This window comes from Podarcis cretensis (assembly GCF_951804945.1).
Source record: "Podarcis cretensis genome assembly, chromosome: 13".
In the NCBI taxonomy this organism is placed as follows: Eukaryota; Metazoa; Chordata; class Lepidosauria; order Squamata; family Lacertidae; genus Podarcis; species Podarcis cretensis.
This window is the reverse complement of record NC_137182.1, coordinates 29797275-29858994: the sequence shown is the minus strand read 5'-3', so window position 1 is coordinate 29858994 and position 61720 is coordinate 29797275. Positions and strand designations below refer to the sequence as shown.

The following is a 61720-nucleotide window of genomic DNA, read 5'->3' as shown; positions in this document are numbered from 1 at the left end:
ACTGGCTGTTGTGGCAGCATAGTTGTTCTCTCTCTCTCTCTCTCTCTCTCTCTCTCTCTCTGTGTGTGTGTGTGTGTTTTCAAATGATTTCCAGAGATTCTCTGTGCTGTATCTATAATACCAACTAACAAAACAGACATTAAATTTTTATTTTTAATAATAAATAAATAAATAAGAAGAAGAGTATGAATTTGATATCCTGCCTTTCACTCCCTTTAAGGAGTCTCAAAGCGGCTAACATTCTCCTTTCCCTTCCTCCCCCACAACAAACACTCTGTGAGGTGAGTGGGGCTGAGAGACTTCAAAGAAGTGTGACTAGCCCAAGGTCACCCAGCAGCTGCATGTGGAGGAGCGGAGACGCGAACCCGGTTTCCCAGATTATGAGACTACTGCTCTTAACAACTACACCACACAATAAATAAAAATAAATATAAGCCAATCATTAAAAACATTTATATTTATAATTTAATATCTCTCCTTCGTTAGTCAATGTAATAAATACAGGGGTTTAGTGATTTCCCATCTTATTACCCAACCTTGATATATGCTTATGAAACATGGACCACTTATAAACGCCATATCCAACTCCTCAAAAGATTCCATCAATGGTGTTTCCGAAAGTTTTTACACATCACTTGGGAAGACAGGCACTTGGGAAGACAGGCAAACTAATATCAGTCTACTGGAAGAAACAAAGTGTTGAAGCAATGATTCTCCAACATCAACTTCGTTGGATTGGTCATGTTGTGTTGATGCCTGATGATCGTCTTCCAAAGCAACTACTCTATACCAAACTTAAAAATAGGAACGGTGCTACATTTAAATTGGTACAATGGAGTATTAAGAGCTTCACAATCGTGGAGCATCCATGCTGAGGTGCAACATTACATGCTGATGATCGCAAATGTATGCCTAGGTTAATCTAGATATTACAAACATGTTACATGCAAAATTCCAAAGGGAGGTAAGAAAGTTTGAATTCTGTTTCTTCTTATTTGAATTTATCACACTTTTCCTTACAAGTGAAACTGTGGAAATATATTTTGTTAGACATTCATCTCTCCCCCCCCCCCCACATCATAATAATTACAGCAGCAATCACTGGGTGAGCAGGACTTTTGATTGTGGCATGACTTCCCGATGTTGCAAGAAGTTCAGAAACCACCTCATATGTTGCTGGCACATGGGAACCCAACAGTCTTTCTGATCACATCTCTGATTTCTTTGTTTCTCAGAGAATAGATGATGGGGTTGAAGAGAGGGGTAAGAAAGGCGTAGATGACTGCAACAATCTTGTCATAACGTCCCGATCCCATCCATGTCAAACGCATGTACATGAAGCTAACAGTTCCAAAAAAAGTAAGGACCACAATGAGGTGGGAGGCACAGGTGGAAAAAGCCTTCTGGCGCCCCTCTGAGCTATTGATCTTAACAATGACTTTCAATATCTTAATGTATGAAAGAAGGATGAGGGAGACGAGGGTCAGGACGATGATGGTGTGGAGGGCGAAATCCAACATGATGCTGGTCGATATGTCTGTGCAAGCAAGACTGATCACCTGGGGGAAGTCACAGAATATATGATCTATATGACTAGGCCCACAGAAGGGCAACCTGGAAGTCAGAACAATCTCCGGCAAAGGACACACAAAACCACACACACAGCATGCCAAAACTAGCTGGACGCAAAGTTTGGGCGTCATCTTGGTCATATAGTTTAAAGGGGTGCAGATGGCTAAGTACCGGTCGTAAGCCATCACCGCGAGCAAGCAGCCCTCCGAGGTCCCAAAGCTGTGGAAGAAATAGATTTGCAGAAGACAGCTGCTCAAGGAAATGGACTTCTTGCTTCTCAGAAAGTCCACCAGCACCCTGGGCATGGTAACGGTGGTGTAGAACACCTCCAAGGTGGCCAGCACAGCAATGAAGAAATACATGGGGACGTGAAGGCGAGGAGTGGCAGAGATGAGGCTGAAGATGAGAGCATTGGCACTGAGGATGAGCAGGTAGGTCACCAAGAAGATGGCAAAGAGGAGTATGCCATAGTCGCCCAAGTTGAGGAACCCATCAAGCTCAAACTCAGACACTGAAGTGCCATTGATAGCTTCGACCTGCATCATAGGTAGGCTAATCTAGAATAGGAAATAAAATCTATGTATGCATTAGACTTTCACTGCATTTCCCTGTAACTTGAAAGATACCACTACCCGAAGTTTGTAAGGGTCATTATGGCCACACAAATAGTATAGTACAGATGAATCTTTTTAACAAAAACTCCAGAATTTTGGGGGGAATCTGTGTGTCAATTACATAAAACCACATACTTCCATTCTCAGATATGATTCGGAAAAAACAGTGGGTTGGGGTGGGAAAGGAAGAGGAACATTTATTTTACTTGGCGCAGATTATGATATAAATATTTTGAATTTAAACCTACGTCGTTTAAGCCACTTCTATATCAACCCAACTTGACCATGCAACACTGATAAGAGGCATTTTCAAAGGGAAAAAACCCCACCCCTTCACTGACACCAAAGATAAAAGAGAAACCAGGTCTGAATGAAATGTGCTAATGATGCAAATCCTGATATTATCACTATGCTTTAATATAAATACCATATATCTCACCAGGCAGTGTATGCACATTGCACCTTTATAGCACATTCAAAGCACATTTCCTCCCTCAAAGGACCCTTTGCTCAGGGTGCCGGGAGGTGTAGCTCTGTGAAGAGTAAACTGCTGTGGTATCGCTGTGTGGTTTATCCATAAAAAAGCCACTGTATTGGGTGCAGTGTACAGTAAAGGGGACATTAGAAACCACAAGGGAAGCACTAGTATTAGAAGGTAAAAGGTAAAGGTAAAGGACCCCGGGATGGTTAAGTCCAGTCAAAGGCGACTATGGGGTTGTGGCACTCATCTTGCTTTCTTTTTTTTTTTATAATAATATAAGTTTCAAAGAAGTTACAGAAATGTAAAAAAAGAGAAGGGGGAAAAAAGAAAAAGAGAGAAAAAAGGAACAAAAAATACAAAGTACAGAAAAATAAAAATAATTAAAGAAACTGAATCAGTCATTCCATATCCTTTCTTTCATTTGCTTATTTCCCTGACCTCCTCACACCTCCCTTTTTTGTATTCTAATTCAATAATTGTATCAGCAAATCCTTTCCATTTTTGCTTTTACTTTTTGTATTCTAGCTTAATTAGTTATTTCAGCAATTTCTTTCCATCTTTTTCATTTTTTTAAAAAAACTAATTTATCTTAATAGTCTAACCAATTAATTAACTCAGCAAATCCTTTCCATCTTTCACCATATTCTATTATTCAATTTGCCTTACTTTATTTAACCTTATCTTACCGTAAAATACCTTAAAACTTAAAGCTTAATACTTATTTATACATAACTCCTTATATCATTTCTACTAAAGCCAGACAGTTTCATCCCAACATTTTCCCTGATATTCATTAATCTTACACTAGTTCCCAAAATAAAAGTTTTTCTTTTTAGAGTCTTCCTTTTTAGAGTTTTTCTTTATAGAGTCTTCCAATTTTCATCCAATGTCCCTTCTTCCTGGTCTCGGGTTATGTCAGTCCTTACTGTCCATTCCATCTAGTCCATCAACCTGGTAATCTTATGTCCGAGGCTCTTAAGTCTCTTCCATGCCCCTTCTGCAGATCTTCTTCTTGTTGTTTATACTTGCACTTTTCCTTGTCTTTTGTTGGTCTCTTTCTTGATTTATTTCCTTTCTCATTGAGGAGTAGGTCTCTGGGGGATTTCAGCCCATAATTATCTCCATCTCCCCTCATCAGACCAGCCCATTCCCCACAGTCCCACTCCCCACAGTCATCAATATAATCCAAAAAAATATTTAACAGCATATTTCAAAGTCCCTCCAAAGTTAAGAGCCTCCTCAGCTCCAGACTCCCTCTGGCCCACTCCAAATTCAATCTTCCAAAACAGCAGCTTATGCTCCTGCAGGGCCTCGGATCTGTCCATTTGTATTGCTTGAGGTACAACCGCAACCTCCTCCATTATCATCTGCCCTTGCATTTGCCCAGTCAAACCAGTTTCCTGAGTTGGTCCCTGTATGATTTCTGTGTCAACATTCCGTTTGTCCACATTCACTGACTACAGCAGTCATCAAATCCAACTTCTCATTCATCAAATCCATCTTCTCATGCAACTGCTCCAGCAAAGCACTTGTCTTGCAAAAAGCAAGCACCAAGACTTCTTCCAAACACATTTTTATTCAAGGTCACAGTCTGGTCCCACGATTTTAATCTCACAGCTGTGAAGTCTCCAAGTGAACTGCAGCAACAATTTGACAAGCTCCCTCTAGAGGAGACAATTTCTATTTGTGTCCATCTTTTTAAAGCATGTCCAACAAAAGAAAGTTACTTTCAATTTTCAAATATTTTGTTTCTTTAGAATGCAAAAGGCAACATTGGAATCAGTTTGTTTCTCTTTTTTAGCTATCTGACAAAAAGTTCCATTCACAGTCAATGGACGTCTCCAGCAATTTCTGTCTCTGACACCCCGTTCCCAGGTTTGAGACGGTGGAAACTTATTTTTCTTTGGTCCCTCTCCTGCAGGCTTGAACAGTCAAATTTTCCCCCCTTTTCTCCTGCTTCCAAGGGGGTTTTAGTGGTTATAAATGAAGGAAATTTCGACCTTTACAAAGCAGCTTTCCAGGCTATTAGCTTACAGAGTTTTTGCTTCAGTCTATTTACAAAAAGCGGAAGGCGGACTTCCTGTTTTGAACCTTCCCGCTTCGGGGCCAAATTAAGGTGTTTCTTGATCCAATTTTCTGTTTCTACTCACGGGTACTTGTTTAGAGTCCAATTGTCGACAGGAAAAAGTCAGCGCTCTCCAGCAATGACTATGTGGCTTCCCTCCGTGAAAGTAGCAATCAGTTTGCAGCACCGCACCGCTCACCCTACTTCGCTCCGGAGCCCCAAAATGGGGTTCCCCGCGAGTAGGGGAGGCGCTCCTGGTGCTCTGCCGAACCCCACGTTCCCAGCCTTCTTCCACCTGGGATTTCTAGCGGGTCCCCACCTTCGCCGCGGCGGGAAGACCCAGTTTCCACGGAGCAAGTTCCTCCGGTCGGAGGAACTCCACCATTCGTTGATGGCACTCATCTTGCTTTCAGGCCAAGGGAGCCGACGTTTGTCAACAGACAGCTTTCTGGGTCATGTGGCCAGCATGACTAAACCGCTTATGGTGCAATGGAACTCAGTGGTTTAGACCACAGCGCAACCCATGTTCTAGTATTAGAACTGATTGTTAATAAAGGCTGTGCACTGCTGTGCTTCCTCCCATCTGAAAGTGATGGGCACAGTCACTGAAGGCAAACGTAGTGCACAAGAATAGGATGGGGTGCAGCTGGCCAGCTCCCACCAATCACAAGAGACAGGAAAGTAGAAATTGCACATTGTACCTGGGACTGAAATGGGTTCATCTCTGTTCTTCAAAGGGAGCTGTGTGTTTACTCTGCTTTCAATGCCAGGACTCTATAGCATCTGGGGAGTGATGACAGTGCCTCTGAGGGTATACAGCTTGCCTCTGAGGGTATACAGCTTGTCTTTCTTTCCACCTCTAACAAACCACAGCCAGTTTTCAAATATTCAAGATTAAGAAGGAGAGACTAGAGGCCTGATTAATTATTTCCTCAACGCTTTTAGAAGATATAATAATAATAATAGTAATAATAATAATAACATCTCACCCATGAATTGCATCCCACGAGGCACCCCAAAGTGATTTACAATGTAATAAAAACATACATAAAATAATGTAAATATAAAATATTATATGTCTGGATATATAGATAGATAATTAGGTGAGTTGAAAATTTAAAACAGTAACAGGACTTACGTAACATACCAATTACATGCAATACAGATACCAACATTGACAAACACCTTAATTTAGAAGTTGAAAGAACATCTTTGGCTGGTGCCGAGAAAACAACAGTGATGGTGCCTCTCTGAGGTTTAATGTTCCAAGGAGTAGATGCTCCAATGGCAAAGGCTCAATTCTGATATTGTGCAGAAAGATCAGACAGTGCTGCAGGATAACCTCTCCTGCAGAATGCAGTGATTTTGGTTCGGCGTGTAGAGAAGTGAGACAATCCTTTAGGTGCACCAATCCCCTCGTCTACAATGGGAAAATATTATACCTTTCCAAGACCCCTATGGGAATCCCTTGTTTACTGTTACTCAGACTATAGTTCTTCAGAACAAAACTGTTTCCCCAGGAAATCAACATACCCTATTGAGTATAAATATAAATATCTCCTAAAGTCCAACTATACCTGGAGGATTTTTGACTGCGAGAAATTGGATCCAAAAACTCTGGAGGCACCAAACATTAGGCTGACTCTTTTTCACACACCCCAGGAGCCTCTGGGCTCTAATTCACACAACACACTCATCAGGGAGCAGTAATTCCCACAGAGTTTATTTGTGAGTAAATGCGATGAAGATTTCAGAGAAAAGAAATTCCATAGTGCCGTAAACTTCATACCTGTGGTGCATAACTGTTCCCAGTCAGCCATCATAATATCATGTCCAACATCTTGTGCCCATTTAATCATAGCAGATTTCACCGTTTCATCCTGAGTGTTCCATTTCAACAGCAAGTTATACATTCTTGATAATATCTTAGTTTTGGGTTCTAACAATTCTGTTTCCAATTTTGATTTTTCCACCTGGAAGCCAAGTTTTTTGTCCAAATTATATGCCTCCATTATTTCGTAATAATGGAGCCAGTCTCGCACTCTATTTTTTAATTTTTCAAAACTCTGCAGTTTTAATCTGTCTCCCTCTTGTTCCAAAATTTCCCAATATTTCGGCCATTTGGCCTCCATATTGAGTTTTTTCTGAGCCTTCGCTTCCATTGGTGACAACCATCTTGGGGTTTTATTTTCTGGCAAGTCCTTATATCTTATCCAGACATTAAACAGTGCTTTTCTGACAATATGGTTTTTAAACGCTTTATGTGCTTTGACCTTATCATACCACAGATATGCATGCCAACCAAATACATTATTGAAACCTTCTAAGTCCAACACATCAGTATTTTCAAGAAGCAGCCATTCTCTCAGCCAGCAAAAAGCGGTTTATTCATAATAAAGTTTAAGGTCTGGCAGGGCAAATCCACCTCTTTAGCATCAGTTAATATCTTAAATTTTATTCGAGGCTTCTTGCCCTGCCAGACAAATCTGGAAATATCCCTCTGCCACTTCTTGAAACAGTCCATTTTGTCCAAAATTTACAATGTTTGAAACAAAAATAACATCCTTGGCAATACGTTCATTTTTATCACAGCAATTCGGCCTAACAGTGATAATTTCAGATTTGACCATATTTCTAAGTCCTTTTTCACTTCACTCCAACATTTTTCGTAGTTATCCTTAAATAGATTCACATTCTTAGCATGTTAACCCCTAAATATTTCACTTTCTTAACCAGTGTTAATCCTGTCTCCTTCTGAAACTTATCTCTCTCAGTCACAGTTAGATTTTTCTCTAGAACCTTGGTTTTCATCTTATTCAACTTAAAACCTGCTACCTGACCAAATTCTTGGATCAGTTCCAATACTCTTTTAGTACTAGATTCTGGCTCCTGTAAAGTCAATACCAAATCATCAGCAAATGCTTTCAGTTTGTGCTGTTTAGCTCCCACTTGTATACCTTTAACCAATTGGTCCCTTCTAATCATATTTAGCAAAACCTCCAGGACCGATATAAAAAGGAATGGAGAGATTGGGCAACCTTGTCGTGTTTCTTTCTCAATCTTAAATTCTTCCGTCACTACATTATTCACAATTAATTTAGCCTTTTGTTCTGAGTAACTTGCACCTATACCATTTCCAAAGCCTTGACCAACCCCCATCCCCTGCAAGTTCTTCTTCATAAAACTCCAAGAAATATTGTCAAAGGCTTTCTCCACGTCCACAAATATCAAAACTGCTTTAGTATTAATATTCACTTGTAGTTTTTCTAAGATATTAATTATATTCCTCGTATTGTCAGACAAATGTCTGCCCGGGAGAAAGCCCGCTTGGTCTTTATGAATTTCTTCTGCTAACACCTTTTTTAATCTTTTAGCCAAAATATCTGCAAAGATTTTATAATCCACATTAAGCAACGATATGGGGCGGTAGTTTTTAAGCTGTGTCTTTTCAGTCTCTGTTTTTGGTATAAGTGTAATATAGGCTTCCTTCCATGACTCTGGTGCCCTTTTCCCCTCCAGTATTTCATTACAGACTTCCTTTAAAGGTTGTATTAACCATTCTTTCAGAGATCTGTAATATCTTGAGGTCAAACCATCCGGTCCTGGAGATTTACCTAATTGCATGTTCTGAATGGCCCCTTCTATTTCCTGCTCTGTTATTTTGTAATTCACCATAAGCTTATTTTCCTGAGAGATTTTTTGTAGTCCATTTATTTTCAAAAATCGATCAATGTCCATTTCTTTCTGCGTCTCCTGTGTATATAATTGTTTAAAGTACCTCTGGAAGCACTTTTTGATCTTCACTGGATTCTGTATATTCTTTCCTTCCACTTCCAAATTTGTAACAGTGTTAAGTTTTTGTCTTTTTTTCATTTGCCAAGCCAACAATTTCCCGCACTTATTTGCCAATTCAAATGTATTTTGTCTCATCTGTTTGATCTTCCATTCTATTTCCTGATTCATCATTTTCATATATTGTACTTGATATAACTTTATCTCTTTCAGGATCTCCTGCGACTTTGGTTTCGCTCTTAGTTTCTTCTCTCCTTCCTTTATTTTCTCCAGGATTTTATCTTTTTTTTCATTTTGAGCTCTTTTCTTGATTGCATTCTGTTGTATCAGAAATCCTCTCATAACCACTTTACTTGCATCCCAGATTACTCTTTTTTCCACAGTAGTATTCATATTTATCTCAAAATAGTCTCTCAAAGTTTTTTGGGCCTTCTTAGTCACTTCTTAGTTCCTAAACAAAGTATCATTCATCCTCCATCTAAAGGAACCAATTGGTGTCAATTTCATTTCCATCTTCACAGCGTTGTGGTCGGAGCAAGATTTCGGGCAGATTTCCACTTTACTGATCTTCGGAACCAGTCCTCTAGTTACCCAAATTTGGTCAATTCTTGTCCATGTCATTTTGGCCTCAGAGAAGAAAGTTCCCTCTCTTCCCAGAGGATTCTTCGTTCTCCAGATGTCAGCTAAATCCATATTTTCCGTCATGTCAAAGAAGGTTTTTGGTAGTCTATCATCCTTGGTGACTACCCGTCTCTGTGCCTTGTCCATATTTGTAGACACTACTCCATTCATATCTCCCATCAAAATCATATTGTAATCCATGTAGTCCATCAGAGTCTCATGTAACTTCTTTAAAAATTCCGATTTTCCTTCATTTGGTGCGTAGATGCCTACTATCAAGAATTTCTCTCCTTGTGATTGGATTTCAATTGCAACAAATCTTCCTTGGTCATCTTTAAATATAAATTTCGGTGATAGGCACTCTTTTGCATAAAGGACTGCTCCTCTTTTTTTGACTTTATCTGATGAAATAAATTCTTGGCCCAATCTTTTATTACTCAATATCTTCCTGTGTAGCCTTATCACATGTGTTTCTTGTAGACAGATCAAATCCAATTGTTCTTTTTTCAATAAATGAAAGACTCTTCGCCTTTTTTCCGGGGAGTTCAGCCCATTAACATTCCAGCTTAATAATTGCAGTGCCATGATGTAATTACTCTGATTTTCCTCCAACTGCACCCAATGCTTGCTCTTCTTCTGTTAGTGGTGTTGGTGTCACATTCACTGGGCGGTCCAATCCAAAGGATAGTGTTGCTATATCCAGTATTCCTCTCTTTGCTGATCCTCTGTCTGATGCTCTTTGCTCTAGTCCTCTGACTGGTGATCTTCTGTCTGATGCTCCTGGCTCTTTTCCCAGTTCCTTCTGCAGATCTTGTTCGTAGTTATTCAAGAACTTTACCTTATCCTCTACTGATCTTATTTTTATTTTCCTTCCTTTGAAACTGAAGGATAGACCTTGGGGAAATTCCCACCTGAAGATGATTTTATTCTTTCTCAGCAAGGCAACCAAATCTCCATAATTGGACCTGAGGTCCAAAAGATGTTTCGGTATATCTTTAAATATTTCCACTCTTGACTGTTGTATTACCAAAGTCTTCTGGTAATGCTGACCCAAAATTCTATCTCTCTCTTCTTTAGATCGGAGGGTAATCAAACAGTCTCTTATTCTGTTCTTCTCTTTCTTCCCTCCTCTTTCAAGTCTAAAGGCCCTTACAATTCTAAATTCCTCGTGTTCCAAATCCAACTCCCAAAAATCTGCAAATTCCTGCGTGAGAAAGTCTATCAAATTGTCCTTCTCCAGTTCAGGTATGGCTCTGATCCTCAAATTCGTCTGTTTTTCCTTGAGCTCAATCATAAAAAGCGTCAATTTGTGGTCCTCGAGTTGCCTCTGTAAGTCTGGGACTCTCTCTGTTTCCAGTTGTGTTACCTTACCCTCCACAGCAGCAACTTTTTCCTTAGCTTCCTCTGCGGTCTGTCATATCAAAGTAGATTCCTGTATCAGTTTCTCGATGGCTTCTGTGTTGGTATTCACCTTTTGTCCCAAATTGTTTAAACTTTCTGTGTTTAGATCAATTTTAGTAGTTGCAGTATCCACTTTTTTATTAAGCTGTTCCAATGAGTCATTTATCTTACTTAATGCAAGCGCTAAAGCCTCTTCTGATAACATTCCTCTTGGTTTAGAGTGTGTTAGTACAGCCGCAGAAGAAGCAGGAGGGCCGGATCCTGAGGCTCTTCGCTGCCAAGATTTCCCAGACCTTGCTGTTTTATCTGGGATTGACGAATCTATTTTTTCTTTTCCATCTGCCATAACACTTGAAAAATTCAAGGTCAGTCCCACAGTCCCACAGTTTTATCTCACAGATGGAAGATTCCCCCAATCCAGCTCTTGTAACAGTTTCAGAAGCCTCCTCTAGGGGGAAACAGTTGCTATTTGTACTTGTATTAATCCATAATATCCCCTCTTAAGACACAGTTCAAACAATAGATTTAGTTTCAATTTTCAGCTACTTTTACTCCTTCTTAAAGTCACACGGGGACAGTTAAAACAATGTATCTCTTATTCAGCTAGCTGTCAACGAACGTTCTATTCACAGTCAATGCACATCTGACTTATTAGCAGCCCGTTTCCAGGTTCCGAGCGGTGGAACTTTAAATCTCCTTCCCTCTTTCTTGCAGGTATATACGACCCAAAACTTCCCCCCTCTTCTCCTGTTTCCAAGGGGGGGCTTCACTATTTTTTAGTGCTGGTAATTTAATCCGTTACGATAGGCTTTCCAAGACTTTATGTGATGGCCTGGGAATCTGATTCAGAGGCTGAACCGGAGGAATCTCAGCCTGCACAGGAGTCCCCGCCTCCAGGACCGGCTGACTGGGGCAGGGCCTTGATTCTGAAGCACCTGCACCTGTGCCGGATCCTCAGGAGCAGGCACCAGGTGAATCCACTCTGGCTCCGGAGGTGGTTGAGGACTCAGTGCCTACAGGTGAGTCTCCCCCTGGGTCCAGTAACCCTTCAGCCTCTCCTGAACTGCAGAGGCTCAGGGCAGAGAGGTGAAGGGAACTGGTTTCTCCCAGGAGGAGTGCTCGCCTTAAGGCCAGGAGAGGCGGGTCTCCTGGGGGCTGGGACCGCCCCTGGCCTCAGAGAAGATAAAGGCCAGTCAGCCCGGTCCCAGGTTGCGGGAGCAACGTCATTGAAGAGCTGTTTCGGCCAGCATTCAGTCCTGTTTCCCCAGAGTTCCTGTCCTTGCCCAGCTTCTCGCTGTGGACCCCGCTTCACCCGAGGAGGACTGTCTGCCGACCCTCAACTCAGGTCCTGGAACTCGCCCCATGGTAACCTCCCCCCTAGACCAGCACAGTTTGCTCCCGCTACACCCACACTCCCCCTTCGTTGGGGTGCATTCGGGAAAAGCCAGAAGCCATGGCTGACCAGGCAGCTGCGCTGGTGGCATTGGCCCAGGAGAACCAGGCCTTGACTCACACCGTGCAGCAGCTCAGCGATGTGGTTACGGCACTTCAGCAGTGGTTGGACGCCCTACCGGCTCCTGTGGCCAACGCCCCAGCTCCAGGCAAGTACCCAGTGGCCTTGCCAGAGAAATTTGATGGGGCCCCGGCCAGCTTTCCCATGTTCCTCGCCCAGGCCAAGTTGTATATTCAGGGGCAAGTCTGGAACTTCCCTGACGACCGCACCAAGGTGCACTTTTTGATCAGTTTGTTAAAGGACCAGGCAGCCAAGTGGGCATTGCCGCTGCTCAGGCAAGACTCCCCCTTGCTGACAGACTATATGGGGTTTTGCAACCATTTGGAGGCTGCATTCGGCAACCCCCAGAAGGAGAGTCAAGCCAACCGGGCAATTAGGCGTTTGAAACAGGGCAAGTCCACTGCGGCCGCGTACACCATGGAATTTCGGCTGTTGGCGCAAGACTTGTCTTGGAATGACTCTGCACTTCGGGACCAGTATCTTGAGGGACTGTCGGACCAGTTGGCCATGATGGATTGTCCCACCACGCTGGACGCCCTTATTCAGCGGAACCTGCAGATTCAGCCTCTGAATCGGATTCCCAGGCCATCACATAAAGTCTTGGAAAGCCTATCGTAACGGATTAAATTTCCAGCACTAAAAAATAGTGCGCCTGCAGATAGACGATCGGTTGGAGGACCGTCGTGAGGCCCGGGACCGCCAGCACCCCCGGCTCCTGTCCTTCCCAGCAGGTCCACACCCACAGCCAAGTTGCCGGACGAGCCAACGCAGCTCGGGGCTGCACGACCTCGCCTCTCCGCCTCGGAGAAGACACAGTGTCGGGAGGGGAACCTGTGTCTTTACTGCGGTGGGAGTGGACATTATGCCTGATCCTGTCCCGAGAAGATTCCAGTCGCAGGAAAACCACCAACCTCGGTAGCCGAAGGCCCTAGCAACCTGGGGTCCCAAACCATGCAAGAGGGGCCCTCACCAGTGGAATTGCGACATCTCATGGTTCCGGTGCATCTCTACCCTTCAGGTGGGCCCTGGATTCTTACCCACGCTCTGGTAGATTTTGGGGCAACCCACTCCTATATGGACGCTGCCTTTGCCGCTCATCATCAGGTGCCACTTCAGAACAAGCCAGAACCGGTACAGGTGGAGGCAATTGATGGACGGCTCCTGCGTTCGGGTGCCGTCACTCAGGAGACCCAGCCCTTGGTCCTGTGTCTCCAGCAGCACCGGGAGGTGCGAACTTTGGACATTGCCTCCATGCCCCGGTTCCCCCTGGTGCTCGGTATGGACTGGCTGGAGGCTCACAATGTTCAGATTGACTGGGTCAATCGGACTGTGCACTTCCCAGACCCATGTCCCCATGCTCGGTCTGAGATGCTAGCAGCCGCACCCACTGAGGAGGCTGCATCCCCGCTCCCCGCCAAGTACCGGGACTACCAAGACATGTTCAAGGAACGGGGGGCAGAACAGCTGCCGCCGCATCGGTCTTTTGACTGCGGCATAGACCTCCAGCCCGGAGCGCCCCTGCCGGTGAGTCGCTTATACTCTCTAACAGAGCCAGAGCGCGAAGCTTTGCAGGACTTCCTGTGCAAGAACCTGGAGCATGGTTTCATTAGGCCTTCTACCTCGCCCACCTCTGCACCAGTGCTCTTCGTTAAGAAGAAATGTGGGGAGCTTCACCTTTGCCATGATTACCAGGCCCTGAACAAAATTACCATCCCAGACCAGTACCCCTTGCCCCTTATTTCGGAGTTGCTGGAGCGGGTGCAAGGGGCGCAGGTGTTCACCAAGCTAGACCTCCGGGGGACCTACAATTTAATTCGGATCCGAGCCAGGGATGAGTGGAAGACTGCATTCGGGACCCGGTATGGGCATTTCGAATACCTGGTTATGCCCTTCGGATTGTGCAATGCGCCCGCTGTGTTCCAACGGTACATCAACCACGTGTTCCAGGACTTGCTAGACAAGTACGTGGTGGTGTACTTGGATGACATTCTGGTTTTCTCCCGTGACCCGGCTTGCCATGAGGGTCATGTCCGGACCGTGCTGCAGCGCTTGTGGGAGCACCGCCTGTATGCAAAGCTCAGCAAGTGCGAGTTCCATCAGCGGTCAGTGGACTTCCTTGGTCCACTGACTCTCCAGATGGGGTGCAGATGGATCCTGGGAAGGTGGGAGCGGTTCGGGAATGGGCAGCACCTCGGAACCGCAAGGACCTACAGCGATTCCTGGGGTTCGCCAACTATTACCGGACCTTCATTGCAGATTATGCTCATTGCACCACCCCGTTGACCCGGCTACTGCGCCCCAAGACGCCGTTTTCCTGGGACAAGGAGGCAGAGGAGGCGTTTCAGGGGTTGAAGGCCTGTTTCCAGAGAGCGCAGATCTTGCAACATCCTGATCCCTCTCGACCCTTTGTGGTAGAGACCGACGCCTCCAGTTCGGCTCTCGGTGCCGTCTTGTCTCAGCAGTACGGACCTGATGCGCCACTCTTACCCTGCACCTTCTATTCCCGCCAGCTCCTTCCAGCGGAGCGTAACTATACTGTGTGGGAGCAGGAACTACTGGCCATCAAGGTGGCCTTTGAGGTCTGGCGCCACCATCTTGAGGGGGCACGACACCCGTTGGGGTTGAGAACCGACCACCGGAACCTGGAGTACCTCCAGACCACCCGCAAGCTGAACCAAAGGCAGATCCGGTGGGCGTTGTTCTTTTCCCGGTTCCAGTTCCGGATCCGCTACATCCCTAGCTCCCAAAACCAGAAGGCGGATGCCCTGTCCCGGAAACCTGAAGACAACACAGACACGGTACAGCAAGCAGTACCCACCATGATCCTACCACCAGCTGCATTCCTGGCCACCCAGGAGGCTGAGCCACTGCAGACTCGGGTGCGGGAACAGCAGCGGGTCGACGTTTGGGCCCAGGAACGACTCCGGGAACTGGCCGAAGGGTCATGCCCTCAGTATCCAGGGCTGGTCTTGCATCAGGGCCTTCTGCTGCACCACGGTCACCTGTACATCCCACCAGGGCCACTGCGGGCTGAGGTTCTCCGGATGACCCCTGATGCCCCAGCAGTGGGACACTTTGGGCGGTATCGGACCACCCATCTGGTAAGCCATGAGTTTTGGTGGCCCCGCCTGAAGGCTGACGTGGCTCGCTACGTCGCTGGTTGTGATGTCTGCCGGCGGGCCAAGGGCCCTACCGGGCGACCCCCTGGCCTACTTCAGCCGTTGCCAGTCCCACCACGTCCTTGGCACACGGTTTCTCTGGACTTTGTAGTGGACTTACCCCCGTCTCGTGGCTGTACCTGCCTTCTAGTTTTCTCCGACCATTTCACTAAGATGGTTCACTGTGCCCCCTGCCCATCCGTACCCTCAGCTAAGGAAACCGCTCAGCTGTACCTTCAGCATGTCTTCTGCCTGCATGGCCTACCTGAGCGTGTGGTATCCGACCAGGGTGTTCAGTTCACATCCCGGTTCTGGCGAGCATTGCACCAGACCCTCGGGACAGAGGTCTGTCTCTCATCAGCCTACCACCCACAGACCGATGGCCAGACGGAACAGGCGAACGCGGTGCTGGTGCAGTATCTCCGGTGTTACTGCAGCTACCAGCAGGATGACTGGGTCGACCACCTAGCATTGGCGGAGTTCGCCTACAACAACGTGGTGAATGCGTCCACCCAGCAGACCCCGTTCCAGGCCAGTTACGGTTATCATCCATGGCTGTTTCCCTGCGGTGACAGAGTGGCTTCAGGAGCTCCAGTCCCAGCAACAGCTATTGATGGAGCAACTGCACCAGGCCAAGGAGGCGTACAAGGCCCAGGCCGACCGCCACCACCAGGTGGGGCCGGAACTCCACGTCAGTGACCTGGTATGGCTCTCCACTCGCCACCTCCACACCTCTCAACCTTCGCGGAAGCTGGACGCCCGTTTCCATGCGGCGTACCCCAGCAAGCCGGGTCCAGACCCTCGATTGAGGGGGGGCCTGGGAGGGGGGATGGTGTGATGGCCTGGGAATCCGATTCAGAGGCTGAACCGGAGGAATCTCAGCCTGCACAGGAGTCCCCGCCTCCAGGGCCGGCTGAACTGGGGCAGGGCCTTGATTCTGAAGCGCCTGCACCTGTGCCGGATCCTCAGGAGCAGGCACCAGGTGAATCCACTCTGGCTCCGGAGGTGGTTGAGGACTCAGTGCCTACAGGTGAGTCTCCCCCTGGGTCCAGTAACCCTTCAGCCTCTCCTGAACTGCAGTGGCTCAGGGCAGAGAGGCGAAGGGAACTGGTTTCTCCCAGGAGTGCTCGCCTTAAGGCCAGGAGAGGTGGGTCTCCTGGGGGCCAGGACCGCCCCTGGCCTCAGAGAAGATAAAGGCCAGTCAGCCCGGTCCCAGGTTGCGGGAGCAACATTGTTGAAGAGCTGTTTCGGCCAGCATCCAGTCCTGTCCCCTCAGAGTTCCTGTCCTTGCCCGGCTTCTCGCTGTGGACCCCGCTTCACCCGAGGAGGACTGTCTGCCGACCCTCAACTCAGGTCCTGGACCTCGCCCCACGGTAACCTCCCCCCTAGACCAGCACACTTTAGCTTGCAGCCTCTTTGCTTTGATCTAATTACAAAAGCAAAAGGCGGACTTCCTGTTTTGAGGCTCCCCGTTTCGGTGCCAAATTAAGTCTTTTTCTTTAATAATTTCCAATTCGCTCTACTCACGGGTAGTTGCTTTAGGATCAAATTGTCAACAGGAAAAAGTCAGCGCTCTCCGGCAACGGCTATGCGGCTTTGCTCCGTGGAAGAAGCAGTCGATTCAAAGCACCGTGCCGCTCACCCCACTTTGCTCCGGATCCCCGAAACCGGGTTTCCCTGTGAGTAGGGGAGGCGCAAAAGGTGCCCGCCGAATCCCACGTTCAGAGGCTTCACCCGTCTGTGATTTTTGGAGGGTCCCTGCCTTCGCCGTGGCAGCCAGACCCGATTTCTACAGAGCAAATTCCTCCCGATCAGAGGAATTCCGCCATTACCAAAGGCGCTAACCCGGAGGTCCCCTGTTTCTGCTTGTATACACACTATGTGTAGTGTACTAACAGCACACTGTCTTCTAATAGCATATTGATGCTTCCCTTGAGAAATGATACATTTTGAGGCATCCCACACACCCACACCCCACAGCAAGCTTGTATCCAGACTGCATTTTAAGCTGGTAATGCATACAATGTCACAGAATGCCATGTTTCTTTGTAGGAACGGTACTACATTTAAATTGATATAATGGAGTATTAAGAGCTTCACAATTGTGGATCACGCATTCTGAGGTGCAACATTACATACTGACGTTCGCAAATGTATGCATATGTAAATCTAGATACTACATACATGTTACATGCAAAATTTCAAAGGGAGATAAGAAAGTTTGAATTCTGTTTCTTCTTATTTGAATTTATCTCCCTTTTCCTTACAACTGAAACTGTGGAAATATATTTTGTTAGACATTCATCTTTTTTCTTTTCTTTTCAAAAATAGTAATTACAGCAACAATTGCTGGGTGAGCAGGACTTTTGATCGTGGAATGACTTCGTGATGTCCCACAAAGTTCATAAACCAACTCACATGTTGCTGGTGCATGCCAAAGCAGGGAAACTAACAATCTTTCTGATCACATCCCTGATTTCTTTGTTTCTCAGAGAATAAATGATGGGGTTGAAGAGAGGGATAATAAAGGCATAGATGACTGCAACAATCTTGTCATAATGTCCCGATCCCATCCATGTCAAGTGCATGTACATGAAGCCAGTAGTTCCAAAAAAAGTAAGGACCACAATGAGGTGGGAGGCACAGGTGGAAAAAGCCTTCTGGCGCCCCTCCGAACTATTGATCTTAACAATGACTTTCAGTATCTTCATGTATGAGAGGAGGATGAGGAAGATGGGGCCCAGGATGACAAGGGCATGGAGGGCGAAATCCAACACAATGCTGGTCGATATGTCTGTGCAAGCAAGACTGATCACCTGAGGGAAGTCACAGAATATATGATCTATATGACTAGGCCCACAGAAGGGCAACCTGGAAGTCAGAACAATCTCTGGCAAAGGACACACAAAACCACACACACAGCATCCCAGGACGAGCTGAACACAAAGTTTGGGCGTCATCTTGGTCATATAAGCTAATGGGGCGCAGATGGCTAAGAACCGGTCGTAAGCCATCACTGCGAGCAAGCAGGCCTCTGAGATACCCAAGCTGTGGAAGAAATAGATTTGCAGAAGACAGCTGCTCAAGGAAATGGACTTCTTGCTTCTCAGAAAGTCCACCAGCACCCTGGGCATGGTAACGGTGGTGTAGAACACCTCCAAGGTGGCCAGCACAGCAATGAAGAAATACATGGGGACGTGAAGGCGAGGAGTGGCAGAGATGAGGCTGAAGATGAGAGCATTGGCACTGAGGATGAGCAGGTAGGTCACCAAGAAGATGGCAAAGAGGAGTATGCCGTAGTCGCCCAAGTTGAGGAACCCATCAAGCTCAAACTCAGACACTGAAGTGCCATTGATAGCTTCGACCTGCATCATAGGTAGGCTAATCTAGAATAGGAAATAAAATCTATGTATGCATTAGACTTTCACTGCATTTCCCTGTAACTTGAAAGATACCACTACCCGAAGTTTGTAAGGGTCAATATGGCCACACAAATAGTATAGTACAGGTGAATCTTTTTAACAAAAACTCCAGAATTTTTGGGGGGAATCTGTGTGTCAATTACATAAAACCACATACTTCCATTCTCAGATATGATTCGGAAAAAACAGTGGGTTGGGGGTGGGAAAGGAAGAGGAACATTTATTTTACTTCGCGCAGATTATGATATAAATATTTTGAATTTAAACCTACGTCGTTTAAGCCACTTCTGTATCAACCCAACTTGACCATGCAACACTGATAAGAGGCATTTTCAAAGGGAAAAAACCCCACCCCTTCACTGACACCAAAGATAAAAGAGAAACCAGGTCTGGATGAAATGTGCTAATCTAGAGGTATTGATGCAAATCCTGATATTATCACTATGCTTTAATATAAATACCATATATCTCACCAGGCAGTGTATGCACATTGCACCTTTATAGCACATTCAAAGCACATTTCCTCCCTCAAAGGACCCTTTGCTCAGGGTGCCGGGAGGTGTAGCTCTGTGAAGAGTAAACTGCTGTGGTATCGCTGTGTGGTTTATCCATAAAAAAGCCACTGTATTGGGTGCAGTGTACAGTAAAGGGGACATTAGAAACCACAAGGGAAGCACTAGTATTAGAAGGTAAAAGGTAAAGGTAAAGGACCCCGGGACGGTTAAGTCCAGTCAAAGGCGACTATGGGGTTGTGGCACTCATCTCGCTTTCAGGCTGAGGGATCCAGCATTTGTCAACAGACAGCTTTTCGGTTCATGTGGCCAGCATGACTAAACCACTTCTGGCGCAACGGAACTCAGCGGTTTAGACCACAGTGCAACCCATGTCCTAGTATTAGAACTGATGGTTAATAAAGGCTGTGCACTGCTGTGCTCCCTCCCTGCTGAAAGTAATGGGTACAGTCACTGAAGGCAAACGTAGTGCACAAGAATAGGATGGCGCAGGTGGCCAGCTCCCACCAATCACAAGAGACAGGAAAGTAGAAATTGCACATGGTACCTGGGACTGAAATGGGTTCATCTCTTTTCTTCAAAGTGAGCTGTGTGTTTACTCTGCTTTCAGTGCCAGGACTCTATAGCATCTGGGGAGTGATGACAGTGCCTCAGAGTGTATACAGCTTGTCTTTCTTTCCACCTCTAACAAACCACTGCCAGTTCTCAAACATTCAAGATTAAGAAGCAGAGACTGGAGGCCTGTTGAATTATTTCATCAATGCTTTTGGAAGATATAATAATAATAATAATAGTAATAATAATAATAATGTCTCACCCATAAATTGCATCCCATGAGGCATGTAAATATAAAAGATTGTTTGTGTGGATAGATAATTAGGTAAGTTGAAAATTTAAAACAGCAATAGGACATACGTAACATACCAATTACATCCAATACAGATACCAACATTGACAAACACCTTAATTTAGAAGACTTGTTGAAAGAAGAACATCTTTGGCTGGTGCCGAGAAAACAACAGTGATGGTGCCTCTCTGAGGTTTAATGGGAGTTCCAAGGAGTAGATGCTCCAATGGCAAAGGCTCAATTATGATATTGTGCAGAAAGATCAGACAGTGCTGCAGGATAACCTCTCCTGCAGAATGCAGTGATTTTGGTTCGGCGTGTAGAGAAGTGAGACAATCCTTTAGGTGCACCAATCCCCTCGTCCACAATGGGAAAATATAATTCATTTCCAAGACCTCTGTGGCCATCCCTTGTTTATTATTACTAAGACTATAGTTCTTCAGAACATAACTGTGTCCCCAGGAAATCAACCTACCCTACTGAGTATAAATATCTCCTAAAATCCAGGATTTTTGATTGCAAGAAATTGGATCCAAAAACTCTGGAGGCACCAAACGTTAGGCTGACTCTTTTTTACACACCCCAGAAGCCTCTGGGCTGCAATTCACACAACACACTCATCAGGGAGAAGTAATTCCCACAGAGTTTATTTGTGAGTAAATGCGATGAAGAGTTCAGAGAAAAGAAATGCAATGGTGCACCTGTATGGTGCACACTACGTAATTTTCATAATTTTCAGATCTTAGGATTTCTCCTTACTAAGCACTGTGGATGAATATTCCATAACTAGACTGGTTCTCTTGAATACCCATAGAAAAGACTCCACACTTCCCTGGCCTTTTCACCTAGCATTGCTGTAATCCAAAAATATATCCTGATGTTGATAATCAGGGACCATTGTTTGGAGCTTCTGAGAGGGAAGAGGAAACTGCCCCCCCCCATAGGGCCAACTAGTCCTTATCATACATCTAATCCAGCTGCCTTGAACTCATCCCTCATTGCCATGCCTTCAACCAGTCCTGTTTCCTGCTAGGACTTGATGCTCAATTGAGTACCATAAGGGAGAAGAGAAACGCCTAGCTTCAAAAACCCCACTGGCACCATTCAAAGCTTTGGTTATGATCTACAAAGCCCTATACAGCTTGTGTTCAGGCTCTCTGAATGACCATCTCTCTCTATATGATTCTGCTCGGCTTTGAGATATTCCAAGGAAGCCTTTCTCTCAGTCCCATCTCACTCACAGCTACTTTTGGTGAAGATAGGAGAGGGCCTTCTTGGTGGCTGTTCCTAGATTGTGGAACTACCTTCCAAGGGAGACTAGACTGGCCCTAGTCAGCTTTCCTGTCACTAGTAGGCACACTTTTTTTTTCTTCCAACAGGCCTTTTTCCTCGCCAGGCTTCCTCAAACCCGGCCCTCCAGATGTTTTTGGCATACAAAGCGTGTTCTCCTTCATGGAGAGCACGTGTTGTGGTGGGGGCCGCCAGGACACTCCAAAGTTGGGGGGCGGGCTAATTGATCGTTGGCCACTGATGCGATTGGGGCTTCCCTTGTTGTTGGGAAGAAGTTAATGTTGCCATTTATTGATTGACAGCCAGAAATAGTAAAACTCCTTGCACGAGGCTAGGGCTTCCTCTTTTCGCCCGTGCATTGGATTGATCACAGCAAAGGGAGACGGTTGTATTTTTCTACTAATTACCCATTATTCTTGTGTCTTTGGCCTGCTTTAAGTGCGTTAGCTCTATTTAAATTTTAATTTTGTCCTTTGATTAGGTTTCCTCTCTGTGTAATAATTATTAATTTTAATTTCCCCTCTCTCCTAAAAATTTTACCCTTCGTTCCTACCCCCCCTAGTCTTTTAATTTTTTTAATTCTTCCAACAGGCCTTTTTCCTCGCCAGGCTTCCTCAAACCTGGCCCTCCAGATGTTTTTGGCATACAACTCCCATGATCCCTAGCTAGCAGGACCAGTGGTCAGGGATGATGGGAATTGTAGTCTCAAAACATCTGGAGGGCTGAGTTTGAGGAAGCTTGTTCTTTGGCCACTAACTGGCTGTCATGGCAGGGTAGGTGTTATTCTTTGTGTCTGCGTGTGTGTGCTTTTAAAATGATTTTCAGAGATTCTCAGTGCTGTATTTATCATAGCAACTAACAAAACAAATACATTATTTGTAATAATAAATAAAATATAAGCCAATCATTAAAAACATTTTATATTTATAATTTAATATCGCTTCTTTGTTAGTCACTGTAATAAAAACAGGGTTTTAGTGATTTGGTATCTTATTACATTCCACAAAAAACTTGTCTGAAATGCTGTTTGATGCTCCAGAACCTGTCTATTTGTACATACTTGTGTGGAATCTCGATTAAAATAAAAATGGGGGGAAATAAACTGAAAGTTAACTTTCCTAAATATTTCTGTTGTTTTCTGCTCACCTGCAGCAACCTAACAGACAAGTAAATAGCGAAGCAAGGTGAAGAAAACACCAGTAGGCTACCCGCCTAGGTGTACCAGGGTGCCCTGTTCCTGCTAAAGACCTTCTGTGGGTTTCCACTTTGCTTCCCCATTTGAAGAAGGCTTGGTTCAGAAGAGCCAGGAATCTGCATTGCAAAAGTAAAAAAAACCAAATCGCTGGCCTAGATCATGTTTACATCTCTTGATGAGATTAGCTCGGCAAGCGGTTCAGAAGATCACAATCCAATTAGGGTACGAGAGTGACCGAAAAAGAAAAAGGAACCCCGGCAGCGACCCTAAGCAAGGGAGCATGGGGAGGAATCCCCACCCCACGCCCTCATTGAGCAAAGCACGCAGATCGCAAAGCGGCGCCTTTCGGGAGAAGGAGGAGGGATCGCGCTTGCGCACTTCCCTCGGAACGCAGGTAAGGAAAGAGGGGATCTCCTGGAACCCGCGAATCCTTCGGCGGGATTAGGCGAAGGCGAGCCTTAGTTAGAGAAGAGCCCAAATTTCAAAGGTCCTCCGGAAGACCCGCCCTTCGCCGCGGCACTCTGGATCCGCTGTGATGCGTCTGTCTGGGGTTGTTTTTTGGGTTGTCGCCACCCCGTTTTTCGAGCTGGGGCGGGGTAAAGGGGCGCCTGTTCTCCAAAAGAGAAGCGGGGAGAGGGGGCGTGTCGGATCCTTGAAGCGATCCTTACCCAGTGCATTAAAAAAGAAATAACTTTTGCAAGCGTTTGTGTGTGCAGACAAATGCTCCCTCGTTGGATCAGCAACAGCGATGGCAGACGCAGGCGGAAGAGCAGTGCAGATTTGGAGGGGGGAGCGTGGGGGGTCAGGCAGCTGCCTCCCTCCAAGCCTAACAGGGAGTGTGGGGAGGGGGGGGGTCTGATCTCGATCTCTCTTTCTCCCGCCTCCCTTCCAAATTATTAGGATGGAGGAGAGTGGGAAGGTCAAGCCGCGGTTGCCACTGAACTGGGAAGAAAGTTGCCGCGCAGCAGCAGAAAAGGGCGCCTGGTCCGCCGGGGTAGCGCTGGTCCAAAGAGCCAAAATGCTGGGTTTTTGTATTTTTCTTATTTCCCCATACAAACACACATACACAAATTAAAAAAATGGGCGTAGCCAGGATTTATTTAGGGGGGGTGGGCAGGGTTTATGTTGGGCGGGGGGCGGAACCAAGCTATTTGCGATGCAATTGGTCAGTTAAGCACTTTTATTTATTTACTTGATTTAGGGGGGAGCAGCTGACCCCCACCCACCCCCGACTACGCCCATGCACACAAACCCAGTACTGGAACTTGGTATTACTTCTTGATCACAAGACAGCAGGGGCTGAGGAGTCCCCCTCTGGGGACAGGATCAATTCCTCACCTTCCCCCTGGCAGCTCTTTAAACAGCGCTGAGGGAGATTGTAGCCTACCCACCGCCTGCCTTGACACACTCCTGGAGAAATAGGAAGGGGAAGCTTCCGGCTTCCTGTTCCTTCTGGAATCATCGCTCTATCCCCTGTTCCCTATACAGTGGTACCTCGGGTTACATACGCTTCAGGTTACATACGCTTCAGGTTACAGACTCCGCTAACCCAGAAATAGTGTCTCGGGTTAAGAACTTTGCTTCAGGGTGAGAACCGAAATCGTGCTCTGTCGGCAGCTGGAGGCCCCATTAGCTAAAGTGGTGCTTTAGGTTAAGAACAGTTTCAGGTTAAGAACGGACCTGCGGAACGAATTAAGTACCTAACCTGAGGTACCACTGTATGTTGTGACTGAGCCAATAAGTAGGCATAGTGGAAATAATCACATGACCTTCCTCTTCATGCTTCTTATAAACCAACTCGCTGACTCCCATTTCCTGTTGTTTGCCTGTGCCTGTATTTAGGCACCTCCAGACTCTCTGTGTGTTGTGAGACGGATTCCTGCATAAAATTAGGTACGCTGTCATCCTGGTGCAAGAAACCCCGCTTTAAAATGAATAAAAATGGATCTTCTGCGGTTAGGGAACTGACAGTGTAATGCACTGAGAAGTGTGGGATGAGCAAATGATGAATGGGAAGGCATGTAAACACACCAGGAGTAAATCAGGATGAATGCTTTTTGTTGTCAAAACAAAAAAATATTCCTTCCAGTAGCACCTTAAAGACCAACTAAGTTAGTTCTTGGTATGAGCTTTCGTGTGCATGCACACTTCTTCTGTGTATCTGAAGAAGTGTGCATGCACACGAAAGCTCATACCAAGAACTAACTTAGTTGGTCTTTAAGGTGCTACTGGAAGGAATTTTTTTTGTTTTGACTATGGCAGACCAACACGGCTACCTATCTGTAACTGGCTTTTTGTTGTGTAAGTGCCCCACAAGGAAATCCAAAGGAAAGCACAGTAAATAGTTAGCTGCAGGGTAAAGCAAATCAGGAAGGATGCTGAATTGTCCACAGGAACCGTTAGACTGTAAGCCCCTTCCGCAAATGCAGCTAACTTGATGTTGCTAGGCTACGGTTCTCATCACTCCCAGCCAGCATGCCCAGTGGTCAGGGGTGATGGGAATCCAACAACATCTGGAGGAGACAGTGCTACACAAGGCCTCATTCTCCTTGTCATCAGTGTGTAGAAGGCATCAGTCTGGTTCACACACAACACTAAACCTTGATTTGTGGAACTGTGGTTTATTACATGATGGTGTGGCATTAAATGTGAACCATGTCCTATGGCTTAACTATGGTTTCTTTATTGCCATCAAACCACCATCTGAAGCCACAGCTTGTTGACCTATAAATCTTGGCTTGTTTTAATTATGTCTTGATGCTTGTTTCGTTTTTGCTTTTGTTGTAATTCAAAAACGTAAACAAGGAATAACTTTTTTTTTAAGGAAGCAAAGGGATGGGGCAAGAGTAGCTGGAAAATAAACTAAACTGTGGAGAAGCAAACTGGTATGTTTGATCATCTATGAGACAACTTGTGGTTTGTGAAACAAACCGTGGCTTAGCATTAAGACAGACCAATATGCTCCTTTATAATGTGTTTTTGCTAACATTTTACCATATGCTGTCCACACCAGTGGGCACAGTAGGATGAGAAGTTTCACCTTGATATAGCATTGCCCACATAATTTGTTTGTTTTCTGCTGTAAATTTTTTAGACTCACAGAATTGTAGAGTTGTGTCATCTAGGACTCAGCTATATTAGTAAAAAAAACCTGTGCTATGAATGCGTTATAAACATGCAACACTATAGATGGTGCTGGAGAGCAAAAAAAATCTTCGTGATTTTCCATCACGGGTTTTTTTGTTTGTTTGTTATACAGTGGTACCTCGGGTTACATACGCTTCAGGCTACAGACTCCGCTAACCCAGAAATAGTACCTTGGGTTAAGAACTTTGCTTCAGGATGAGAACAGAAATTGTGCTGCAGCGGCAGTGGGAGGCCCAATTAGCTAAAGTGGTACCTCAGGTTAAGAACAGTTTCAGGTTAAGAACAGACCTCTAGAACGTATTAAGTACTTAACCCGAGGTACCACTGTAATGATTTAATTTCTGACTTATTTATAGCTGGGGTTTTTCCCCTTTGTGTAGATCCAACCTTATTCTAACCTGCTGCAATGCAGGAATCTCAACTGAAGCATCCATGACAGAAGGTCACCCAACCTCTGCTCAAAAACCTCCTTCGTTCAACGTTGCTCCTGTGACTTCCAACACCGTTCCGTTCCTTGCGCAGCATGGAACCTCATGTGTTGCTCCAGCTGCTGAAGTTACACCTTGAGGTGTTGGTTGCTGTGCTCCACTCAGCCATCAGCCGATGCAACGCCTATCTTATGAGTATCAGAAGGCGGCAGAGGAGGAGAGTGCTGATAGGGCGGGCGATTCAGAACCACATCTTGAGGACTCGGCGCATCATTCAGAGGAGGAGGAGCTGCAGACATATGGTTCCTATCGTCACCTTGTTGGAAAGCGGGCCGAAATTGCGGCGCTGGTGGGTCTGCCCAACCAAGCAGCATTGGTGGGAGCGTTCCATGCTGGGAACCCGGGACGACGAAACGTGGATCGAGAGCTTCCAGATGAGCCGAGGGACCCTCTTCGAAATTGCGGACGTGCTCCGACCCCAGCTCCAGAGGCAGAGAACTATCATGCGGGAAGCCATCCCTGTCGAGAAGCGGGTCGCTATCGCCGTGTGGTGGCTCTCTAATCTGAAGTGCTACCGCGAAGTTGCCGTGCAGTTTGGAGTTGGGAGGTCAACGGTGGGAGAGATCGTTCTGGAGGTGTGCTTTGCCATCAAGCACCTGCTCGTCCAGAAGACAATCTATTTGGGCGACTACTGGAAGGTAAAGTTTTTTTAAAATGTGTTCTTAAAAAAGTTGCTACAGTTGCACAGCTTCAAACTAATACCGCTGTGCCACACTGCTGCGTTGTCTGGAGGGTGTGTGAGTGTGTTGAGTTGCACATTGCAAAGGAAAAATAGCTATAGATAGATAGATAGATAGATAGATAGATAGATAGATATAGATAGATATTTTTTCTGTTTTACAATTTCAAATACTCATTTTACATTCTTAAGATATCAAAGACTTCCCTTTTTCTCTTTCCATGCTTCATTTTACATATCTTAAATCCCTGCATACTTTAACAAAAACTATACCAATCGGTATTCCATTACTGCCTCTGTCAAAACTTATTTACTGCATCCATCAAAACTTACTGTTGAATTTATCTTAACGCTGCCAGCATTTTCAGCTATACTGTACACTATTATTTTCCATACATTCAATAAACCTTTTCCAATCTTCTTTAAACGTATGTTTATAGTTATAGCTAAAAAGTTGGACAGATGGCAAGAATAATATTGATAGCGTAAGAACATATGCTAATTGATATTATTCTTGCCATCTGTCCAACGTTTTACCTATAACTACATGTGGCAATTGCCATTGTATCTGTGGGTACTTATGGAGTAGTCAGTGTAGCAAAATGCTGCTTTCTTTGACATTTTCATCCCACCTTCCCAGATATAAAATCTTCCCTAGGCAGCTTACTATCATCATCATCATCATCATCATCATCATCATCATCCCACCTTTTCCTCAGACTCAGACTCAATTCAGCTTACAGATAATATTGTTGTTGTTGTTTAGTCATTTAGTCGGGTCCGACTCTTCGTGACCCCATGGACCAGAGCATGCCAGGCCCTCCTGTCTTGCCTCCCGCAGTTTGGTCAAACTCATGCTGGTAGCTTCGAGAACAGATAATATAGTTATACAGATAAAACTTCAATGTAGATTAATAAAACTAATATAAGCATGAAAACACAACAGTTGCGCAGTGTCAGAATACCACTTGCTGAAATCCTATTGGTGACCTGCCATGTTTTATATTATGTGGAAGAGATTTCCGATACAAAATGGCTGAATTGTTCGAAACTGCATGGATTGCTGCAGTGGGACAGAATAATTTGGGAACAAGGGGCAGAAACTCACATATATTTGCATTGTAGTTTATATGGAATGTACCTGTTTCCTGAACAGTGTTTTTCTGTTTTGCACTTGCAATGCAAAATTAGTAAAAAATACTTACACAGCACAAAAAAGAACACAGCTTGCTACTATGCCATATCACTGTGACTTTTTTTGGACGTGGTGGGTGTGCTGTGTGGACATTTTTGGGGTGAAATTGTTGGCACAACCACAAAACAACCGTTTTTAAATTTACTACTTTTTTGTTGCCGCTTACAGATCATGGATGGTTTCAGGAAGATGGGATTCCCTCACTGCGTTGGTGCAATGGACTTGACACATCTGTCCATAATAGCCGCTACGGGTCCGGGAGACGAGTGCAACAAGCCAAAGAACTTCTGTTCCATTCTGCTTCAAGGGACAACCGACCACACCGGCCGTTTTACTAACATTGAAGTGGGATGGAGCGGGAAGAAACACGACGACGTGCAGATCTTCCGCAAATCTGCGCTGTGCCAGGCTATGGACGAGGGTACCTTTGTCCCGGGGAACCCGACTATCAACATTCAGGGTGTGGAGATCCCACCTCTAATACTCGCCCATAGCACCTATCCTATGCGGAAGTGGCTCATGAAGCCCTACGGAGGCCCCTTGGACCAGAGGAAGACCATCTACAATAGGACTTTCAACCACTGCCACAGCGTGGTCCAGCAGGCCTTTGGCAGGCTCAAGGCAAGGTGGCGTTGCCTCACTGCGAGGCTGCCAGTGGCAGAGGAGAACGTTTTGGCGGTGGTCACCGCATGTGTCGTGCTGCACAATATTTGTGAGACCAAGGGGCACGCCGTTCCCGAAGGTGTGGACATCTCTGAGCACGTACTGTTGGCAGCATATAACGAGGACTGCCATTCCTACGAAACCAGCAGTGAGTCGGGAGGCGAGGAGGTGCGCAATGCGATCTCACGTTACATGGCAGGAAATACTGAATGCTGAGATCTGGACTTTGCATTTCGGTGTGTTTGGCATTTGTTTTGTAAATATAATTGCCTTGGTTACACTGAAGCGTTTCATTTGTGTGTACGCCATCTACACTCGTTGAGTAAAGCTCAGGTTAATGAAGCCAGATCCCCTTCCCTTCATTCCTAAAATTCCATATTTTCCCTGTATTTTGCATTATTTTTCTGTTTTAAAAAAATCATTACAGTTCATACCATTTGCACAAGTTGAACTAACATGTTGCTGCCATAAAGATGAATGTTAAGTGCACATACAGCCTGCTTCGCCCCCACCCTAAAACTCGTAATACTACCTCCCCACAAGAGCAAGACATCTGCCCCCAGATGTACAAACAAACAACAGCTTCCCTGTGAAAAAATAACAGACCAGGTAAGGAAGGCAATGAAACACACTGCCCCTTCCTCCTGCTCTAGGGAAGGGCTCTGAGTAAGCCATCTCCTCTGACCCCTTACCACCATGGTGACTGAATCACGACTAGCTGGAGGAAAGAGAGGAGTTGCTTTAATTCCCCACTCCAAATCACAGTTTTTAAAGGCGAATGATTCCTCAGAATGTAGCCTTCTTTAGGTGTTAATGGTCCATGGAATGACTCACTCAGGATAGCTCTGTGAGCGTAATGGTAGTGGGGGGATTGGAACTCAGGTTTCTCTGGTCCAAGTACAACACACTGGCTAGCCATGTGTTTGTTTTCCGTTTAATCAAGCAATCTAAAGACTTGAGGGGGAAAAGGCAGGTTCTTGACTTCCAAGGTTGGGTATGTGACAACCCAAAACCTAATTACAGTGGTACCTTGGTTTAAGACCAGCTTAGTTTATGAACAACTTGGATTAAGAACGCTGCAAACCCGGAAGTAGGTGTTTTGGTTTGTGAACTTTGCCTTGGAAGCAGAACATGTTGAGTGAGTTCCATTTGTAAATTGAGTCCCCCAGTGCTATGGGAAAGCACACCTTGGTTTAAGAACGGACTTCCGGAACAGATTAAGTTCGTAAACCAAGGTACTACTGTATGTGGAAACCGCTGCCTCCTTGGAGGAAGTTCCATTACTAGGGAGCTATAACCAAGAAGGTACTGCAAAAAAGGTGCCTGGTCATTGAGGCCACCCAGGGATGCTGCCAGGGTTCAGTAACTACAGGTAACATGTAAGCCCCATCTTGCATGCAGCCAGTTAACAAGGCCAATTAATATTCCACCAATGTCCTCCAACCACACAGTACTTAAGTCTTCTTTTTGTTGGGCTCTATTCACATCTGACTTGTCACTAAGGACAGTGCATAATGTAAAAGAACAAAAGGGTGGTTTGGGAGGAAGAGGGATGACTTTGGTGTGTGTGTGTGTGTGTGTGTGTGTGGCAAGGTGAGGTCTGAAGTGTTACATCCACCTCAAAAGAAACCTCTTCCTGAAGAGAATTAGGATGGCATTCCACCCTTATCCCAAATCAAGCACTGATTCCCAGCCCTATATAAGGAAGCCTTTTAATGTGTAATGTTTTATTATGTTTTTATATGTGTTGGAAGCCACCCAAAGTGGCTGGGGCAACCCAGTTAGATGGGCGGGGTACAGATAATAAAATTATTATTATAATACACACATTGGCATATGGCATCATGGAGTCCTGGAGTCCAGCAGTGACAAAGACAGCAAGTCAGAGACTACAGAGTCATCAGCTAGGAAGGAAGGCTGAGTTCCCAACTGACACTGATAAGACGTTCCTATTTTCATCAACATTCTCCTATTTTTGTTGGAGAAATGTTGGAGAGTAGGTAATGTTGGTGATGGAAGAGATGACTGAACCTGAAGGCTGGTAGACAGGAGTCCCCTGAACCATAACCGCACAAGAATATCCTTGCTGGATCATGCCAGTGGCCCGCCTAGTTGCTGGTTCCGAAGTTGGAGCCCCTGTGTGTGTGTCGACAGCAAGTATATACTGTATAGTTGTCTCCAAAATCAGGAATTTTGGTTAATAATTCGTGCTAGAAAGAGGACAGTGTCTTGGGGTGTAGCAAACGCCTCATGGCGTCCTTCACTTCTTTGTTCCTCAGGCAATATATGATAGGGTTCAGCATTGGCGTCACAACATTGTAGAGCACAGTTGCCAAGGTGTCAAAATATACAGAACGACTGGCACTGGGCCTATTATAATTGAACATGCAGGTGACATAGAATAAGGTGACCACCGTGAGGTGCGAAGTGCAGGTGGAGAACGCCTTGCGGCGGCCTCGGTTAGTACGGATTCTCAAGATGGCCGCCACGATGCGGACGTAGGAAACCACGATGCAAAGGAAAGGACTGACGCCGAGCAGCAGGGTGACTGCCAGCAAGGTGATTTGGTTTGGGAATGTGTCTGCGCAAGACAGCTTGAGTAGCTGGGGGACGTCACAGAACAAATGGTCCAGGTTGTGAGAGGCACAGAAGGGCAGGAGAGCGGTCATGGCCGTGTGCAGGACTGAATTGAGGAAGCCGCAGGCCCAGGAGGCTGCCACCAGCCGGGTACACAGCTTCCTGTTCATGAAGATGGTGTACGTAAGTGGGTGGCAGATGGCGGCGTATCGGTCATACGCCATCACGGCCAGGAGGAGGCACTCGACCCCTACAAAAGTCACCAAGAAGTAAAGCTGAGCCAGGCAGCCCAGGATGGAGATGGTTTTTGTCTCCGTCAACAGATTCTTGAGCATGTGGGGCAGAGTGACGGAGGAATAGCAAATGTCCAGGAACGACAGGTGCTGGATGAAATAGTACATGGGTGTACGGAGGCCAGAATCTAGCCCTGCGGTCACCAGGATAAGAGCATTGCCCAGCAAGGTGGTGATATACATGGTCAGAAACAGGAGGAAGAACAGGGCTTGGGGCTCCGGGAAGCTGGAGAAGCCCAGGAACACAAATGATGTTGTCGCGGTTTGGTTTCCCATCTGCCTCACCTCCTGTACCTGAAATGTGGGAGAGATTTAGGAGACCAAACGGAGGGACCACACCCATAACTGAAAATCATGCTTATTCCCAGCACACACAAAGCCCCATTCACATGGTTGTATTTATTTCATCTGATCTCCCAAGCACACCGTGAGTTACAGTAAGAGCTGGGATAGCTCAAGGGGTAGAGCATGAGACTCTTAATCTCTGGGTCTTAGGTTTGAGCCCCACCTGGGGCAAAAAAAAATCCTGTATTGCAGTTGGACTAGATGACCCACATGGTCCCTTCTAACTCTACAATTCTGATTCTATGTAATCTGTCCTTTCTTCCCTATTTGTTTCCTGATCTATAAGATACCCGATTATTCATTTCTGTCTCCCTGTCTCTCCCTTGCACCTTCAGCATCAGTTTCTTTCTTTCCTTCCTTCCTTCTTTCTTTCTTTTTCTTCTTTCCAACTTGTGTTTCAAGCCCAGCCTTTGTCCACTAGATGCCCTGAAGATGCTGCTGGACTACAGCTCCCATCTTCCATGACCATTGGCCATGCTTGCTGGGTCTGATGGGAGTTGGAGTCCCATGACATCTGTAGACGTGGGGCAAGCCTAGTTGAGGCAAGCTGCTCTGCCATCTCTATCAGTTTGTTAGTGTCTTCCTCTTCTCCTTCCCAAACCTCACTTCAACTCCTGTTGCCTCACCAATGTGCATCACAGCAGAGATTTCTCATCCTTTGCTTCCTCTGTTAGCTTTGCAGTCTCTGCTTCACTTCATACTTCTGCTCTATTGACAACGCTGCATGAATCCCACACTGCTGGGCTCGGAAAGCCAACATGGAGCCTTCCTGATGTTTCTAGTCTACAACGCCCATCTGCCTCAGCCAACTTGGGCAGCGGTCAGGAATGGTGGGAGTTCTAGTCCAGAAACATCTGGATAGCCATGTTGACTGTTTCGGGTGTAGAATGCTATGAGAAAGTAGATTCTGCCCCTGTAAATACAGATCTTTCTGTAATAATGTAACTGAGAGCAGATTAACATAACACAACTCTCTTAGATGCAGGATGTGTCATATTGGACACCTGGGACCTTGGCTCAAATATTTGTTTGACCATGAAGTTTAGTAGCAGTGACCGTAGGCAGTCTTTCTCAGCCTAAGCTGCCTCAAAGGGTTGTTCTGAGAGGAACTGGGATAGCCCAGTCTTATCAACAGCCATTTAAAAAATAAAAGCATTTCCTGTAGTAAGTAAGCACTGCTTCAGGTGGGGAAATGCTTGCAAACTGGATGGGAATGAGCTCCATTCCCCACCCAATCACAGGCACTTGAATTTTGAGTACTAGCAACGTTCATGGGTTTTCTTTTCTTTTTTCCAAGATAGAGATGGGAGGAAAGCTGAGGAACAAGCTGTGAAGTCAATACATTCCACAGTGCCCTGTTTAGTCAGTGGACTCATGTCAGAGTTTTGGAAGTGGGCTATCGTTCTTGGTGGGCAACAGTAAAGTTGCCTAAGGGATCAAAGAGGAATATAAAATATTTCCCAGCCTTTCCCCCATCCATTTCCTCTGCTTGGTGTTTATGGATGCTACAATCACAGCAAAATCTGAGAAGACAATGCTAAACTAAATTTGTTAGAAGACCAGTTAAGCAAGGCAATTGACAGCAAGAGAGATGCTGGCAATCACTGTTCCAGATGAATCTTCCTGTGTGATTTTCAGCTACTCTGAATTCAAGGTTGCAATGGTTTTTGAGTCCACAAACCAATTTAGTTAAAACAGTTCTGTGTGATCTTTGCCCCATTGACTTGCCTGGCTTCAATTGCCTTCACATTTATAGACTCAGGCTTGCCTGAAGCTGCTTTAAGTTGATTAAGGTCAATGGCACATGTCAGTAAAGTGTTTACTCTGACAGGTACATAGGAACATATGAATCTGCCTTCTACTGAGACTGGCCAGTAAGCCAGAGAGCTCACTATTGTCACACAGACAGCAGCACTCAAGGATTCCTGGGCAGAGTTTCTCCCAGCCCTAGATCATCCTAACAACCCACAGAACATTCTAGAGTCTCACCTCAAAAAACAAAAGTATGTTGCATTACAGAGGTAGCCAACATGGTGCCCTTGGGATGTGGTTAGACTGAGCTCCATCCTAAGCAGGGACAACAAAATGAAGATGCAAAGCCAGATAGTGAGAACAAGAGATGAATAGCTAGGTGGACCAACAGATGGACAGGGAGCCGGGAAATAAGTTGCATTAAGGACCATAAATATATTTACCAGTGCAGAAGGGTCTCTTTTGTATTATCTCCAGTAAACACCCATTTCTTGTAATCACACCCCATGAATAAGCCTATGCATATCTTAGTTCTTTGAATACACAAAGCATTTAAAAAAATATCCCAGTGTATTTGCTGCAGATCTGAGGAGCAAACATATCTCAATGCCTTTGGGATTGATTAACTCAAAGGAATTGGTACTCTTAGAGAATTGTTTACTTGCTATAAGAAGTTATGTCCCCCTTGAGCATTATGTTCCTTGATTGGACCCAGAAGACTTCAAGATCAGCCCAGTCCAGCCTACTCTTGCAGTGAATAATAATAATAATAATAATAATAATAATAATAATAATATTATGCCGGCCATCTGACCAGGTTGCCCCAGCCACTCTGGGCAGCTCCCCTCAAAATATTAAAAACTGTACAGGATACAGACTGTACTGTTACATTTCTCCATGTGCAATAGCACTTACTTGACTTTGGTTTCCTTTGAAAGGAGGCTTATTGCCATTTTGTAATATTAAATGAAATCAGCAAAACAAGGAGTGCAAATAGAGCAATATTGGACCTCTGAGAAGTAGAAGCATGCACATGTACTCAGTACTTGGTTTGGGCCCCTTTTGCATCAATTACTGCCTCAATATTAATAATTAATATTCTAATTTTCTGAGATTGTTAATTTGGGGTTTTCATCAGCTGTATGCCATAAACATCACAATTATAAGAGATAAAGGCTTGACATATCTCGCTTTGCATGTCATGAGTCTATCTCATATATTAGTTTCACCTTTTAAGTTGAATTACTGAAATAAATGAACTTTTCCACAATATTCTAATTTTTTGAGTTTCACTTGTAAACAGATGTGAATCTGATCAGCATCTGGGCATAAGCTGCTTTGAGCAGGCCATATCAGACAATCTGACTCCCATTTTGTGGGGAGAAAAATAGATATAAACCTTCCATGTGGGAGAATTGGCTGGATCCCTAGATCTAAAGTGCGGGGCTAAACACACACTCCAGCAAGAGAGAGCCTGCAGCAGAGTTTAAAAACACAGAATTGTGCAGTAAGTGAGTGAAGCATTAGAATAATAGTCTGTTGGGCCTTTTAAATATTCTTAACACAGAGAACTCCCTTGTTCAACTCAAAAGTCTTTCTCCCTTTATCTGTGTATGTGTGCTGAAGAGAGGGAAATGGTAATATTTCCCTTTCCAGTTCCCAAGGAAAAGGTTATTGGGAGGGTAGACTTTTCTCCTAGGAAGAGTTTACACCAGGCATAGGCAAACTCGGCCCTCCAGATGTTTTGGGACTACAATTCCCATCATGCCTGACCACTGGTCCTGCTAGCTACAGATCATGGGAGTTGTAGGTCAAAAACATCTAGTGGGCCAAGTTTGCCTATGCCTGGTTCACACCATTGTACTCCCTGCTCACATGGCAAAAAGAGTTCAGAGGGAAAAGGAGAGACTGACACATTTGCAGAGACATGCAACATTTTTATTTAAGATATTGAAAACCAAATAAACATGACTGTGCACAAATGGTTCCACACATTTCAAAGCATGTTTTGATTTCATGCCAGGATTTCAAAAGCTTGCTTCCCAGTTACAGATCTTTAGGTTACACAGGGCAGCACATAAGCTAGGGATGCCATCTTCATTTCAACATCAGGAAATGGCATTGCATGCCAAGTTGGGTGGGACATGTCCTCCGGCTCACCCATAGCTCTATTCTGGACCTTCTGCTTGTGGAAGTTGCACAGCTCAGTTGGTTAGATCATGGTGCTGATGATACCAAGGTTGCCGGTTTGATCCCCCTATGGGACCGCTGCCTATTCGTGCATTGTAGGGGGTTGGACTAGATGGTCCTCAGAGTCCCTATGACTTCTACAATTCTGTGATTCTGAGGGAGCTGCTGAATCGAGACAATTGTGTTTCCATAACACTTGCCTTTGTGCTACATTTCCAGGCACAGATTTGGGCTTTCCAGTCCATGTCCAAGCATGTATTTATTTTTGCCCCACCACTTTCCCCATGAAAACCCACTCTTTGCCACTGAATTGGAGCAAATGGCAATTTGTGGAAAACCCGAATTTCTGTTTGTTCCAATTCAGCAGTAGAGACTGGGTTTTCCTGGGGAATGTGGAGGGACAAAAAATGGAAAGTGAGTGGACACGGGCCAGGGAAGTGCAGACCTGTGGCATAATCTTTAATGGACTTTAGCCCTTATCATCAGACATCTGAAAATGAAGGAATATATGGAAACCTAAGAAGAAATCATCTAAAGTGCCACAGGAGTCTTTGATGTTTTTGTTCTGGCAGACTAAAACAGGTTCCCTTCTGGAATTTGTTTGCTCAGGTCCTTCATGCTGTTACTACATTTTCCAGGTCAAACATTCAAAATTCCACAACAGCTGAATTCCCAAGCTCAAAAGTCAGTGCTCGACATCAGAAATGTTTGTGTTTCATTATTTCACTATCCATAAACCTCACTTTCCTATTTTGCAAGACTTTAGGTGACAAATTATAGGTTTTTCTAGACACAAAAGTATTAGTTGAACAGACACTTGTGGGGACCAGTACAAATGTGCACCTATTCAAAAATATACATCAAAAGAAAAGGCCAGCATTTCTGATATTAAAGGGAGGGGGCTGGTAGGTATCAGAGGTCTCTCTTCCTCCCTGTCACTTTCCGGAAAGCTTGTTTCACATCCTTATTCCTTAAGCTATAGATCAGTGGATTCAACATGGGTGTGACGGTGCCATAGAATAAGGAAACGTATTTGTCTAGATCTGAGGATGTCTTGGTTTGAGGCTGTAAGTACATTGACATGGCTGTTCCATAGAATATGGTGACCACCATGAGATGTGAACTACAGGTTGAGAAGGCCTTGGTCCTGTTCTCTGTGGATTGCATTTTCAACACGGTGGTGATAATACGGGCATAGGTGACCAAGATGAAGCCGAAGGGAAGAAGCAGAGTAAGGATACTGGTGGCAAACATTGACACCTGGTTTCCACTAGTGTCTGAGCAGGCCAACTTGAGCATAGCCTGGACCTCACACGTGATGTGGTTGATAACATTATGCCCACATAGAGAGGCCTGTGAGGTGACAGAAGGTACCAGGATCAGGAGGAAGGAGCTTCCCCATGAAATGGTTGCCATAGCAATGCAAACGTTATTGCTCATGATGATATTATAGCGCAGGGGGTTGCAAACAGCCACCCAGCGGTCGTAGGACATCATCGCCAGCAGGAAGCATTCTGTCATCCCCAAGAAGAGGGAGATGTACATTTGGGCATAACAGCCAGAATGGGAAATGGTGGTCTTAGCTGACAGGCAATGAGCCAACATCTGGGGGATGGTGCTGGTAGTATAGCAGATGTCAAGGAAAGACAGGTTGCCAAGGAAGAAGTACATGGGGGTGTGCAGGCGGGGGTCCACCACAGCAAGCAGCAGGAGGAGACCGTTGCCCACCACAGTGATGAGGTAGATGAGGAGAAAGAGGCCAAAGAGGGCGATCTTCGTCTGAGGGTTACTAGAGAGGCCCAGCAGGATGAATTCTGTCGTGGTAGTCTCATTCTCTCTTCTGCCCATGTTATCTCCCTCTAAGGGCTTACCTGGGATGGAAACAGGAAAATAAATTGGAAGTAAATAGCCTCACCTGACCCAAGAGTGTTGTATTAATTTATATTGAGGCTTACATCTTGTATTATTGCTGAAGCCTCAAGGCTGCTAGGCAATAATGAGGAAAATAAGAATCAGGAAAACCCCACAATATTAGAAGCAAACTAAAAACTGCAAGGAGGGGGAGTTGAAGAAGTCAGGGAGTGGGAAGAGGGAAATAGGTCTTGGAAGCCATTAAATTTCAAACTTGAGAAGGGCAGAAGGGATGCAATGAGTAATTGTATATGAGACACAAAAGTGAGAGGCAGCATCAGAAAACCCCACCACCACCCACGCAACAAAACAATCCAGATTTAGTCATGCTTATAGTAGACCCAATACACACACACACACACACACACACAGTACATACAATTATTGTGTTTTTTAATGTAGCCCACTGTGGGTAGCTCTCAGTATCATCAGCCCATACATACATACCTCTGAAACTAGCACTGAAATCCATGGAACTTATATTAATCATAATGTGAGCAGAAGTCTGGAAATGCAACTTAGTCAGACTGCACTTCTCCAGCGATTTACTTCTGTCAGATCAGCTAGAATTAGGATTGCAACTTGAATTCAGACTGAATATATTTACAACAAAGGAGAGGAAGTCCTCTAACATCCCACCACCATGAAAAGCATAATTAACGTGTATAATTTTATTGTCACAAGACGAAACAATGGCCATTAGACAACTTTAAAGGGAGTTAGAAAATAAGAGAACAAGAAGAATATTCATTGAAAGAAGACTGGAAACTGTTTCCTGATTATATGCGTGAAAATTGTGTACATTTAAAAACGCTGGTACCATTAAGATAACTTCAACAGTGTAAACAAGTTTTGATGGTGTAACAATGGATTACTGAATGGTTTAGTTCATTTAAAATATGCAGGGATGTACAGTATGCAAAATGAACCACAGAAAGAGAAGAAGGGAAGTCATTGATTTAAGGTTGTTTAAATGAATATTTTGAAGTGTAAATTAGAAAAATCTAATAAAAACAATATATATATAAAATAAAATAGGGAATTACATTAGAAACCCCCCCCCCCCCGTGGATCAAAGTATCCCGAACTGTAAGCCAGGATAGATAAAAATGAAACATCAACATGCAGAGGAGGTATGACTCTGTATACCAGATGCTGAGGACAAATTACAAGGCTAGGGAAATGCCATCAGTTTCATGGCGGCATCAGGGAGCAGGTCCATGACGGGTGACCATTGTTTGAAACAAAGAGTATCGGACGAGATGGCCTCATCGATCAAGACATGTATTATATTATATTATTACAGGAGACAAAGTCATAACTGGTTCTGTCCTAAATTCTCATTTAACATCCTTAGAAGGAAAAGGAAAGACAGTAACTCACCATAGCAATGACTTAATCTTCCAGAGTTTTTGGCACCCGTTCACAAATTTTCCCTCACTTGTGAAAAATGAAAGACATGCAAATTACCTACAAATATTAGAGAATAGGATACTGTGTGCCATAGCTTGGGCATTTTAAATAAGTCCACAACTATCCCATAGATCAGTGGAATTTAAAAAATGCATTGTCTCCATCTAGGGTGGGGGGGAGAGAGAAACTGCAGCCAGGAACAGGACATGTTTGCAGTAGTTTTCACAACTGACGAAAAACTCCTGATTCATTGAAGGTTTAGATAACAAAATTCTCTAACTTGGTCATTTCCCAGGACTGTCATCTTATCCACAGGGAGATAATCCACTCTGTACTGTAGTTCATTAGGGAGCACTTGCACATTAGCAATTAAATAGTTTTTTCTTTCTCCTCAGTGACAAATGTACCCAAAGATCAGGAAAAAACTGTTTATGTATGCTACAACAGCTGCCCAGATGATTTATGCCAGGCGCAGTGAAACTTGGCTCTCCACTTCTTTTGGGACTACAATTCCCATCATGCCTGACCACTGGTCCTGCTAGCTACAGATCATGGGAGTTGTAGGTCAAAAACATCTGGTGGGCCAAGTTTGCCTATGCCTGGTTTACACCATTGTACTCCCTGCTCACATGGCAAAAAGAGCTCAGAGGGAAAAGGAGAGACTGACACATTTGCAGAGACATGCAACATTTTTATTTAAGATATTGAAAACCAAAGAAATATGACTGTGCACAACTGGTTCCACACATTTCAAAACATGTTTTGATTTCATGCCAGGATTTCAAAAGCTTGCTTCCCAGTTACAGATCTTTAGGTTACACAGGGCAGCACATAAGCTAGGGATGCCATCTTCATTTCAACATCAGGAAATGGCATTGCATGTAAAGTTGGGTGGGACATGTCCTCCAGCTCAACCATAGCTCTGTTCTGGACCTTCTGCTTGTGGAAGTTGCACAGCTGAGTTGGTTAGATCGTGGTGCTGATGACGCCAAGGTTGCCGGTTTGATCCCCCTATGGGACCGCTGCCTATTTGTGCATTGTAGGGGGTTGGACTAGATGGTCCTCAGAGTCCCTTCCAACTCTACAATTCTGTGATTCTGAGGGAGCTGCTGAATTGAGACAATTGTGTTTCTATACCACTTGCCTTTGTGCTGCATTTCCAGGCACAGATTTGGGCTTTCCAGTCCATGTCCAAGCATGTATTTATTTTTGCCCCACCACTTTCCCCATGAAAACCCACTCTTTGCCACTGAATTGGAGCAGGTGGCAATTTGTGGAAAACCCGAATTGCTGTTTGTTCCAATTCAGCAGTAGAGACTGGGTTTTCCTGGGGAATGTGGAGGGACAAAAAATGGAAAGTGCGTGGACACGGGCCAGGGAAGTGCAGACCTGTGGCATAATCTTTAATGGACTTTAGCCCTTATCATCAGACATCTGAAAATGAAGGAATATATGGAAACCTAAGAAGAAATCAACTAAAGTGCCACAGGAGTCTTTGATGTTTTTGTTGTGGCAGACTAAAACAGGTTCCCTTCTGGAATTTGTTTGCTCAGGTCCTTCATGCTGTTAATACATTTCTCCAGGGCAAACATTCAAAATTCCACAACAGCTGAATTCCCAAGCTCAAAAGTCAGTGCTCGACATCAGAAATATTTGTTTCGTTATTTCACTATCCTTAAACCTCGCTCCCGTATTTTTCAATACTTTAGGTGACAAATTATAGGTTTTTCTAGACAGAAAAGTATCAGTTGAACAGACACTTGCGGGGACCAGTACAAATGTGCACCTATTCAAAAATATACATGAAACGAAAAGGCCACCTAAGCAAATTAATAAAACAGGAAAAAAGAAAAGGCCAGCATTTCTTATATTAAAGGGAGGGGGCTGGTAGGTATCAGAGGTCTCTCTTCCTCCCTGTCACTTTCCGGAAAGCTTGTTTCACATCCTTATTCCTTAAGCTATAGATCAGTGGATTCAACATGGGTGTGATGGTGACATAGAATATGGCAATGTATTTGTCTAGATCAGAGGATGTCTTGGTCTGAGGCTGTAAGTACATTGACATGGCTGTTCCATAGAATATGGTGACCACCATGAGATGTGAACTGCAGGTTGAGAAGGCCTTGGTCCTGTTCTCTGTGGACTGCATTTTCAATACGGTGGTGATAATACGGGCATAGGTGACCAAGATGAAGCCGAAGGGAAGAAGCAGAGTAAGGATACTGGTAGCAATCATTGACACCTGGTTTCCACTAGTATCTGAGCAGGCCAACTTGAGCATAGCCTGGACCTCACACAGAAAGTGGTTAATAACATTATGCCCACATAGAGAGGCCTGTGAGGTGAGAGAAGGTACCAGGATCAGGAGGAAGGAGCTTCCCCATGAAATGGTTGCCATAGCAGTGCAAACCTTATTGCTCATGATGATATTATAGCGCAGGGGGTTGCAAACAGCCACCCAGCGGTCGTAGGACATCATTGCCAGCAGGAGGCACTCTGTGGTCCCCAAGAAGAGGGAGATGTACATTTGGGCGTAACAGCCAGAATGGGAAATGGTGGTCTTGGCTGACAGACAATGAGCCAACATCTGGGGGATGGTGCTGGTAGTATAGCAGATGTCAAGGAAAGACAGGTTGCCAAGGAAGAAGTACATGGGGGTGTGCAGGCGGGGGTCCACCACAGCAAGCAGGAGGAGGAGACCGTTGCCCACCACAGTGATGAGGTAGATGAGGAGAAAGAGGCCAAAGAGGGCGATCTTCGTCTGAGGGTTACTAGAGAGGCCCAGCAGGATGAATTCGGTCATGGTAGTCTCATTCTCTCTTCTGCCCATGTTATTTCCTCTAAGGGCTTACCTGGGACGGAAACAGGAAAATAAATTGGAAGTAAATAGCCCCACTTGAATCAAAAGTGTTGCATTAATTTATATAGAGGCTTACATCTTGTATTATTGCTGAAGCCTCAAGGCTGCTAAGCAATAATGAGGAAAATAAGAATCAGGAAAACCCCCATAATATTAGAAGGAAACTAAAAACTGCAAGGAGTGGGAGTTGAGGAAGTTAGGGAGTGGGAAGAGGGGAATGGGTCTTGGAAGCCATCAAATTTCATTAAAAGCTTGAGAAGGGCAGAAGGGATGCAATGAGTAATTGCGTAGGAGACACCAAAGTGAGAGGCAGCATCAAAAAAACCCACCACCAGCCACTCGAGAGCCAGTGTGGTGTAGTGGTTAAGAATGGTAGATTCGTAATCTGGGGACCCGGTTCATGTCTCCGCTCCTCCACATGCAGCTGCTGGGTGAGCTTGGGCTACTCACACTTCTCTGAAGTCTCTCAGCCCCACTCACCTCACAGAGTGTTTGTTGTGGGGGAGGAAGGAAAAGGAGAATGTTATTCGCATTGAGACTCCTTCGGGTAGTGATAAAGCGGGATATCAAATCCAAACTCCTCCTCCTCCACCACCATTCAACAAAACAATCCAGATTTAGTCATGCTTATAGTAGACCCAATATATATATATACACACACACACAGTACATACAATTATTGTGTTTTTTAATGTAGCCCACTGTGGGTAGCTCATTGTATCATCAGCCCATACATACATACCTCTGAAACTAGCACCAAAATCCTTGGAACTTATATTAATCATAATGTGAGCAGAAGTCTGGAAAATGCAACTTAGTCAGATTGCACTTCTCCAGCGATTTACTTCTGTCAGATCAGATAGAATTAGGATTGCAACTTGAATTCAGACTGAACTCAATATATTTACAACAAAGGAGAGGAAGTCCTCTAACATCCCACCACCACGAAAAACATAATTAACGTGTATAATTTTATTGTCACAAGGCGACACAATGGCCATTAGACAACTTTAAAAGGGAGTTAGAAAAAAAGAGAACAAGAAGAATATTCATTGAAAGAAGACTGGAAACTGTTTCCTGATTATATGGGTGAAAATTGTATACATTTAAAAACGCTGGTAGCATTAAGATAAATTCAACAGTGTAAACAAGTTTTGATGGTGTAACAATGGATTACTGAATGGTTTAGTTCATTTAAAATATGCAGGGATGTACAGTATGCAAAATGAAAGAGAAGAAGGGAAGTCAGTGATTTAAGGTTGTTTAAATGAATATTTTGAAATGTAAATTAGAAAAATCTAATAAAAACTATACATAAAAAATGAAATAAAAGGGAATTAGAAAAAAAAATCCCACAGTGGATCAAAGTATCCCGAACTGTAAGCCAGGATAGATAAAAATGAAACATCAACATGCAGAGGAGGTATGACTCTGTATACCAGATGCTGAGGACAAATTACAAGGCTAGGGAAATGCCATCAGTTTCATGGCGGCATCAGGGAGCAGGTCCATGACGGGTGACCATTGTTTGAAACAAAGAGTATCGGAAGAGATGGACCATTGGCCTGATCTATCAAGACATGTATTATATTATTACAGGAGACAAAGTCATAACTGGTTCTGTCCTAAATTCTAATTTAACATCCTTAGAAGGAAAAGGAAAGACAGTAACTCACCATAGCAATGACTTAATCTTCCAGAGTTTTTGGCACCCGTTCACAAATTTTTCTCTCACTTGTGAAAAATGAAAGACATGCAAATTACCTACAAATATTAGAGAATAGGATACTGTGTGCCATAGTTTGGGCATTTTAAATAAGTCCACAACTATCCCATAAATCAATGAAATTAAAAAGATGCATTGCCTCCATCTAGGGTGGGGGGAGAGAGAAACTGCAGCCAGGAACAGGACATGTTTGCAGTAGTTTTCACAACTGACGAAAAACTCCTGATTCGTTGAAGGTTTAGATAACAACATTCTCTAACTTGGTCATTTTCCAGGAGTGTCATCTTATCCACAGGGAGATAATCCACTCTGTACTGTAGTTCATTAGGGAGCACTTGCACATTAGCAATTAAATAGTTTTTTTCCCCTCCTCAGTGACAAATGTACCCAAAGATCAGGAAAAAATTGTTTATGTAAGCTACAACAGCTGCCCAGATGATTTATGCCAAGCACAGGCAAACTCGGCCCTCCAGAAGTTTTGGGACTACAGTTCCCATCATGCCTGACCACTGGTCCTGCTAGCTAGGGATCATGGGAGTTGAAGGTCCAAAACATCTGGAGGGCTGAGTTTGCCTATGCCTGGTTTACACTTTGGTTGTTTCTGCTCACATGGCAAAAAGAGCTCAGAGGGAAAAGAAGAGACTGACACATTTGCAGAGACGTGCAACATTTTTATTTAAGATATTGAAAACCAAATAAACTTCACTGTGCACAAATGGTTCCACACATTTCAAAGCATGTTTTGATTTCATGTTTTTGATTTCAAAAGCTTGCTTCCCATTTCCAGATCTTTAGGTTGCACAGGGCAGCACATAAGCCAGGGATGCCATCTTCATTTCAACATCAGGAAATGGCATTGCATGCAAAGTTGGGTGGGACATGAACTCCGGCTCTATTCTGGACCTTCTGCTTGTGGAAGTTGCACAGCTGAGTTGGTTAGATCGTGGTGCTGATGATGCCAAAGTTGCAGGTTTGATCCCCCTATGGGAGCGCTGCCTATTCCTGCGTTGTAGGGGGTTGGACTGCATGATCCTCAGAGTCCCTTCCAACTCTACAATTCTGTGATTCTGAGGGAGCTGCTGAATTGAGACAATTGTGTTTCCATAACACTTGCCTTTGTGCTGCATTTCTAGGCACAGATTTGGGCTTTCCAGTCCATGTCCAAGCATGTATTTATTTTTGCCCCACCACTTTCCCCATGAAAACCCGCCCTTTGACACTGAATTGGAGCAGGTGGCAATTCATGGAAAACCCGAATTGCTGTTTGTTCCAATTCAGCAGTAGAGACTGGGATTTCCTGGGGAATGTGGAGGGACAAAAAATGGAAAGTGCGTGGACATGGGCCAGGGAAGTGCAGACCTGTGGCATAAACTTTAATGGACTTTAGCCCATATCATAAGACATCTGAAAATGAAGGAATATATGGAAACCTAAGAAGAAATAAGCTAGTCTTTAAAGCGCCACAGGAGTCTTTGATGCTTTTGTTGTAGCAGACTAAAACAGGTTCCCTTCTGGAATTTATTTGCTCAGGTTCTTCATGCTGTTACTACATTTCTCCAGGTCAAAAATTCAGAATTCCACAATAGTTGAATTCCCAAGCTCAAAAGTCAGTGCTCAACATCAAAAATGTTTGTGTTTCATTATTTCACTATCCATAAACCTCACTCCCCTATTTTTCAAGACTTTAGGTGACAAATTATAGGTTTTTCTAAACACAAAAGTAATAGTCGAAAAGACACTTGCAGGGTCCAGTACCAATGTGTGCCTATAAAAGAGTATACAGTGGTACCTCGGGTTACATACGCTTCAGGTTACAGACTCCACTAACCCAGAAATAGTACCTCGGGCTAAGAACTTTGCTTCAGGATGAGAGCAGAAATTGTGCTCCGGCACCACGGCAGCGGCGGAAGGCCCCATTAGCTAAAGTGGTGCTTCGCGTTAAGAACAGTTTCAGGTTAAGAACGGACCTCCAGAACAAATTAAGTACTTAACCCAAGGTACCACTGTACATCAAAAGAAAAGGCCAGCATTTCTGATATTAAAGGGAGGGGGCTGGTAGGTATCAGAGGTCTCTCTTCCTCCCTGTCACTTTCCAGAAAGCTTGTTTCACATCCTTGTTCCTTAAGCTATAGATCAGTGGATTCAACATGGGTGTGATGGTGCCATAGAATATGGCAATGTATTTGTCTAGATCTGAGGATGTTTTGGTCTGAGGCTGTAAGTACATTGACATGGCTGTTCCATAGAATATGGTGACCACCATGAGATGTGAACTACAGGTTGAGAAGGCCTTGGTCCTGTTCTCTGTGGACTGCATTTTCAACACGGTGGTGATAATACGGGCATAGGTGACCAAGATGAAGCCGAAGGGAAGAAGCAGAGTAAGGATGCCGGAGGCAAACATTGACACCTGGTTTCCACTAGTATCTGAGCAGGCCAACTTGAGCATAGCCTGGACTTCACACAGAAAGTGGTTAATAACATTATGCCCACATAGAGAGGCCTGTGAGGTGAGAGAAGGTACCAGGATCAGGAGGAAGGAGCTGCCCCATGAAATGATTGCCATAGCAGTGCAAACCTTATTGCTCATGATGATATTATAGCGCAGGGGGTTGCAAACAGCCACCCAGCGGTCGTAGGACATCATTGCCAGCAGGAGGCATTCTGTGGTCCCCAAGAAGAGGGAGATGTACATTTGGGCGTAACAACCAGAATGGGAAATGGTGGTCTTAGCTGACAGGCAATGAGCCAACATCTGGGGGATGGTGCTGGTAGTATAGCAGATGTCAAGGAAAGACAGGTTGCCAAGGAAGAAGTACATGGGGGTGTGCAGGCGGGGGTCCACCACAGCAAGCAGGAGGAGGAGACCGTTGCCCACCACAGTGATGAGGTAAATGAGGAGAAAGAGGCCAAAGAGGGCGATCTTCGTCTGAGGGTTACTAGAGAGGCCCAGCAGGATGAATTCGGTCATGGTAGTCTCATTCTCTCTTCTGCCCATGTTATCTCCCTTTAAGAGCTTAGCTGGAACTGAAACAGGAAAACAGATTGGAAGTAAATAGCCTCACCTGACCCAAGAGTGTTGCATTAATTTATATAGAGGCTTACATCTTGTATTATTGCTGAAGCCTCAATGCTGCTTAGCAATAATGAGGAAAATAAGAATCAGGAAAATCCCACAATATTAGAAGCAAACTAAAAACTGCAAGGAGTGGGAGTTGAAGAAGTCAGGGAGTGGGGAATGAGTCTTGGAAGCCATCAAATTTCATTAAATGCTTGAGAAGGGCAGAAAGGATGCAATGAGTAATTGCGTAGGAGACACAAAAGTGAGAGGCAGCATCAAAAAAGCCCACCACCACCCACTCAACAAAACAATCCAGATTTAGTCATGCCTATAGTAGACCCATTTTATACACAACCACAACCACACCCACACACACATCCCATGCAATTACTGTTGTATTTTTTTAATGTAGTCAGCTGAGGGCACCTCACAGTATCATCAGCCCATGCATACATACCTCTAAAACTAGCACTGAAATCCATGGAACTTATAATAATGTGAGCAGAAGTCATAATTATGTGAGCAGAAGTCATAATGTGAGCAGAAGTCTGGAAAATGCAACTTAGTCAGACTGGACTTCTCTAGCGATTTACTTCTGTCAGATCAGATAGAATTAGGATTACACATTGAATTCAGACTGAACTCAATATATTTACAACAAAGGAGAGGAAGTCCTCTAACATCCCACCACCATGAAAAACATAATTAACGTGTATAATTTTATTGTCACAAGGCGACACAATGGCCATTAGACAACTTTAAAGGGAGTTAGAAAATAAGAGAACAAGAAGAATATTCATTGAAAGAAGACTGGAAACTGTTTACTAATTATATGGTTGAAAATTGTGTACATTTAAATATGCTGGTAGCATTAAGAGAAATTCAACAGTGTAAACCAATTTTGCTGGTGTAACAATGGATTACTGAATGGTATAGTTCATTTAAAATATGCAGGGATGTATGCTATGCAAAATGAACCATAGAAAGAGAAGAAGGGAAGTCAATGATTTAAGGTTGTCTAAATGAATATTTTGAAATGAAAAATCTAATAAAAACTATACATAAAATTAATAAAATAAAAAGGAATTAGAAAAAAAAATCCCACAGTGGATCAAAGTATCCCGAACTGTAAGCCAGGATAGATAAAAATGAAACATCAACATGCAGAGGAGGTATGACTCTGTATACCAGATGCTGAGGACAAATTACAAGGCAAGGGAAATGTTTCATGGCAGCATCAGGGAGCAGGTCCATGACGGGTGACCATTGTTTGAAACAAAGAGTATCGGACGAGATGTACCGTTGGCCTGATCTATCAAGATATGTATTATATTATTACAGGAGACAAAGTCATAACTGGTTCTGTCCTAAATTCTAATTTAACATCCTTAGAAGGAAAAGGAAAGACAGTAACTCACCATAGCAATGCCTTAATCTTCCAGAGTTTTTGGCACCCGTTCACAAATTTTCCCTCACTTGTGAAAAATGAAAGACATGCAAAGTACCTACAAATATTAGAGAATATGATAGCGTGTGCCATAGTTTGGGCATTTTAAATAAGTCCACAACTATCCCATAAATCAATGAAATTTAAAAAATGCATTGTCTCCATCTAGTTTGGGAGGAGAGAGAAACTGCAGCCAGGAACAGGACATGTTTGCAGTAGTTTTCACAACTCATGAAAAACCCCTGATTCGTTGAAGGTTTAGATAACAACATTCTCTAACTTGGTCATTTTCCAGGACTGTCATCTTATCCACAGGGAGATAATCCACTCTGTACTGTAGTTCATTAGGGAGCACTTGCACATTAGCAATTAAATAGTTTTTTCTTTCTCCTCAGTGACAAATGTACCCAAAGATCAGGAAAAAACTGTTTATGTATGCTACAACAGCTGCCCAGATGATTTATGCCAAGCACAGGCAAACACGGCCCTCCAGATGTTTTGGGACTACAGTTCCCATCATGCCTGACCACTGGTCCTGCTAGCTAGGGATCATGGTCCTGCTAGCTAGGGATCATGGTCCTGCTAGCTAGGGCTCATGGAAGTTGTAGGTCAAAAACATGTGGCGGGCCAAGTATGCCTATGCCTGGTTTACACTTTGGTTCTTTCTGCTAACATGGCAAAAATAGCTCAGAGGGAAAAGGAGAAACTGACACATTTGCAGAGGCGTGCAACATTTTTATTTAAGATATTGAAAACCAAATAAACTTCACTGTGCACTGTGCACAACTGGTTCCACACATTTCCCGCTTACAGACCTTTAGGTTACGCAGGGCAGCACATAAGCCAGGGATGCCATCTTCATTTTAACATCAGGAAATGGCATTGCATGCCAAGTTGGGTGGGACATGTCCTCCGGCTCACCCATAGCTCTATTCTGGACCTTCTGCTTGTGGAAGTTGCTTAGCTCAGTTGGTTAGATCGTGGTGCTGATGACGCCAAGGTTGCAGGCTTGATCCCCCTATGGGACCGCTGCCTATTCCTGCATTGTAGGGGGTTGGACTAGATGCTCCTCAGAGTCCCTACGACTTCTACAATTCTGTGATTCTGAGGGAGCTGCTGAACTGAGACAATTGTGTTTCCATAACACTTGCCTTTGTGCTGCATTTCTAGGCACAGATTTGGGCTTTCCAGTCCATGTCCAAGCATTTACTGTATTTTTCGCTCCAGAAGACGCACCAGACCATAAGATGCACCTAGTTTTTGGAGGAGGAAAACAAGAAAAAAATATATTCTGTATCTCAGAAGCCCGAACAACAAGAGGGATCGCTGCACAGTGAAAGCAGCGATACCTCTTGCTGTTCTAGCTTCTGGGATAGCCTGCGCAGCCTGCATTCGCTCCATAAGACGAACACACATTTCCCCTTAATTTTTAGGAGGGAAAAAGTGAGTCTTATAGAGCAAAAAATACGGTATTTATGTTTGCCCCACCACTTTCCCCATGAAAACCCGCTCTTTGACACTGAATTGGAGCAAGCGGCAATTTGTGGAAAACCCAAATTGCTGTTTATTCCAATTCAGCAGTAGAGACTGGGTTTTCCTGGGGAATGTGGAGGGACAAAAAATGGAAAGTGTGTGGACATGGCCAGGGAAGTGCAGACCTGTGGCATAATCTTTAATGGACTTTAGCCCATATCATCAGACATCTGAAAATGAAGGAATATATGGAAACCTAAGACGAAATAAGCTAGTCTTTAAAGTGCCACAAGAGTCTTTGATGTTTTTGTTGTGGCAGACTAAAACAGGTTCCCTTCTAGAATTTGTTTGCTCAGGTTCTTCATGCTGTTACTACATTTCTCCAGGTCAAACATTCAGAATTCCACAACAGCTGAATTCCCAAGCTCAAAAGTCAGTGCTCGACATCAGAAATGTTTGTGTTTCATTATTTCACTATCCTTAAACCTCGCTTTCCTATTTTTCAAGACTTTAGGTGACAAATTATAGGTTTTTCTAGACACAAAAGTATTAGTTGAAAAGACAATTGTGGGGACCAGTACAAATGTGCACCTATACAAAAATATACATCAAAAGAAAAGGCCAGCATTTCTGATATTAAAAGGAGGGGGCTGGTAGGTATCAGAGGTCTCTCTTCCTCCCTGTCACTTTCCGGAAAGCTTGTTTCACATCCTTGTTCCTTAAGCTATAGATCAGTGGATTCAACATGGGTGTGATGGTGCCATAGAATATGGCAATGTATTTGTCTAGATCTGAGGATGTTTTGGTCTGAGGCTGTAAGTACATTGACATGGCTGTTCCATAGAATATGGTGACCACCATGAGATGTGAACTACAGGTTGAGAAGGCCTTGGTCCTGTTCTCTGTGGACTGCATTTTCAACACGGTGGTGATAATACGGGCATAGGTGACCAAGATGAAGCCGAAGGGAAGAAGCAGAGTAAGGATACTGGTGGCAAACATTGTCACCTGGTTTCCACTAGTGTCTGAGCAGGCCAACTTGAGCATAGCCTGGACCTCACACGAAAAGTGGTTGATAACATTATGCCCACATAGAGAGGCCTGTGAGGTGACAGAAGGTACCAGGATCAGGAGGAAGGAGCTTCCCCATGAAATGGTTGCCATAGCAATGCAAACCTTATTGCTCATGATGATATTATAGGGCAGGGGGTTGCAAACAGCCACCAAGCGGTCGTAGGACATCATCGCCAGCAGGAGGCATTCTGTCATCCCCAAGAAGAGGGAGATGTACATTTGGGCATAACAGCCAGAATGGGAAATGGTGGTCTTGGCTGACAGGCAATGAGCCAACATCTGGGGGATGCTGCTGGTAGTATAGCAGATGTCAAGGAAAGACAGGTTGCCAAGGAAGAAGTACATGGGGGTGTGCAGGTGGGGGTCCACCACAGCAAGCAGCAGGAGGAGACCGTTGCCCACCACAGTGATGAGGTAAATGAGGAGAAAGAGGCCAAAGAGGGCGATCTTCGTCTGAGGGTTACTAGAGAGGCCCAGCAGGATGAATTCGGTCATGGTAGTCTCATTCTCTCTTCTGCCCATGTTATCTCCCTCTAAGGGCTTACCTGGAACTGAAACAGGAAAACAGATTGGAAGTAAATAGCGTCACCTGACCCAATAGTTATGCGTTAATTTATATTGAGGCTTACATCTTGTATTATTGCTGAAGCCTCAAGGCTGCTAAGCAATAATGAGGAAAATAAGAATCAGGAAAACCCCACAATATTAGAAGCAAACTAAAAACTGCAAGGAGGGGGAGTTGAAGAAGTCAGGGAATGTGGAATGAGTCTTGGAAGCCATCAAATTTCATTGAGAGCTTGAGAAGGCAGAAGGTATGCGATGAGTAATTGTGTAGGAGACACAAAATGAGAGGCAGCATCAAAAAACCCCACCACCTCCCACTCAACAAAACAACCAGATTTAGTCATGCTTATAGTAGACCCATTACACACACACACACACACACACATATATATATATATATATACACACAAACACACCTTTTTTAATGTAGTCAGCTGAGGGCAGCTCACAGTATCATCAGCCCATACATACATACCTCTGAAACTAGCACTGAAATCCATGGAACTTATATTAATCATAATGCGAGCAGAAGTGATAAAGCGGGATATCAAATCCAAACTCCTCGTCCTCCACCACCACTCAGCAAAACAATCCAGATTTAGTCATGCTTATAGTAGACCCAACACACACACACACACACACACACACACACAGTACATACAATTATTGTGTTTTTTAATGTAGCCCACTGTGGGTAGCTCTCAGTATCATCAGCCCATACATACATACCTCTGAAACTAGCACTGAAATCCATGGAACTTATATTAATCATAATGTGAGCAGAAGTCTGGAAAATGCAACTTAGTCAGACTGCACTTCTCCAGCAATTTACTTCTGTCAGATCAGATAGAATTAGGATTGCAACTTGAATTCAGACTGAACTCAATATATTTACAACAAAGGAGAGGAAGTCCTCTAACATCCCACCACCATGAAAAACATAATTAACGTGTTTAATTTTATTGTCACAAGGTGACACAATGGCCATTAGACAGCTTTAAAAGGGAGTTAGAAAATAAGAGAACAAGAAGAATATTCCTTGAAAGAAGACTGAAACTGTTTCCTGATTATATGGGTGAAAATTGTACACATTTAAAAACGCTGGTACCATTAAGATAACTTCAACAGTGTAAACAAGTTTTGATGGTGTAACAATGGATTACTGAATGGTTTAGTTCATTTGAAATATGCAGGGATGTACAGTATGCAAAATGAACCACAGAAAGAGAAGAAGGGAAGTCATTGATTTAAGGTTGTCTAAATGAATATTTTGAAATGTAAATTAGAAATATCTAATAAAAACTATATATAAAAATAAAATGAAATGGAATTACATTAGAACCCCCCCCCAGTGGATTAAAGTATCCCCAACTGTAAGCCAGGATAGATAAAAATGAAACATCAACCTGCAGAGGAGGTATGACTCTGTATACCAGATGCTGAGGACAAATTACAAGGCAAGGGAAATGCCATCAGTTTCATGGCGGCATCAGGGAGCAGGTCCATGACGGGTGACCATTGATTGAAACAAAGAGTATCGGACGAGATGTACCGTTGGCCTGATCTATCAAGACATGTATTATATTATATTATTACAGGAGACAAAGTCATAACTGGTTCTGTCCTAAATTCTCATTTAACCTCCTTAGAAGGAAAAGGAAAGACAGTAACTCACCATAGCAATGACTTAATCTTCCAGAGTTTTTTGCACCCGTTCACAAATTTTCCCTCACTTGTGAAAAATGAAAGACATGCAAAGTACCTACAAATATTAGAGAATAGGATAGTGTGTGCCATAGTTTGGGCATTTTAAATAAGTCCACAACTATCCCATAAATCAATGAAATTTAAAAAATGCATTGTCTCCATCTAGGGTGGGGGGAGAGAGAAACTGCAGCCAGGAACAGGACTTGTTTGCAGTAGTTTTCACAACTCACGAAAAACCCCTGATTCGTTGAAGGTTTAGATAACAACATTCTCTAACTTGGTCATTTCCCAGGATTCTCATCTTATCCGCAGGGAGATAATGCACTCTGTACTGTAGATCATTAGGGAGCACTTGCACATTAGCAATTAAAAAATTTTTTCGCTCCTCAGTGACAAATGTACCCAAAATCGGGGGTGGGGACTGTTTATGTATGCAACAACAGCTGCCCAGATGATTTATGCCAGGCACAGGTAAACTCGGCCCTCCAGATGTTTTGGGACTACAATTCCCATCATCCTTGACCATTGGTCCTGCTAGCTAGGGATCATGGAAGTTGTAGGCCAAAAACATCTGGAGGGCCGAGTTTGTCAATGCCTGATTTATGCACAAAGATGGAAATAATAAACAGTCCCAACCAAGGAGGATTGGCAGATGAAATTGATGGACTATGCAGGGATGGCTAAACTCACATAAGGAACCAGGAAGAAGAAGAAAATTCAGTAAAGAATGGAAAAATTTGTGGACTATTTGAAAAATTATTGTGAACAACTTAAATCATTAGCAGGCTTAGCATAAATTGAGCAGTTAAGATATAAATGAAATAGAATTTTAGGAGAAAAACAAATAAATAAGGAATTAATTTGGATATGTAGCAGTAAAGTTAAAATGTAAGGAGCCAAAGAGAGGAAATAGAATCAAATTGTAGGTTTGCTTTCTTTCTTTCTTCTTTAATTAAACTTGTATGTGTGTTGTAAAACTGAAAAACTATTTAAAGAAAATACACTGACAAATGAAGAGGAGGACACAGAGCAGCAGAGAAGGGGTATATTTTCAGCTATATTGGAAACCTAATATTGGAGTTATCCTCTTAAAAAGTGTAACAGTAGGGATTTTCATCCATTTTTATTCATTCTGAATCAAATCAAATTCTGCTTTATCTTGGCGTAGGTTATGTGGCTTCCCACCACTATCTCCAGTACCCCAGAATGACAAAAGTTCTAGTGGCATTCTGGGAAAGGCCTTCTCGGCCATTATGTCATTTTTGTTAAGGTTCTGATCATGCCCATTGGGTATCATAGGTTGTGACCAATATTAATCATTTTCAGAATAGACCTATTGAAATGAATGCCGATCATTAATCTAGGTACATTATTTTCAATCAGTCTACTCTGAGGAGAACTTAGTTTAAGACAACCCCAAGTTATAGAAAACTATAATTATTGTCTTCCTCAATCACTGAGCATTTTTTATTTTATTATTATTTTTTTAATTCATTTTGTTTCTCAAGCAGTTGCTTGAGGTTGCTATTATGTTTCCAGTGGTACATAAACTCACAATCACAACTGCTTTTCATACTTAACACATTTCAACATGGTATAAATACAACTGTTATTTCACTAAAGGAATAAGTTGGTTTATTATTTTAACCAACAGAAGTTAGAATCCAGACTCAAGTATCAAAATGAATACATGCCATCACCAATAAATAGAGGATTAAAATGAACACAAAGTATTATCATATTTTGGCATACTTTGAAAACTAATTTGATGTACAACTGTGCTAACCAATTGGATGTTGCTTTAGTAATGCAGTAGGTACCAGAAGGCACAATTCCAGCAAGTGCTTGTTCAAGTTAATTTTTCCGTAAGAGATCTAACTATGGCAGATTTGAAACAAGCAGAAGGTTCCTGATGAGAAGGTTCTTCCTTCAGAGAAGCTGAACAGCTGGTTTAAACTGATTCTATTATCTCTTCCACTCATGGTCATGCTGACTAGGCCAGAAAGAGCCTGAGTTTCACTTTCTATCTTTCTCTTTGCTTCTGGTGTGTTGTTCTGTACATAGTATGCTTAGTGTTAAGGTTTTAGTCTTATTATAAATTGTTGTAAGTTTAGGTTAAGTCTGCTGCAACTAGATTTCTTATGGACAGTGCCAATCCTGAATGTATGGATTTGTGACCATTAGGCGCATTTACCTTCAGTAGCAGTAGTAAAACTCTGCTGGATGGAATATTAATTGCCTGTGGTCTATTTTGAGGGAATCCTGCAAAGTGCTAAGTCCTTTTTACTCTGCTAACTATACGTTGGAGCTCTGCTCTGGATCAATATGAGCAGAATTCATGACACAATCTTGACATTAAAGCTATGGAGGTGGCCTAAGAGCAAGTTATTTTTTGTTGGAAGAGAGGACTTAGCTAATGTTGCAGTGGACAAGCAACATTGCGAATGACCTTAACTTGTAACAATACAAACAAAACTAAATTTTAAACAATACCTTGCAATCATTTTGTGAATAATAATAATAATAATAATAATAATAGCTTTGCTTCTTGCAGTGAGGGAACCACCAGAAGGCCCTGAGAGGTGGACCTCAGTGTCTGGGCTGAATGATGGGGTTGGAGACGCTCATTCAGGTATACTGGGCCAAGGCCGTTTAGGGCTTTAAAGGTCCACACCAACACTTTGAATTGTTCTCAGAAGCACAATTCTTTACCTCTCAGTAGCTGCCTGGTGTTTACATCCAGTCTCATAACGATAATATAGCATTTGGGAAGAAAAATGAAGCCCGGTAATGCAATATTGGAGACTAAGGTGGAGAAGATCTCCACAGTCACCATATATTTTCCTTTGGCGCTCAAGTAGCAATGCAGAAATCACACATGGACACACTGGCGGAGGAAGGGGTGTGTGGTAAGTGTGGTCCACCCCTGGTGTCATCACTGAGGGGGGATGACATCGCCACCCCGCCCCGGGTGCGCAGCTAGCTCCACCTCTGCATGGACATAGGAAAAAACAACCCCAACCGCTCCCCCCCCCAGAAGACCCACATGCTGAAGGAGATAAACTTGAATCCCGATTGAGTCATACTTTGAACCAGTGCTTGGAAAGTTAATTTTTAAAATGAATTTTTTCCCGTTCCCATTCTTCCCTCCAAAAAGGAATTCATTCCAGTTCAAGTTCACTCCCTCCAAAAAGGAACTAATCCTGCTCCAGTTCAATTCACAATTCAATTCACAATTCAATTCACAATTCATCCATGTGGTCCTTGGCAGGTTTTTTTTTCAGGCTTCAGAATTTTGCTAGCTGCTCTGCTAAAGTACAAAATATACTTAAGAATATCAAGAAAGCATCAACACACACACACACAGAGTGTAATGTGAACAATGGTTTTATTTGTTTTCCCCAACAATTGATCTTTAAGCTTAAAAATAATCACTTTTCAGAGAGATGATGATAATAATAATAATAATAATAATAATAATAATAATAATACCACCCCACCCATCTGGCTGGGTTTCTCCAGCCACTCTAGGCAGCTTACAGCATATATAAAGAATTGTAAAGCATCAGACATTAAAAATTTCCTGATACAGGGCTGCCTTCAGATGGCTTATAAAAGTCAGATAGTTGTTTATTTGGGAGGGTGTTCCACAGGGCAGGCACCACTACCGAAAAGGCCCTCCCTCGTTCCTTGTAACCTCATTTTTCACAGTGAAGGAACCGCCAGAATGCCATTGGAGCTGGACATCAGTGAACTAAACGATGGGGCTAGAGACGCTCCTTCAGGTGTACAGGGCCGAGGCCGTATTAAATTATAAATACAATGGTCACAATCAAACACAGAGCTAAGTCTGATGAAATTTTCTTAAGTTTTAACAAATTAAGACTTAAATTGCATTGAATTAAAAATTGCCCAAAGTTCCACTGCTAAAGGAATTTAATTCTTGTTCAGTTCACCTGGAAATTATAAGGTACTTTCAGGTGTAATTAATTTTGAATTATTCAGTTATTAGTTAATCTGGATTAGTTAACTCCTAGGACTAACTTGAATTCAGTGGGGCTAACTACTGCGTAGACATGTATGGGAATGTTCCATAACACAGGAGTAACATAATCTGGATCCAACCCAATGAAATGTTTACATATGCATCATAAACTGTATCTGTAAAAGGATATTTAACAGTTAATGTAAAAGTTTAAAAGAGAAACCAAATAAAGGAATGAATAAGTAAGATCCCACAAGGAAGCACAATGTCTTCAGGGGCTAAGGCTGCTGTGGTTTCTAACTTTTAAAACCCAAGATGCTTCATAGATAATTGCTCAGTGGGGAATAGGAAGGGCCCAATATAGCTCGAACATGACAACCTGGACTTAAGTAACTTTTATCCAAAGTTCTTAAACGTTTCCCATGACTAAACATTTTCTTACTTTTTGCAGGAAGATTACACAGCAGTGGAGGTAAGATGCATGGAACAGATGGGATCCAATTTAGAAAACATCAGTCTTGTTGGGGTTTTTTTTTTTTTTCCTCTTTAAGTTTTTAGCTTGAAAGGACAAATAGAAGAGTCTCTCATGGTGCAAATGCTCCTAATTTTGAGAGCTAATTCCGAGAGCAGTAAGCTTTGTTGGGCACCTGCCAAGGCCCACAGTCATTTTATTTTAATATGTATTTTTTTTTTATAACTGCTGGTTTTACTTGCATTTTGAAAAATGTTTAGGTTGCCTTGTTTTTAACATCTGTGTTATAAATCATCATCATTTTCTTTAAACTGCTTAGGGTTTTTTATAATTAAGCAGTATATAATTCCTGTTTAATAAAGAAAAATAACAGTCTTAGTTTTTAAAACTGCCCTGGTAATTCTGATGAAGGCATGTATATAAATCTTTTAAAATAAAGCAAACAACTTGATTTCAATGGGAGTTAAATATGCCTAAATCTAGATCCAGCCAATTGCATTTTTGTGAAACTTTGTGAATTGCCATTGCATAGTTATAACTCCCAAGTCAGTTTTTTGAATGCTTGTGAAGATTTTCACAGCTTTGCCTGTACTACTTGAGGATATTGGTTCATTTTAATTTACTTCTAGAAATTTCAAGATCAGTAGTTAACAATCAACTTTAGGTGCTAACAAATGGCCTGTTTATAATTATTTGCTCTTGTCAGGAATACTTATGGTTGCTCCCGAAGTAGAGTGGTACCTCAGGTTAAGTATTTAATTCGTTCCGGAGGTCCGTACTTAACCTGAAACTGTGCTTAACCTGAAGCAACACTTTAGCTAATGGAGCCTCCTGCTGCTGCCACACCGCAGGAGCCCAATTTCTGTTCTTATCCTGAAGCAAAGTTCTTAACCTGAAGCACTATTTCTGGGTTAGTGGAGTCTGTAACCTGAAGCGTATGTAACCTAAAGCATATGTAACATGAGGTACCACTGTAAACAGCCAGGACTCTTACCTGCCTTTTACAGGTTTTATTGGGTGCAAAAACTATGTACAGTGCAGAAGTCCAAAATCCATGTCTGCCTCAATCACTAGCAGATTCCGAGAGTGGTTACTTCTGGTTTCCCTTCCAGCACCAAAGCCGAGGGAAACCCACCCCCCCTCCTCTTTTCCTTACGTTTAATTCCGTTGCGAAAACTATGCAACGGAAGCTGCACGTCAGTCTCCCTTTCTGTTTGCCGGGGAGCAGTGCTGTGGCGCACCTGAGCCTGTGTGAGCCTTTGCTTCACCCCCCCCCCTTCATCCATTTCTCCTGAGGCTTCGCCTTCACCAGTCTCTGACGAGGTGCTGCTGCTCAGGAAAGGGGGAGGCTGCCTGTACGTTCCTGCCTCCCTCCCCTGTCTTGATGGCAGTCCCCTGACAGCTTTCTCTCTTTTTAAAGTATTTTTATTCGTTTTTTAATGTATGATTTTCAACAATTATTAAACATACTTTTATATCTTATACAATTTTTTTGACTTCCATCAATCACATCTGAAAATTTTCCAGACTTTTCTCGTAATATACATTTCTTACATTCACTATTATGTTTAAATCTCTCTTCTTTCTCTTCTTTGCAATATTTCATATATTTCTCCTTACAAAACTTCTTCTAATCCTACTAGCGTAATTTGTTGATTACAGTTGCTCTTCAAATAGTTTGTATATTTCTTCCAATCTTCTGTAAATCTCCGGTCCCGCAGGTTTCAAATCCTTCCTGTCATTTTATCCAATTCTGCGTAGTCCTTTAATTTTGTCTGCCATTCTTCTTTAGTCGGTATTTCTTCTTGCTTCCATTTCTGAGCCAACAATACTCTTGCCGCTGTTGTTTCATATAAGAACAATTTTACATCCTGCCTATTAATATCCTCACCTATAGTGCCAAGTAAAAATGCTTCTGGTTTTTAAAAAAATGTATATTTCAACATCTTTTTCATCTCATTATATGTAATTTCCCAGAGGTTTTTTACTTTCTTACATTCCCACTACACATGATAAAATGTTCCTTCTTTTTCTTTGCATTTCCAATATTTATTATTTATCTAATACATCTTGGCTAATTTCAGAGGTGTAATATACCATCTATACATCATTTTCATCATATTTTCTTTCAAGGCATAACAAGCTGTAAATTTTATTCTTTCTTTCCACAACCTCTCCCATTCTTTAAGCTGTATGTTGTATCCAAAATCTTTTGCCCAGTGTATCATCACCGATTTCACTTCCTCGTCTTTCAGGTGCCATTCCAGCAGTATTGTATACATTTTAGACATTATTTTACATTCATTGTTTAATATTTCTATTTCAAATTTTGATTTCTTATCATCAAATCCATTTTCTTTTAAATCCTTTTTATACATTTCATTGACTTGGCGATAGTGCAACCAATCATTTACATACTCTTTAACCTCTTCATAAGGTTTCATTTTCTATTACTTCCTTTCTCCCCCCCCCCCAACAATTTCTCATAGGTAACCCAATTTTTACTCATATTTATCTTTTTCACGCTCATTGCTTCCAATGGAGATAACCACCACGGTGTTTTACGTTCTAATAAATTTATATACTTGTCCTAAAGATCTTTGAAATATATGATTACCAAATCCTTTGCGTGGACAGGCGGAGTCCCCAGATCCCGAGTGGTCCCCCCCGTCATGTGGAATAACGACTCTAGACAACGTGCTATGGGATTAAATTGGCCACAACTTTATTAAATTTCAAATGTGGGTAGACCTTGGCTCAGGCATTGGGCGTTCTCCCTCCCTAGTCCCCAGCCGGGGACCTAGGGAGCATCAGGGTTATCCAGTGTGTGTGTGGGGGATGGGCCGGCTCTGGAGAACATATGTTCAAGCAGAGATGGCCGCCCCCGTTACGCCGCCGCAGGGGAGAGCAATGACGACCTTTCGGCGTACGGCCAAAGCCTCCCTTCAAAAACCCCTTTAACGGGGAACCCTGGTATCGCCGCCGCAAAGAGGAAGATGGACTAAAGGATTCCGCCCAAGGCCTGATACCGCCAAAGTTGTGACGTTTTGCTACGGGAAAGGCGAAACCTGCCAATGCAGGGAAATTCCTTTCCGGCCCTTTAACAGCGACCTTATCGTAGCAGCGCCCGCATACCTGTGGAGAAATGTTAACCTGCAAAACCTATGAAGAAAAGATAACCTGCAAAAGAAGGCATTAACTGAGGGTGGGTAGGGTGGGAGAAGCTCTGGAGCCAAGTGAGGATTAACAATTAAGATCCACCCTCTATTGTGTGGGCAGGTAATCCCTCCCCCCACCTGGCCTGGTTTCCCTGGCAACGCTTCCCCCAGGTGGGATTGGACAACTCACTGGGGTAGGCGGGGACCTCCAGGTATCCCACCTGACGGAAGGCAAAGCCTATGCTGATGGGGCCACTCCAGATCCAGGGCTGCACGCGTCCCCGCAAAGGGCGCCCCCCGTTTTAAGTGGGGAGCGGTCATTGCGTGGACAGGCGGAGTCCCCAGATCCCGAGTGGTCCCCCCCGTCATGTGGAATAACGACTCTAGACAACGTGCTATGGGATTAAATTGGCCACAACTTTATTAAATTTCAAATGTGGGTAGACCTTGGCTCAGGCATTGGGCGTTCTCCCTCCCTAGTCCCCAGCCGGGGACCTAGGGAGCATCAGGGTTATCCAGTGTGTGTGTGGGGGATGGGCCGGCTCTGGAGAACATATGTTCAAGCAGAGATGGCCGCCCCCGTTACGCCGCCGCAGGGGAGAGCAATGACGACCTTTCGGCGTACGGCCAAAGCCTCCCTTCAAAAACCCCTTTAACGGGGAACCCTGGTATCGCCGCCGCAAAGAGGAAGATGGACTAAAGGATTCCGCCCAAGGCCTGATACCGCCACCCGAGACCGCAAAGATTGCGGTCTCGCCGCCAAGACTACCTACATCTGAAAATCCCCTTTGCCATCCTCCAACCAGTCAATCGGGCCATGCCTGATGTCGCTCAGCCAACGCTCGTTACCACGGTCTGATAGGTGCCCACCATAGCTCCTTCAGACCAGAAAATCATGATGTTGGGGTGAGCGGCATGTAGCTCCTTCAGACCAGAAAATCATGATGTTGGGGTGAGCGGCATGTACGCTTTCCAGGTCCGCGATCGCTGTTTTGATCAGAATTATGCTTTTTTGCGCGACCAAGTCATTTTCGCCAAGGTGGAGCACAACCGCGTT

General features: G+C 43.8%; 8 protein-coding genes across 8 annotated transcripts; 1 reads left to right on the top strand and 7 right to left on the bottom strand.

The window, feature by feature from the left end:
* Positions 1-1135: 1135 nt before the first annotated feature.
* LOC307200165 (olfactory receptor 6N2-like) lies at positions 1136-2147 on the bottom strand. The gene has a single exon (XM_079948580.1). The coding sequence runs from the start codon at positions 2115-2117 to the stop codon at positions 1167-1169; it is 951 nt and encodes a 316-aa protein (XP_079804706.1). The 5' UTR covers positions 2118-2147; the 3' UTR covers positions 1136-1166.
* A 15484-nt stretch (positions 2148-17631) lies between these two features.
* Positions 17632-18621, bottom strand: LOC307200540 (olfactory receptor 6N2-like; the record flags this gene model as incomplete). The annotated part of the gene is made up of 1 exon (XM_079949076.1): positions 17632-18621. Exon 1 carries the CDS (start codon positions 18589-18591, stop codon positions 17632-17634), a length of 960 nt encoding a protein of 319 aa, XP_079805202.1. The 5' UTR covers positions 18592-18621.
* A 4231-nt stretch (positions 18622-22852) lies between these two features.
* Positions 22853-28935, top strand: LOC307200132 (uncharacterized protein). The gene is made up of 3 exons (XM_079948530.1): positions 22853-22877; positions 26011-26756; positions 28161-28935. Exons 2-3 carry the CDS (start codon positions 26154-26156, stop codon positions 28869-28871), a joined length of 1314 nt encoding a protein of 437 aa, XP_079804656.1. The 5' UTR covers positions 22853-22877; positions 26011-26153; the 3' UTR covers positions 28872-28935.
* Positions 28936-30865: 1930 nt separating this feature from the next.
* On the bottom strand, positions 30866-31801 carry LOC307200539 (olfactory receptor 5V1-like; the record flags this gene model as incomplete). The annotated part of the gene is made up of 1 exon (XM_079949075.1): positions 30866-31801. One exon carries the CDS (start codon positions 31799-31801, stop codon positions 30866-30868), a length of 936 nt encoding a protein of 311 aa, XP_079805201.1.
* Positions 31802-36724: 4923 nt separating this feature from the next.
* Positions 36725-37686, bottom strand: LOC307200192 (olfactory receptor 13H1-like; the record flags this gene model as incomplete). Its single annotated transcript, XM_079948610.1, has 1 exon — positions 36725-37686. Exon 1 carries the CDS (start codon positions 37658-37660, stop codon positions 36725-36727), a length of 936 nt encoding a protein of 311 aa, XP_079804736.1. The 5' UTR covers positions 37661-37686.
* A 2455-nt stretch (positions 37687-40141) lies between these two features.
* Positions 40142-41966, bottom strand: LOC307200189 (olfactory receptor 13H1-like; the record flags this gene model as incomplete). Its single annotated transcript, XM_079948607.1, has 1 exon — positions 40142-41966. One exon carries the CDS (start codon positions 41964-41966, stop codon positions 41031-41033), a length of 936 nt encoding a protein of 311 aa, XP_079804733.1. The 3' UTR covers positions 40142-41030.
* Positions 41967-45753: 3787 nt separating this feature from the next.
* On the bottom strand, positions 45754-48248 carry LOC307200187 (olfactory receptor 13H1-like). The gene is made up of 2 exons (XM_079948605.1): positions 48202-48248; positions 45754-46749 (listed from the first exon to the last, which is right to left on the bottom strand). The coding sequence occupies exon 2, from the start codon at positions 46718-46720 to the stop codon at positions 45785-45787; it is 936 nt and encodes a 311-aa protein (XP_079804731.1). The 5' UTR covers positions 46721-46749; positions 48202-48248; the 3' UTR covers positions 45754-45784.
* A 1766-nt stretch (positions 48249-50014) lies between these two features.
* LOC307200191 (olfactory receptor 13H1-like) lies at positions 50015-51316 on the bottom strand. The gene has a single exon (XM_079948609.1). The coding sequence runs from the start codon at positions 51297-51299 to the stop codon at positions 50364-50366; it is 936 nt and encodes a 311-aa protein (XP_079804735.1). The 5' UTR covers positions 51300-51316; the 3' UTR covers positions 50015-50363.
* Between the last annotated feature and the right edge of the window lie 10404 nt (positions 51317-61720).

Excerpts from the sequence above, each read along its gene's own strand:
- LOC307200191 (XM_079948609.1), bottom strand. The coding sequence starts at position 51,299 with ATGGGCAGAAGAGAGAATGAGACTACCATGACCGAATTCATCCTGCTG.
- LOC307200165 (XM_079948580.1), bottom strand. The coding sequence starts at position 2,117 with ATGATGCAGGTCGAAGCTATCAATGGCACTTCAGTGTCTGAGTTTGAG.
- LOC307200187 (XM_079948605.1), bottom strand. The coding sequence starts at position 46,720 with ATGGGCAGAAGAGAGAATGAGACTACCATGACCGAATTCATCCTGCTG.
- LOC307200132 (XM_079948530.1), top strand. The coding sequence starts at position 26,154 with ATGGAACCTCATGTGTTGCTCCAGCTGCTGAAGTTACACCTTGAGGTG. Across the intron at positions 26,757-28,160 it reads ATTTGGGCGACTACTGGAAG|ATCATGGATGGTTTCAGGAA; the intron begins GTAAAGTTTTTT and ends TGCCGCTTACAG.